Source organism: Camelus bactrianus, chromosome 4, assembly GCF_048773025.1.
Source record: "Camelus bactrianus isolate YW-2024 breed Bactrian camel chromosome 4, ASM4877302v1, whole genome shotgun sequence".
Classification (NCBI taxonomy): domain Eukaryota; kingdom Metazoa; phylum Chordata; class Mammalia; order Artiodactyla; family Camelidae; genus Camelus; species Camelus bactrianus.
This window is the reverse complement of record NC_133542.1, coordinates 84755475-84824399: the sequence shown is the minus strand read 5'-3', so window position 1 is coordinate 84824399 and position 68925 is coordinate 84755475. Positions and strand designations below refer to the sequence as shown.

Here is a 68925-nt window from a genome sequence, read left to right as displayed (position 1 = left end):
TGTACATTGATGTAAGTGGGGTGTTGAAGTCCCCTACTATTATTCTGTTAATGTTGATTTCTCCATTTATGTCTGTTAATATCTGCTTTATGTATTTAGATTCTTCTCTGTTGGATGCATATATATTTGTAATTGTTTTATCTTCTTCTTGGTTGATCCCTTGATCATTATATAATGTCCTCCTTTGCCTCATGTAACAGTCTTTATTTTAAGGTCTATTTTGTCTGATATAAGAATTGCTACCCTGGCTTTCTTCTGATTTCCATTTGCATGGAATACCTTTTCTCATTCCCTCATTTTCAGTCTGTGTGTCTTTAGGTCTGAAGTGGGTCTCTTGTAAGCAGCCTGTACACAGATCTTGTTTTGTACCCGTTCAGCCACTCAATGTCTTTCGATTGGATGATTTAGTCCATTTACATTTATGGTAATTATCCATACATATTTTCCTATTGCCATTTTCTTAATTGTTTAGGAGTTTTTTGTAGGTCTTTTTTGTTCATTTCTTCTTCTTTTGTTCTCTTCCCCTGGGATTTGATGACTATCCTTAGTGTTATGTTTGGGTTCCTTTTTATTTTGTGTGTGTGTATCTATTATAGATATGTGGTTTGTGATTACCACTAGGTTTTTATATAGCAATCTATACATATATTTTTATATACATGTGATTTTTAATGTTGCTGATCTCTTACTTTCAAATACATTTTAACAATCCTGCTTTTGTACTCTCTTCCCCTCATGAAACTGTTTGGTATCATATTTTATATCTAAATGTTTTGTGTATCCCTTAACTATTTATTTTGGATATAGATGATTTTACTATTTTTGTCTTTTAATCTTCCTACTAGCTTTGTGTGTGGCTGACTTACTATCTTTATTGTATGTTTGCCTTTACTGATGAGCTTTTTTATTTTGTAATTTTCTTTTGACTCATGACCCCATTAATCACTCCATTTATTTAGGTCTTCTTGTATTCACTCAGCAATGTTTTGCAGGCTTCAGTGGATAGGTTTTGCAAATATTTTGTTAAATTTATTTCAAAGTATTTCATTTTTGATATTATTATAAAAGGACCTGTTTTATCCCCTTCATCTTTCAATTGTTGTTGCTCATATATTGAGATAGTTGATCTTTGTATATTGTAGTTCTATTCTGAGCTCACTTGCTAAATTTATTAATTCTAGAAACTTCCTTGTAGATTCCTTATTATTTTCTACATAAATAATCTAGTCATCTGTGAATAAAAATTTTACTTCTATGTCTCCAAACTGTAGGGCTCTTATTTGTTTTTCTTGCCTTATTGCACTGTCTACTTTCCAATACAATGTTGAATACAAGTGTTGAAAATGCGTATTATCTTATTTCTGTTCTTAGTTGGAAAGCATTCAATCTGACACCATTAAAGAAAATGTTCACTTTAGTTTTTTGGGGATGTTCTTTCTCAGGTTGAGGAAGTTCTTTTCTATTTACAGTCTGTTGGAATTTTTTTTATTATGAATAAGTGTTGAATTCTGTCAAATCCTTCTTCTTTATCTATTGAAATAATTATATTTCCCCTTTTACTTATTAATATGGGGAATACATTTATTTTAAAATATTAAAACAATTGTCCATTCCTAGAATAAACCCCACATGGTCATGAAATGTCTTTATTTTTCTCTATTGCTGGATTCAAATTGCTAAATTTTGTTAAGAAATTTTAGGGCCTAAGAGTCATTTGTTTCTGATTTTCTTATAATGCCCCAACTGTACTGCAGGACCACAGAGCAGGTGACCTCAAGCTGGATGCTGAAGGTTGAGGGAGGACTTCTATTAAGAAGGCACTGTAAGGACAGGGGTCCTGGAGAGCAAGGGGCAGTCCTGCAACTTGCTGAGCCAGGAGCTGTGCTTGGGACCTAATACCTCTTTCCCTTTTCATCCCCCAAACAACCCCATGAGATTCTCTTTTTGGAAGAGAAAACTGAGCCTCAAAGTTTGCAAGCTGCTCCTTGCCTTCCATTTCTCTCCAATTCCACAAAATTCCCAGTGTAGCCTCTATTATTTCATCTCTGTACTTTCAAAATTTTTTCTCTGGAAAGCAAAGATTTGGGCCGAAGAGAGGAAATTTAGTCTGGACTCTTGAGTCTGAGGTGCTGTTGGACATCTGGGGGAAGAATCCTGGAGGCAATGGAGAAAAGATGTCTAGTGTTTAATAGAAGGATCTGGAATGAAGATTATATCCTCAGAAAATTCAATTTCTGAAGCCTGGATGTGCTGGCAACTGCCATTATAATGATTTTTCCTGGGTATTAATATTATAAGCATTGTCCCTAAGCACACAGCACATAGGTGACCACACCCTTTTTTCGATAGGGTATTTGCACATGTTCTGGTGGTAAATTTCTGCTTGAAATTGCTTTAGTTTAAGGATTCTGCTCTCTGGCCTCATTAAGGGGTATATCAACCCTAGCTATTTGGGGACAGTTCCATTCTTGTTTATGATCTTAGTGTTCAGGGAATTTGAGTTAAATTTGACTACAAGAATGTTTGTAGTTGAGTAGATTTCATCATTGGACACAACCTCTACCCTCTTAACTTAAAAAAATGTTACTGAAAAGAAATCAGGGCTGTTTCATTTTCTGTAATGGTGAACCAGCTTGTTTCAAACTAACCCTCACAACAAAGAATAACAAAGAAAATCTAGACAAAATCCAAATACATATCTTTTGATAGCATTGCAGAGATAGAAAGCCTAGTTTGGGGAACCTGGCATCTGGTACATTTTCTCCTCAAGATATTTTCCAGTAATAAATGCTGCTGCTGCAGAGAGGCTGAGAAGTTCAATGAGATCATTGATAGTTCCATGGGCCCTGGGGCAACAGTCGTCGAAGTTGGCCAAAGAAGGAAGGCCTGTCCAATACCCAGGCTCTCAGATTGGTCTCTGAGAGGTTATACACTAAGAGAAAGCACAAGTAAGAAGCAGATCAGCTCTCACAAGGAAAAATCCAGTTTTAAGTCAGTTCAGTCTTTTGTTCAAATAAGGTGGTCTGTTTCTTACTAATTGCCTACCAGAAGTAAAAATACATTCTCTCTTTATGAGAAGAGATCCAAAGTCTCAAATTATCTCCAGAATTTTTAAACCACAAACTTCTGGCACTCAACCAAATATAGGCAGGCATAAAAAGGACAATAATTGACCAAAAATTAAGAGGAAAAAATAAGACCAAAGGCAGACGCACAGATGGCCCAGATACTGGGATCATCAGACACAAACTTTAAAATAACTGTTTCATATTTCTTCAATACATCCAATGAGAAAATGGAGAGTTTTTTTCAGAGAACTGGAAACTATTAAAAACAATCAAATGGAAATTCTAGAAGTGAGAACTATGGTAACTGAGATTAAGAACTCAAGGGATGATTTGTACTTTTGTCTATGAAGGATTAAATGCCATGGGAATTGCCCTTTGGCCATACATAAGAATTAGACAACTGGACAAGATATCTGAAATAACAGTTTTCAGACGTGGGAAGACAGATAGCAAAGGACTGAGAAGCTGAAAGAAAGCAAATGAGGTGAGCTCTACAATTGCCCCAACTTACTTCCTGGATTCAACTTCCAGGGTGCAATGCAGGACAGGACAGGAAAACCCAGCAGTACTCAGAAGACAGATAATTGGGTTTTGGAGATGTCAGAAAGTTAGAAATTTGGGGACAGAATCTAGAAAAGGATTGGGCTATGGAAAGAGTTCCAGACATCTGCAGAGGCATCTTGTTGAAACTTTGTTAGAGTACTTGTGCATTTTGGGGAGGAAACTCTAAGACCAAGGAAAGAATTCCCAGAAAGCAGTAGACAGAATAATTTCTGAAGCTTAGATAAGGCTCGAAATAATTTTAATTCCCACAGGCCTCCTAATGCCTAGGGCATTGAGTAGCATGTTCATAAGGGCTGAACAGGGCTGAATTTTCCCCAGAATAAGAGCTGCTCTGAAATTCCTATAACAAATCTTAAAATAAACTTCAAAATGATCAAATTGACCTGAAAGTAACTTAACTGCTGCCAAAACAAAATGCAACACTCTTTAAGACAATTAACAGTATCCGGCACTGAACAACACTGCAAAACTTACAATACCCAATATTCAAACATAAGTTACCAGACAGGCCAAGAAACAAGAAGATATGACTCATAATCAGGAGAAAAATCAGTCAGTAGAAACAGATTGAGAAATGACATAGATAATAGAGTTAACTGATAATGATATTAAAACAATTTATGAATCTTATAACTATGGTCAAGGCAACAAAAAATGTAAACATAATGAGGAAATGAAGACATAAAACAGATCCAAGTGGATTCATGGTGTATGAAAGTCAAATCACTATTCTGTACACCTGAAACATATACAGTGATATATGTCAATTATATAGCAATAGAACTGGAAGAGGAAAGAAAAAAGAAAAAAGACCCTAGTAGAAGTTATAGAGATGAAAAACCTGATACTGAAATGAAAAACACACTGGATGGAATTAAAAACAAATTAGATTCTGCAGAAAAACAGATCAGTGAACTTATAGCTGTAGCAATAGAAATTATCCAAAATAAAGCACACAGAGTTAAAAAAGACTGAAAAAAAGAACAAAACTTTACTGAGTTGTGTTACAGTATAAAGTGGTCTAACAGACTTGTAAATGGAGTCCTAGAAGGAGAGAAAAGGAAGAAAAATATTTAAAGAAATCATACTTGAAAATTTTCAAGTTGGAGGAAAAGTGCAAACCCAAGTATTTATGAAACTGAGCAAACCTCAAACAGAAGAAACATAAAGAAAACCACACCAAAGTACATCATAATCAGATTGCTGAAAACCAATGATAAAGAGAAAATCTCTTAAAACAGCTAGAGAAGAAAAGGCATATTATAAGAGCAAATGTAAGAATGATAATAAACTTCTCCTCAGAAACTGTGCAGGTCCGAAGACAATGCAACCAATTTTTAAGTACTAGAAAAGTCAACCCAGAATTCTATACTCAGTGAAAATATCTTTCAAAAAAGATGGAACAAAAGCTGAGATAATTTATCACTAGCAGATTTGTACTACAAGAAATGTTAAAGGAATTGCTTAAAGAATAAAGAAAAAGATGCCAGGATGAAACTGTGTTTCTACATAAAAGAAATGAAGGATGTCTAAAATGTCAAGTACATGGATAAATTTGAAATACATTTCCCATTTAAAAAATCTTTTAAAAGACAACTGACCATTTAAAGCAAAAAATAACAATGTATTTTAGTGTTTATAACATATGTAGGACTAAAATGTGTAATAATGATAGCACAGAATATTGGATGAGGGGAAGGAAATACAAGTTTGCCATTGTAAGGTTCATATATTTTATGTGAAAAAATATTTGAATATAGACTGTGATCAGTGTAAACCCTAGAGTAAGTAAATAAAGCAATTTAATTAATAAGACAAGCATGGAGACAAAACAAAATCATAAAAAGTATTCACCCTAAAAGAAGAATGGAAAGAGATCAACAACAACAACAACAAAACAAATGAAAAATATCAGTATAGTAGACTAAATCCAACCATATGGATAATTACATGAAATGTAAGTCATTTAAACATTCTTACTAAAAGGCAGAGATAGTCAGCTAGATAAAAAAGCAAGACCTAATTATGTGTTGTCTACAAGAAATTCATTTAAATGTAAAAACACAGACTCCTAGTGAGAACAATCAGTAAGAAAAAGAAATAAAAGGCATCCAAACTGTAAATGAAGACAAAGCTGTCCCTATTTGCAAATGTTGTGATGTCATATATAGAAAACCCTAAAGACTTTACCTAAAAATGATTAGAACTAATAAATGAATTCAATAGTGCTGCAGGATACAAAATCAACATGCAGAAATCTGTTGCTTTTCTGTACGCTAATAACAAACTAACATAGAAATCAAGGGAAAAAAATCCCAGTATGAAAATGAATCCATGTATGTACATGCATGACTGGGACACTGTGCTGTACACCAGAAATCGACACATTGAAATTGACTGTACTTAATAAAAAAATTGTAAAAAGTAAAAAAGATCCCTTTTACAATTTGCATCCAAAAGAATAAAATATATAGGAATACATTTAACCAAGGAGGTGAAAGACTTGTGTACTGAGAACTAAAAGACATTAAGGAAAGAAACTGAAGAAGACACAAATAAATGGAAAGCTATTATGTGCCCATGGATTGAAAGAATTAATAGTTTTAAAATGTCCATACTACCCAAAACAATCTACAGATTCAGTGCAATCCCTATCAAAATTCCAATGGCATTTTTCATAGAAATAGAACCAACAACCCCAAAATTTGTATGGAACCACTGAAGACCAAGAAGACAAAGATGACATCATAATGTGTCCTGATTTCAAACTATATTACAAGACTATAGTAATCAAAACAGTATGGTATTGGCATAGACACAGACACACAGCTACACAGAACAGAAAAGAGAAATAAACCTATGCAAATATGGTCAATTAATTTACGACAAAACAACCAAGAATATACAATGGGGAAAGGACAGTCTCTTTAATAAATGGTGTTGGGAAAACTGCACAACCACATGCAAAACAATGAAACTGGACCACTACCTTACATTATACGCAAAAATTGACTCAATGGATTAGAGATGTGAATGTAAGACCAGGAACCATAATATTCCTAAAAGAAAATACAGGCAGTAAACTCCCTGACATGGTCTTGGTGATGGTTTTTTGGATTTGACACCAAAAGCAAAGGCAGCAAAAGTTAAAAATAAACAACGGGACTACATCAAACTAAAAATCTTCTGCATAGCAAAGGAAACCATCACCAAAATGAAAAGTCAACCTTCTGAATGGGAGAAAATATTTGCAAATCGCATATTGGATAAGGGGTTAATATCCAAAATACAAAAAGAACACCTACAACTCAATAACAACAACAACAAGAACCCAAACAATTTGATTTAAAAATGAGCAGAGAATCTGAACAGACATTTTTCCAAAGAAGACATACAGATGGCCAACAGGTACATGAAAAGATGCTCAACATCACTGATCATTAGAGGAAATGTAAATCAAAACCACAATAAGATAACACCTCACACTTGTTTATTTTTTTAATAGAGAACTCACTGTTCAATTTTACTCAGAGCAAAGAAAGAATAAACTTTTGATCATACTAGAAGAAATTCAGCCATAGATTGGGAATCTGTATTCAAACTACACATGCAATGAAGACAATATTCTGCTAAAGCGATTGGTTTGCTGCTGCTTTGTCTACTGTTAGAATGGCTATCATCAAAAAGATGAGCCGAGAACAAATGCAGACAAGGCTGTGGGTAAAAGAGAACACTGGTGCACTGTTGGTGTGAATGTAAATTGATGCAGCCACTATGGAAAACAGTATGGAGAGTCCTCAAAAAATAAAAATAGAACTACCATATGATCCAGAAATTCCACTTCTGGGTATATATCTGAAGGAAACAAAAATACAAACTTAAAAAGATATACATAACCCCATGTGCACTGCAGCACTAGTTACAATTGGCAAGACATGGAAACAACCTAAGTGCCCACTGATGGATGAATGGATAAAAAAGATGTGATCGATCGATTGATCGATCGATCTATCTATCTATCTATCTATCTATCTATCTATCTATCTATCTATCTATTTATCTATCTGTCTGACAGAGAAAAACAAAAACTTTATGGTATCACTTATATGTGGAATCTAAAGTAAAACAAAACAAAACACCAACTCACAGATTCAGAGAACAGACTGGTGGTTGCCAGAGGTGGGGGATATGGGGTGGGTAAAATGGGTGAAGTGGTCAAACAGTAAAAACTTCCAGTTACAAAATAAATAAGCCCTGGGGATGTAATGTATGGCCTGGTGACTATAGTTCATAATACTCTATTTTACATTTGAAAGTTGCTAAGAGTAGATCTTAAAAACTCTCAGGAAAAAAATTTTTGTGACTGTGTGGTGATGGATGTTAACTAGACTTATTGTGGTGATAATTTTACAATATTTACAAATATCAAATAATTATGCTGCACACTTGAAACTAATACAACGTTACATGTCAATTATAACCCAATTAAAAAAATACATACAGGCTGAAAGTTAAAAAATTGTAAAAGATATACAGTGAAAACTCTAACCAAATGAAACCTAGAGTGGCTATATTGACATTAGACAAAGTAGATTTCAGAACAAGGAGTATTGACCCAAATAATGAAGGGCAAATCATAATGATAAGGGAGTTGATTCTTCAAAAAGACTTAATCTTAAATGGATGGGCATCTAACAACAGAGCTTCAAAATACATGAAGCAAAACTGGTAGAATAAAAAAGGAGAAACAGACAAGTCCTCATGTGTAGTTGGAGATTTAAACATTTGTCTCTGAGAGGAAAAACTGACTCAAAAAAATCAGTAAGGATATTGACCAGCTTGAGGTAATTGACACTTATAGAATGCCCACCCACAACGGTGTTATACACGTTGTGTACAAGTGCGTGTACAACATTCATCAAAACAGACTAAGCACTGGGCAGAAAAATCAAGTGTCACAAGGGACACAATTCAGCACATAACTTGTCCCCACTGTCTAGACAGAGAGGACCCCAGAGGATGGAGGAGCTGTGAGATGGAAGGAGCCTAGATCCCTGAGTCACTGCATGGAGAAAAAAACACTGTCCACAGACCAGGCCCAGCCCCATCAGACAGGCATGTGAATGAGAAAGAAACTGCAGGTGGGTAAAGCCACAGAACTCTTGAGGTTTACTTGTTTTGCATTTCTGTAGTATTGGTTGTAATCACTCCATTTTCCTTTCTTATTGTGTTTACCTGTGTTCTCTCTCTTTTCTTCTTGGTGAGCCTGGCCAGAGGTTTGTCAATTTTGTTTAGACTTCCAAAAAACCAGCTCTTGGTTTGATTGATTTCTATTGTTTTTTCATCTCTATTTTATTTGTTTCCTCCCTGATCTTTATTATTTCCTTCCTTCTGCTGACTTTTGGCTTTGTTTGCCCTTCTTTTTATAATTCTTTTAGATGATAGGTTAGATTGTTTATTTGAGATTGTTCTTTTTTGAGGAAGGCCTGCATTGCTATGAGTGTCCCTCTTAGGACTGCTTTTGCTGCATCCCATAGATTTTGTGTGGTTGTGTTTCCATTGTCATTGTCTCAAAGTATTTTTTAATTTCTTTTTTGATGTCATCATTGACCCACTGGTTTTTTAGTAACATATTGTTTAATCTCCATGCTGTCATTTTTTTTTTCTCCTTTGTTTTTCTGTGGTTGATTTCTAGTTTCATGGCATTGTGGTCAGAAAAGATGCTTGAAATAATTTCTATCCTCTTAAATTAAAGCAAATAGTAATATTGTAATCATTAGAAACAGGTTATACATTCAAAAGTACTGCTGAAACATGGGAAGTAGAAACAGAACCAGGAGGGGAAGACACTAAGACCTTTGCCAAAGAACGCCAGTCCCAGGATGATGAAACATCTCGGTGAAAAGGGGCCAAGGAACCCTCTGCTGGGCACTTTCTGGAGCTGTCAGAATTCCTGGAATTTACCAGGCATATGGCTGGTGCTCCTGGCAATTACCATCCCAGCCTGGGCTATGAGAATGTCAGGGTGGGATCAAGGGATCTGGTGTCTCCAGATTGGAGGGACATTTAAGGCACCTTAGAGTAATGGTTTTTGTTGCATACGTGGTGTAGATAAGGTTCACTGTGGACCTGCTCCTCTGCGCACACCCAGGGCTGGGACTCCGTCCCTTCCTCTCCCCACTCAGGAAAGCATGTTGGAAGGCAGGGGGTTGAGAACGGCATTGTTACAGGTATAACCCTGAATTTCCACTCTTTCATACTAAAGTATGAATTTTAAATTTAATTATATAAATATAACTTATTCACAGATCAATAAGAATAAACTATTTGGGGTACTTCCCAAAACTGGAAACACTACACTAATAAGATGCTACCACTGAAGCATGTGGATCCTAACCAACCCTCTACCTGGCCTTCTATAACTTTCCTGGCAAATGAACCTTTCTCTGCTTGAACACCACGTATGACAGGGTTCTCACCCCCACAGCAGGAATTCACTTTTACCAGTGGGCAGTTGGTCCAGAGAGGCTCCCTTCTGCCTCCGACGGATTGGACTAGTGATCAGAGGGCTTTGAGAGTATGCTCAAGTTCAAGTGCCAGCTCTGCCACTTGTTACAGAGTAAACCAGGCAAGTTACCAGTTTTGCTGAACCTCCGTAAAGAGGAGACAATCATGTCAAACCCCTAGGGCTGTTGAGGGGTAAGTGGCTCATGGCTTGAGTAGCCACATGGAGAAATAGGTCCTGGGCAATGAGAGCTGGGACAATGATGACATCAGAGCTGGTGGGAGCCTCAAGAACTGTCCAATCCAGCCTTCCTGTCACAGAGACGGAGACAGAGGCCCAGAGGTGAAATGGCAGTGGGGTCTGCAAGGCCAGTGCCCTAAAGCTGTGTAGAAGGCAGCAGAGAGCAGGGATGTGTGTGCAGTGGTGAGGATGCAGGGATGCAGGGATGCAGGTGTGCCCAAGCACAGGGACAGGTGTCCGTGGATCTCTTGAGAGATAAGGCCCATGCACGGAGCACCACATCCCGGGCACCAGCCTGCTAGGTCCAGGGCTGCTTCCGAGGACCCCATCCGCTGGCCTGACCCAGGAAGGCCCAGGCCGGGAGGTCCTCCTGGGCCTGCTGCAGCTTCTTCCCAGATGTCCACGCGTGGCGGGTCCCGAGTGACCAAGAGTCACCCCTTAAGAGGTAGGTGTCATAACCCCTGAATTGTGCAATTTTAGTCTTCGGTGGGGCAAAAAGATCCTTAAACGGTTTCCTTCTGAGAACCAAGTGCAGAGCCAGCCTGTCCTTGAGGATTCTGGGGCTAATGTGCACTTGTGTTTACCTGGCAGCTCCTGAGCGCGGAGACGTGCAGACAAGTCAGAGCCGAAGTCTCTGAGCAGAGCCGGGGTCAGACTCTGGTGCTGGGAGAAGACAATTCGGGTTAACAGGGTCAGTCAGGCCCAGCGCCATCCTGGGCAAATCAAACAACTGAGTGGATCATTATGTAGCACTCTTTCCAGTAATCATCACTAAATGACATGAATTAGAGTCGTCATGTGACAGAAAAGGAACTCAGACAGCAAACTTTTACATAACTTCAAGCCCCCCCCCCCCAAATCATTATAGTACAAACCAGAAAAACTTGAATGGATTAAAATTTTTAATTTACTTTAATGTCTTTTTTGAGGTGGGTCAAGTTTTCAGCTGACATAGCAACATACTTTAAAAAAAATAATAACTTTCAATTTAAAAGATATTCAAATTAAGTAAAATATCTCATGTACAAAATAAAGTTGCATTCACAAAACGATTCCACCTTGTGATTTGCAGCGTTTCATTGTTCTGTTTGGTTTTTGAGAATATTCTCATCCACTGTTGTCTTTTTAACTTTTTATTTTGAGCTGTATTATAGATCCAGAGGAAGTTGCAAAGGTGATAGAGAGAGGTCCCTGGGTACCCTCCACCCTGCTCCCCTAGTGGCATCTTAGATTAACTAGAGTGAATCAAAATCAAAAGCAGGAAGTTGATGTTGGTCCACGTGTGTTGTTCTTTTGCCGTTTTATCATCTGCGTAGTAACCACCACATTCAGGATACAGACCTGTCCCATCTCGCACTTGGCTCTCCGTTTCATTGTTGTAAGGCTTACAAACGAATAAACACTCCCAGTGTCCAGCAGAGCAGCAGGTTTGAAGGAGCCTGAGATCTGTCTTTGTCTTGCCAGTCACGCTGCTTTCAGGATGGACATTGATTTTACCACTGCTCTCAGTGGTCTGTGATCTTACTGGGGCTGTGATCGCCAGTGGTCCCCAAACCTCACCAGCTCAAGATGAATGTGTATGTCGGGTCCAGCTGCTAACTTCCAGCTCTCTGGATAACTTCCAGCAGGCCACGGTGTTTGTGAAAAGGTGAGTAATGAATGTGTGCTGGTCTGAAGCTTCTGTATGTGATGACAAGTCAATGATAACAGCAGTTGTTTGGAACTTAAAACCAGCAGATTTGGGTGGAGGAGGAGAGTTTCATGACTGACATTGTTTAAAATAGTGGATGCATAGTGATAATAAGAAACAGACCAACTTTTAGTCAGCCTTGTTGCTGTTCTTAAATTCCCTGCAGATAATGCATCACTTACGGCCTCGCCTGCTGCAGGCCCTGCCTCGCCACCCCACCCCTCGGGGTGAGGCCACTCAGGCCCCTCCTTTGAGCTCTGGGCACCTTTGGCCCAGGTTGAAGTGGACCTTCTACCTGGGATGGATGCTTAGCTTTTAAACGAGAGTTTCCAGAATAGGGCTGCTGCTTACAGTTGTGCAGGTTGTTAACTGTGCAAGGGTGCCCGGCTCAGGGGTGAGTGAGGTGCTCAGATCCAGCCTGTGCAAGACTATTGCAGCAATGCCTGCCTTCAGGAGGGGGTGTCTTTATGTGACTTGAACAAAGATGCTATATGGGCAGTGCTGTGGGGAGAACTGTGTCCCCCAAAGAGATATGTTGAAGTCCTAAATCCTGGAACCTGGGAGTGTCACTTTATTTGGAAACGGGGTCTTTGCAGATGTAACTAGTTAATTAGTGGACCCTAATGTAATGACTGGAAGCCTTATAAGGAGGGAGATTTGGAGACACAGACACGGGGGAAAAGGCCATTTGATCAGAGGGGCAGAGACTAGAGTGATGCATCCACAAGCCAAGGGCTGCTGGCAGCCACCAGAAGCTGAAAGAGAAGAGAAAGGATCCTCCCAGGAGCCTTCAAAGGGAGCATGGCCCTGCTGACACCTTGATTTTGGATTTGCAACCTCCAGAATTGGAAAAAAAACAAAAACAAAAACAAAAACAAAAAACAGATTTCTGTTGTTTTAAACCAGCACACTGTCTGTGGTGCTTTCTTATGGCAGCCACAGGAAACTCGTCCGGGCAGTGATGGCCCTGTAAGAGAATCCTCCTTTGAGTGTTTTTAAATATCGGAATGTCCCCCTTCCATCTCCCTGGAAAACATAAGGTTCTCAGCACTGGGGTGGAGGTGGGATTGGTCGGTCTTGTTCTAAAGATCTTATTCTCAAGAATCTTAAAAGCCTAGTGGCAGAAATTTTAAAAAATAAACACATGATAGTAAATAAATACCTGTTTCCTTGGGAGTTCTGTCCCACCAGAAGGGCCGGCTGGAGAAAGCTGGGTGCTAAGTTGTTGCTCCGGGAGAAGCCGGCAGAGGGCGCTAGGGCCGCACGCAGGCTTGGCGGCGCACACCCGCTGCTCTTGGGCTGGTGCCTGGCAAGCCAGTCGTCTGCAAGCCCCTGCTGGGTCAACGGGGAGGCTGTGTTCAGACCCGTGGGGCACCTTCCACAGCACAGCTCCCTCTTCCTTTCCTTGGAAATTCCACACTCCAACTTGGCTATCTTGGGGCCACCCCAGGTCTGTCACACCCTCTGGGAAGCCACTCACCCCCGAAGGGCTCTCTTGTCTCCCAGGGGAGGGAACTGCCCAAAGTCCCTGGGGGAGAAAGCTGAGGCTGGAGGGAAGGAGCGTGGATTCACCTGGAGTCACTGGTCCAGTTGGAGTATCTGCATCTCCTCTCTCCTCACCCATCCTGGGAGGGCGCCTGGCTTCACCTCACGTTCTGAAACCCAAGGCTGCATCTCCACCTAGAGCCACCTGGCCGTGTCTTTGCATTCAGGTCTCCACGGCTGCTCTGAAGTGCACACATGCTGCTCCGGCGTCTCCTCCCCCGACCCCTGCACTGTGCCTGTCAGGGCTTCACTCTCCATCTCTTATTCTGGGGATCGGTACATACAGGTCTCATCTCTGCCACCTGGCCGCTAAGTTCCCCCATCCAGGTCTGGGTGCCCGTAGATCTTCTAGCGTAGGGTTGAAATCTAACGACCTGCCTTGGGCAAATCCTGCAATGCCTCCGTTTTCTCATCAGAAAGACGGGGGCGATACTACCTACCGCCAAAGGACTTATGCATGTGGTGGTAGGTACTCATTCTAACAGTAACCACTAGTAAGGATTTTCTGAGCACTTACAAGCATCTTATCATTCCAATTTTGTGAGCACTTACTCTGTTCCTGGCCTTCTGCTAGACACCTTGAAAGTATTATCTCATTTCATCCTCACTGTGATCCCTGGATGTAGGGCTGAAAGCTTAGAGAGGTGCTGGTGCTTGGCCCTCAGACTGGTGAGGGGAGGAGTCGGAACTGTCAGAGAGATGTGACAGGTTGCGGAAACACATGTCAACTGGTTGCCATGGAATGCTGGACTAGGAGGGCACTTGGAGATCCCGTCACTGCTGTGTCCTACTTCACAAAGGGAGATGGCCCGGGGATGCCACAGAGCAGGGACAGCCTGGAGTCAGGACCCCAGGCTCTGAGGTTTGGCTGCCTGGAGCGCTGGTCCCAGCACTGCGGGGTGTGGGGTAGGATTGTCCCGGCTCTGGTCGAGTTGTTGGGGAAAATGACCAACATCACCTCCAAGCTGGACCACTTAATCACCAATGTGAAACTCTCCAGAATGCCCTCTACCCTGTGGACAGCCATCCCCGCGCAGAGCCACCCGGTAGATCAGTGGGTGATGGACTTCCTGCAGGAGTGGGCCCAAACCTCGGCCTCGCCGGCCCCGGAGGAGAGGGGGGCTCTCGGCACAGCGTGTCTTGACTGACGTGTCCGCCCAATCCTGCCACCAACCGTGTGGCTTGGAATGACCCTCCCCACCCCTGCTCTAGCCTGGGCCAGTTTCCCATCCAATGATCAGGCTGGAAAGTGGGGTCTGGAAGGGAAGGAGCACAAGGGAGTGTGAGGGAGTGAGCGGGAAGCATTCTGGAAGCAGGCCAGCGGGGTCAGATGGAGAATGGAATGAGATCTAGGGAGAACCAGAGCCCTGAGTGATGCCATGTCACTAGGAGCTGACGCCCAGTCCGCCTCGTGTGGAGCGAGGGGGCACGCCCGTTCATTCAGCACCTGCTGTGGGCTTGGCGCTGATCTGGGGGGCCTTTTTACCCTCACACCCACCCTTACAGGAAGCTGACCTGATTTGTATGTTACAATGGGAAACTGAGGCCCTAGGGGTGAAGTGACAGTATTGACCCAACTGAGCCCCCGCATCCGTGACATGGGGCACAGTCCGCTGAACTGTATGGTATTTACAAGGGATTCTGGCCCTTGAGATTGAAGGGGCCCCCAGGGAAAAAGGGCAGCTGGGCTGTGGGTGGGGAGCAGCATGGTGAGGTCCCAGTCCTGCTGCCTTATCTTTCAGCAGGTGGGAGGAGTGAATGGACTCCTTGTGACAAACGCAGGGCTGGAGGGCGAGGCCTACGGGAGGGGATTTGGCTGGACACTGGGAATGCGGTGAGAAGTCCCTGGGTGGTGGGACAGAGGTGGCATCTGAGGCCCTCCCGGCCCCTCCATCTCATCAGATGTCGGAGTTCTATGGGAACCAACACCACCCCAGTGACAAAGGCCTTAGGAAGGACATTTTGGCATGACTGCTTTGCCAGAGTGCTGATCTGGAACAAAGCCTCTGCCCAACTCGAGAGTGTCCTGGCATCAGGAGCTCCAGCCCACTCTGGGAGGGCAGCAGGGCCCAGAAAGCGGATCGTTCCTTCCAAGCCCTGGCTGCCAGCACTGTACACTCTCGAGAGGAACAGCCATGGCCTCCTCACCTCAGTGTCTGCCCCAGGAACTGCCCTCACCCCAGCCCAGCCGCACCCCTCACACCGCCCTGGGCTGGCAACCATCAGGGTGCAGGCGGACCCCGGGAGGCCCTGCCCGCCAGCGCCCACTTAGGTGCTCCTGGTGGCCATTGCCCATCCGGCTGCCACCGGCAGGCCCAGTTAATTTTGTTGCCTGTCAGGAAAGCGTGCAGACACTGAGTTAGGCCCTGACTGTAGGACCTGTCTCCTCGACATGTGGCAATGGATCCACTGTGTCCATCTTGTTGTGGTGCACCTCCCAGGGGTCAAGTTCAGCTGCGATTGACTTGGGTGAACTTCTGCTGGATGCTGGCGCTTCCTGCTCGAAGGCTCAGGGCTCTTTCTACAGCATCCAGAGAGCTGCATGGCCATGGAGCAGTCAGAGCTTTCCGGATACTTCATTCATTCATTCATTCATTCATTCATTCATTCATTCATTCATAGTCACTGACTGGTCCAAGCCCCCTGCCAGGTAGTGCACTTCCTCCTGCCAGGAGCTGAGGTCCTGTCCGGGGGACAAGGGAAGCAAGTGGCAGAGGAAAGCCGGGGCTGTGGGTCTCAGTGCTGGGGCAGTCCCACTCTGACTCGGGCCAGAAGGTCCCTGAAGGAATGGCCTTTGACAGCTCTGGAAGGGTGCCATGTGTTCTGCTGGGAGGCCACACCGTGCAGGCTTCCCAAACTCCAGTCGATTCTATTCAACAAACACTCAGCATGTGCTGAAGGCCAGCGCCAGCTAAGGGCTTCGTGACTATGCACATAGCAGGTCCTCCCAATGTTATCCTTTGTTAGTAGAAGAAACGGAAGCACAGGGAAGGCTTGGGCCCCAGGTCACTGAGCAAGATTCGAACCCGGATCTCGGCTGCCCCGCTCACATCACCTCCACGATCACGTCATTTCCTCCTGAGTCACCTGTGCTATCATGTATCTGCTTCTTTCCCTTCCAATGACAGTTTTATTCTCACTAACTCAATGCATTTAAAATTTACCTAGATCCTAAAAAAAAAAAAAAAATTTTACCTAGATCCTAAAAAACCACACACGTATACCCCAAAACACCCAGCATCACTTAGCAAAAGTGGAAATTAGTTAACTGTAAAGATGCATACAGTTACAACACAGAACTGTCCCTGCATCCCCCGGCACCGTTGCCTGCTCAGTGCTGTGGAACTGAGGCTGGACTTGTCCACCGAAAGGAGAGTGGCCAGTCCATGAGCGCAGCAGAGCCGCACCAGCAGCAAGCTGGGACTTGGGACTTAAGAAAATCAGGAAGAGGAAGAAGTAACTTGAAAGGGAGGAATGTACGTGATGCCATGTTATTAGCGCGGTGCTCCGGCAGCTGTTCACAGGCTGTCAGTGCACCTGGTAGGAATGAGCCAGGGTCTGCCACCAGCCCGCAGGCAGCCCTGCTTTCCTCTAACTTAAGGGGAGGGAGAAGAGGACACAGGTGTAGAGCGGGGGTCAGCAGTGTATGAAGACCATGCTGACCTGACCAGCAGGAAGGTCTGGTCTCTGGGGCCACGTCGGACTCCTGCCAGGAGCCCGAGTCCGGGTGCAGCAGGCAGAAGCTGGGACCCATAACTGAAGTCTGTGTTTGCCCTGAGAGCAGGGCTGGGTGGGGCAGGGACTGAGACCTGGCTGCAGAGCAAACTCCAAATTTGGGGGTGGGGGCTGAGCAGACTGGCTCCAGTGCACCAAACCCAGGGTCTGAGAATGGGGTTGAATTCCATGTGCTACCTTGGCCTGCCTCCCAGAGCCCAGGAGAGTTGGCTGGGGATGGGAGACAGAGGAACTGGACACACGCCTCCCCCCTCCTCTCTCCCCTGTTTCCCCTGGGATGCGCACACCACTGGCCAGCTCTGCAGCCTCAGAGAGGCTTAGGGGCATCTTCCCCTCTCTGGGCGGAGTCTTCCTTCTATTCGCTGCCAATCACAGTGAGAGGGCAGTCATAGGACACTGGTGACCAGAACGACCTCTCTTGTTCTCCACCCCAGGTGAGGAAGCACCACAAAGGTCCTGCCCACACTGTGCCCAGCTGCCTGCCAAAGGGGCTTCCTCGGGGGTCAGCAGGCAGGGGGGATGGAGGCACAGTGTGGTCCCTTGGCAGGTGAGCTCATTGCCTCAGGGTGGACTCCCAACTTTGCCCGTGGGTCCCTGTAAAGGGCAAAGGTCCCCAAAGGGGTGTCCTGTCCTCTTGTGTTCTCTCTCCTGAGGCAGAAGTCAGGTTCCACCCATGCACAATTCACTGAAAGTTTCTGTTGCTGTATGACAAATTCCTGCAAATACAGTTGCTTAAAACAACACACGCTTGTTATCTCAGGGTATCCATGGGTCAGGAGTCCAGGTAGGGCTCAGCTGGGTCTTCGGCTCCAGGTCTCACAAGGTGGCAGTCAGGGCTGAGTTCTCGTCTGGTGGCTCAGCTGGGGATGGATCCACTTTGAAGCTCCTTCAGGCTGTCGGCAGAATCTCCTTCCTTGCTCTCAGCTCCTTGAGGCCCCTGTGGGGTCCTGGCCCCATGGCCATACAAGGTAACATGATTAGGTGACAATAGCCTGTCACACACTCAAGGGGAGGGCTCATAATGGGAACGTTTTCCTCCCTTGTCTCGATGTAGCTCACCATCTGGGAAAGGGACATATAGAATGTGACAGAACTCAATGATAACAGCCATAATCTCCTTTGATCTATGAAAACAGAAGGAAACAAATAATTGGCAGGACTGCTGGACACAGTGGCAGGGGTCGTGCACTGCACAACCCAGAAGTGCCATTCCCAGCTCAGCCAATGATACCCCGGGAGTTATGTAGCCTGTGAATGGTGATTCTGGTTACGTGGTTACAACAGAAGTCCCCAGACCTGCCCCAGGCTCTGTCTACAGGCAGCCCCTCAGCACCAGGAGGGTCTGCAGCTGTAACTCCCTGGCTGAGGACAAGCTGTTGTGGGCACTGCAGCATCCAATGCAAAGCCATTTGGGAACGAACTTGTTCCTGGAATAAGTCTTTCAGCCTCAAAGTGGGTGCCTGCCCAGACCTCTCAGGCACAGCAGCCTGGGGAGAGGCGAGGGCCTCAGTAGCCATCAGGGCTGGAGAGAAAATGCGAGTTAAGTCAGAAATGCCATGGACAGGATGCTGGTTCAAACCCCAGCTCTGCCACTTGGGCAAATGAGATTGTCCCTCTGCATTTGTTTTTGTTTTTTTTTTTACTTGTAAATCCAGGGTAAAAATGCCCTCTTCCTAGAGTGAAATTAAATGAGATGATGGAAGGTGGGGTGACACAACTTCCCCAGAGAAGACATGCTCCCCAGATGGTTCTTAACACTGTTCCATGCTGGGGAATACACAGAGGGGCCCATCACTGGACTGAGAGACACCCTTCTCAGCAGCAGGGGCCAGAAAATGTCCCCATGGACCTTAGGAAAAGGCAAGGTGCATGGAGCTCCGGCCTGTCATGTCTCCGAAGGCCAAAGGCCAGCTGTGGCTAGCACTAAAGGAGGCAAACATTGAAGAACTGACATGTGCTGCCAGCCACTGATTGGAACAGCGACACCCTCCAGAAGCGTGAGCTTACAGTGTCTGTGTCTGCAAGCTCCTCACCCCTCAAGGCTCCGTGCTTAGGGCATGTCACCTGCTCTGGGAAGCCGCCACCTCCTCACCTGGGTCCACAGCCTGGTCCTTGCTATCTGTTGTGAGCACATCTGTCTGTCTCTCTCTATGGCTAAACTGCACTCCCTAAAGACACTTCCTCATGCCTTCTCAGTATCCAGCCAGCATCTGGTGCATAAAAAGGAGAGAAAGTTCTGGGCTGTTTTTTCCTTTTAAAGAGGAAAAGACTAGTCCACGCGAGCCCTGGTTAGGACTCAGTCTGACCAGCAGAGGGAGCAAGAGTCATTGCAAACACAGATTGTTGCGGGGGCAGTGGCTGCGGAGGCTTCCACACGAGCAAGATTTCCTGGAAACACTTTAAGCAAGTAACACATTTATAATAGCTATTTTTCTGTCATATTCTTCCTCTTTGCCTATTCCTTGCAGGATTTGTCACTTGGCAGCTGCAAAGGCCTGCAAAGGCTCAGGGCTTGGGAAACTCCCAGAAAGTCAAGGCTGTGGTCTCCTTGTCCGATCCACAGTTCAACAGCTGGAGAGGATTTAGTTGGAACTGAGAGGAGATGGGAAAGGATGGACCCTGGAGGAAGCACTCACACCCTTGATGGCCTTCGACCCTCCAGGGCCAGCAGTCAGGTCACTGGGCTCTCAGCAGCTGGGGTTCTCCAGAGGAATTGACCCTTAGATTCCGTTAGGGCTGCCACTGAAGGGAGTGAGCATACTGTCATCAGAAGTATGCAAGGAGCTGGAAAGAGGGGATGAACGATCCCTTCTGTAAAGACTAACATGGGATTATATGAGATGATCCAGCCTAGTGTCCACGTATATTTGTATGAGGAAGATTTTAGATTGTTGAGAATTTCAACATGGGACTAGGAAATGAACTTGGCCCCAATACTGCAAAACCAGTGGGTGCTTTCATGGAAAAAATTTAAAAAAAATTTTTTTTAGGTAAGGTAACACTTCTGATATGAATGTACACATATTTTGTGCAATCAGAGGAATTGAATCTAGACTAGGAATTGGCAACTATGCCCCCACTGCCTGTTTTTGTACAGCCTATGAACTGAGAATGGTTTTCACATTTTGAAATGGTTGAAACAAAGATGGGAATAATATTTGTGATGTAACATTTTGTGAAAATTACATGAAATTCCAGTTTTAGAATGCATAGACTATGATCAGCACACAGCCACATTCATTCACTTATATGTTATCTGTGGCAGCGTTCACACTGAAAGACAGCGTGGAGTCACTGCAACTATGTGGCCACTCTATGGCCCTTTACAGAAAAGGTTTTTCGACCCCTGATCTAGGCTGTTAAACTGGCAAGGAGAAGTATTCATCCCGTCCACATCCTCCTGTTTTTTTTTCATTTTGGGAAACTGAAGCTTAGACAGGGAATGGCCTTACATCGTGGGGTCCCTTGATGTCCCACAGGGCATTTGAGCATTTGTGAGCAGGACCTCTGTGCCCATTCCTGCAAGATGGTGCAGGAAGTACAGGTGTGTATGGGGGAGGGGACTGAGCAGGAAAGCCCAGTGTTTGTGAGCTGGGTACCAAGTTCCTGGACCCTTTTTCTCACTCAGACCAGCAGGAGGAGGAGGACTGGACTGGAACCCAGGGACCAGGGGCTGGGCTTGGCCTGGTGTCAAAGGAGTGAGGTGACTGTGGCCTCTCTCTGTCCCCTGTAGAGCGCCTTCCCACCCGCCTCCATCCTCAGGACTTTTGCGCTGGGGGGACGTATGCAAGTATAAGTCCCTCTTTAAGAGGCAATGTGATCCGGTTTCCCACCTGCTACTGGAAGACACCGTGGAGGAGATGTGCCCCCCTCACCTTGGGTCTTTTCCCTCACCCAGCCGGGTCCCCCAGGCTGCCGAGCTGTGGGGAGGAGACCCTGGCTCAGGTACACAGCCTACAAAAGCTTTCAAGGCCGCTGCCTCCAGTACCTGGGGGTCCCCGGGTGAGTACAAGGCCGCTGCCCTTATTACTGGGAGGACAGACTGGGGCTTGGGTGCCCTTTGGACTAAAGAAAACAGGGAAAGGGAGAGAGCGAGGAGCAGCAGGGAAAGAGAGGGGGAGCGCAACAGAGGGAAGGAGAAGCAGGCAGAGGAGGGCGAGTGAAAAGTAAAAGAAGAAAGAAGGTAAACGGAAGGATGCAGGGAAGAGAGAAAGGAGTGCGAAGAAGGAAGGGAAGGAAAACAGAAAAGCAAAGCACAAGGCGTTTTCAAGAGCCTCGCTCGTCTAGCTGGAGGCACCGGCCTCCGTCGTGGGGCCTCCTTTTCTGCCGCGTCGCCGAGGCCAGTCCCGCGGCTTCAGAAGAGCCAGTGACCCGGGCGCGCGGGCGGGCGGGCGGGCGGGCGACCTGGCACTTGCCGGGATGGGGCGGCCAGCACTGGCCCTCGTACTCTCCGAAGGCCAGACCGGCTCCAAGCCCAGACTGGGATCCCCGACTGGCGCCCCGGCGGGAGTCAGAACCCGTCTGGCGCCCTTGGCTCAGGGCACCTTTTTGGAGGGCCAGCGACCACCACTGGGAGAAGCCCGCGGCAGTGCCCCAAGGTGGTCCACACGCGGCCTCTCCATCCGCGCGGAGCGTCCGGGGCCGAGGCACCCGCGGCCACTACTTCCTGGCCCCGGGTGTGGCCGCTGGCGCAGCTGGTTCTCACGACTCCCCTGGGAAGCAAGGTAGCTGCCAGAGCCCCCCGGGCCAGGCTGAGGGGTGGGCATGAAACGCAACCCAAACCTGCCCAGGAAGCCCGGGGAGGGAGGTGTTTCCGAACGTCTGGGGTCTGCAGTGTGACCAGCAGAATTACCTTGGGTTCCTGGGAGGGCATCAAGAACCCGATTCTCGCTGGGTCAAGGCAGTTACTCTCTATGGATCTAAAGTTTTAAAGCTTACATTTGCAAAGAAAATCGCCTGCGCGCGCGCGGACACACACACACACACACACACACACACACACACACACAATAGCTACAAAACAAAAATAAAGCAACTATTTCCAAAGGAACAAATTCGTAAATTACTTGGAGAGGGAGAATTTGAAGGGGAGAGGGAGGGATGTGTCTCAAGGCGCAGTCTCAAAACGCGCTTTGAACCTGGAGTTCACAGGTGTTTGAAATGATACAAAACGAAAAGTCCACACAAGACTTCAAAAAGTTCATAAAGGAAGGTGGCAGAGAGACCCACTTCTCCAACGAGAAAGTGGCTATGCAGTCACCAGGAGAGCTGACCTGCAAGACTGAAGACCGGGTAATTTTATAACCTCGAGATTTTCCGTTTTGAAGGCAAGATAGATGTCGCCAGTCTCAGTTCCAGACACTATGAGCAAGAACCGGGGCATGGGCCTCCGGCCAGACAATGCGTTCCTGACAGGGTGCAGGTGGTCTCCTCCTGGCATTGCCCACCAAGACCAAGCCAGCGCGCCCGCCTGAGAGCCACTGCCACCAGCGCCAGCCTGCCCTGGGCCGGGGACAATCAAAAGCAACCACTCAAAGAAAGAAGCGAGTGGAGGATGACCTTCTCGGCGCTGACAGACCTATGCCCGGCACAGGGCATGGGGCACAGGGCCACAAGGAGGGGACCAGAGACCACGAAGTCCATCGGAGCTCGAGTTCTGTCTGGTGAGGGGTGGGTGGGTGGGGGGGTGGAGGGTGGGAAGGGAGGTGTGGGACTTCCCTGAGGCTGGGCCGTTGCACCTGGAGGTGAGCTGACAAGTCCAGAAGAAACCGCCCCTTGGTTCTTGTCCCCTGCTCTGTGTTTCCGAGCAGGATGCAAACCCGCGACAACTAGGGGACTAACAGAAAAGGGCCGCGCGGTTGGGTGGGGGCTGGAGGGGGAGCTGGGCCCAGAACACTCCAGGTATTGCAGATGCTGACCGCCGACATTGTCCAGGCCTGCTCATACCCAGACTCAGCATCACCATCTGTACAATGGTTCGGGACCCCTTCGCCGATCGGCTCCGGGAACCAACACGGGAGGCGCCAGGGGAGGAGGGGGGCTCGGCTGGATCAGGGGGAGATCTGGGACCTACATACCTGGGCTGAGGGGGTTCGGTTAAGGAGGGAGGTAACCCTCTCCCCAGGGTTGCCCTCCAACGCGGCTGTGGGGTCCGAGGAGCGGAGCGGAGGTGGGGAGGGGGGCCCACCCGGCGTCGGGGCGGCGCCGAGACCCCCCTGCCGCCCGAAGCCCCTCGCCGCCCGGCTGCCGGTGAGGGCGGCTGGCCGCGGGCGCTGAGGTCACCTTTTCCACTGCGCCCGCCGCGAGCGGACGGTTTCCGGGATTTTCGCGGCAGCGGCGGCGGCGGCGGCGGCGGCGGGAGGCCCGGACTGGGTCTCAGGAGTCGGCCCCGCGGCTGCGCCCCTGGGGTCGGGGCGGCGGAGGAGCCCTGGAGGCGCCTCCGCCCAGGGGGCTTCCCTTTCCTGGGCCTCTGTTCCCGACCGGGAGGGGGGAACCCCACTCTCCGGGAATCCTTTGCGGGCCAACAAAGCTGCGGTTCCCGAGCAGAGGAGGCCTTGCTGCTGCAGTTGGTGCGCATGTTTTCGCCTAAAACGGGTTTATCTGCAGGTCTGCTTCGGGATCACGCCCGCCGTAGACCGCTCGGGAGCGGGGAGATCAGAGGCCTAGCCACCGAGGGGAGGGCCTGGAGAAGTGACAGGGGTCCCTGGGTCTCTCAGCCCTTCGGGCCAGCCAAGGTTTCCAATGCTCCGGCATACAGGGCATTCCTCAAAAGAGCCCTGGGGCCTCATTCTCAGCGGCTGCCATCGCTCAGACCTCAGCTGAGGCTGAGGCTGGGAAGTAGCCCAGGGAGCTGGGAGGGAGCACCCTGCCACCTCACCGCGGTGGGGGCTGGACGGCACTGGTCTTCTCCCCCCCCCCCGCCCCCAAACCTAAAGGTGGGGCCTCGATCCTGAAAAAAGCTCTCAACCCCTAAACCTGACCCAGGACTGGGGGCCAAATGGGTTTGGTGAGCGCTGATCGCACCCTTGAGCGTGATTCTCAAGTCCTTTGATCTGGGTCCTGAGCTCCCATCTGGAGAACCTGAGACTCTCAGGGAGGTAATTGCCTAGAGTAGGGATGGTTCGAAGTCTAGTGGCTTCATTCAGGGACCCAAATAGGAGCTGAAGGGATGGAGTGGGGGTGGCTGGGTCTAACCCTCACAGACTGCCCCTAGGCTGGGTTCTTGTGAAGAGGAGGAGGAGTGGGGGGGGGGGGGAGGAGGCCGGTGGGCCCTACTTGGTGAAGGGATGTGAGAGAAAACGGGCCCCATTAGAAAACAAACCCTGCTTACTGTGGTCCCCGGGCCACTTAATTTTCTCTTGCTGGGCCTCAGTTTCACCACCTGAGAAAGTAGGTGGTTGGACTGGGTGACACCCAAAATTCCATCTAGGGAGGGGTTCTCTTTGCCTGTAAGTGGGGAGGGGTCCCAGCTGGACTGCCCAGGGCTCCAGGAGACACCGGCTTTTCTCTCTTTGCCTGGTGGCTGCTGGGCCAACCAGGTGGCACAGCCCATCTCCTGCCTCTCTGTTGCTCACTGGGAGAGAGGCCTGCCTTGTGTGGGACACCACCATTCTTAGCGGGTCCCACGCTGTCCCCTTCTGAGAAGCCATATGACTCACAAGATCACCCACAGATGGAGCACCTAGAGGCCACCTTTCAGCCCTGATGGTGGCTAGGAGGCTCAGGAAGGGGCAACCATGGCTGAAGTCACTCAACAGCTAGGGAGAGAGGCTCTCAGAGCCTCTGGTAAGACATTCTCTTTGTCCCTATGGACAAAGTCTTGGCTATCTCCTAGTCTACACGGGGCCTGGGGCAGGTGCCACGGTCTCACCACCAGCAGCTGGAGAAGCTACATCATGTTGAGGCAGGGCAGGGTCATGGGTATGTTAGCCCTATTGCCCAGAGGTGACCACCAAGGCCCCATGCAGAGCTCATATGGGAAGGAGTGGCCCAGAACTCCCAATGAAGGACTCCAAGGGGCAAGAGGAGAGGAGCAGGCACTCTCCCCAGTCTCCCCAGGGTAGGGGGGCCCTATCCATCTCCACTGATACCCCACCCTCCTTGCTTGGACAAACTATTATACTCCTCCCTGACAGAGCCTGTGGGGCCCATGGGGACAGGACCCCCATTAAGTCCTCACAGCTTCCCTGGAGCCAAGTGTCAGCATCTTCTTAGGACAAATCAGGAGGCTGAGGTCCAGAATGGGGCAGTGGCTTGCCTTGATTGGCAGGGTCAAAGAGAGAAACTCAGTGGAGAGTTGAGCTTTGAGATTCTTCACCCCACGACTTGGACTTGGACTTCCTCAGTGATGAAAAGAAGGAGCTAGCAAAGTCTCTGGCCTTCCTCAATTACTTTGGGGACTTTAAGGCTCAGAGAGGAGGAAGGTCACACCAGAGTTCATCCCCAGAATCCCAGGGCACCCTGTGGCCCCTCACTCAGCTCCATCCAGTACTGGTTTTATCTAATGCTCCAGAACTGGGAGAAGGCAAAGCTGCAGCCTTTCCTTTTCCTAGGATCCATCTCTTCGTCTAACTAGGCGAACACCCCACAGCATCCAGGGTTGTGTGGATGTGTTCACATATCACTTGGCAATTTAAGCCAATTCTGGCTGGAGAACATTTGCCTCTCAGGGCAGTTCAGAAGAAATGAGGCCGTGCCTGGTAAACTGAGGCTGGAGTGCACAGGTGCGGCCACTGCTCTGCGAATTGCACCCAGGCGCCGCTGCACTTCTGCCTGGCGGGCCGTCCTGCATCGTGGCCCGGAGGCTGCGCACCGCTACCCCTTTCCCGGCCGAGTTTCGCGGCCTCTGCCTCTCCTCCTCCCATTCTCCCCTTCCCAGGCCGCTCGCCTTGCTAGCTGTCCCAGCTCTTTCTTTACTGCCCCCTCTCTCGGTCCTGTGAGCCTCTGTGCTCTCCGGCACGTCACGGCCCGCTGGCTCCCGCGCCTCTGTCGGTCGCTCTCTGCGCACGTCTCGGCGTCCCTGGCATCCTCACGTCACTGTCTCGCATCTTGTGTGGCCCTCGCTGTCTCGCTCTAGACCCTCTCTCACCTCTCTCTGGATCCCTCAGCTCCCATCCCTGGGGGTCTTGTCTCCCGCTCTCCTCGGCTCGATCCTTCTTGGGCGTGTGCTCCGCTGGGTCTCCCTCGGTCTCGGTCGGTCGGCCCCTCTCCCGGCCCCCTCCCTCCTGCCACCCTTCCATCTCTGGCCCTCCCTCGGGCTCGGCCTGGGGGGTGGGGGGCGGCGACGCGGGGCGGGGCGGCCGGGCGGGGCGGGGCGGGGCCGTGACGCGGGGCCGGCGGGGCTAGAGGCGCGGCAGAGTGGGGCGGGGGCGCAGTCCCGGGTCCGACCGGCCGAGCCCCGCGCGCCCCGCCCGCGCCCTGCGCCTCCGCCCGGCCGGCTGGCGGGGGAGGGGGCATGAGCCGGCGCCCGCGCGCCGCCCGGAGCTGCGGGCCGGCCTAGACCCCCGCGCGGGCCCCGCGCCCCAGCCGCTGCCGCCGCCGAGCCCCGGGGCGCCGCGATGCAGCGGCCGGGGGAGCCGGGCGCAGCGCGGTTCGGGCCGCCCGAGGGCTGTGCCGACCACCGGCCGCACCGCTACCGCAGCTTCATGATCGAGGAAATCCTCACTGAGCCTCCGGGGCCCAAGGGCGCCGCTCCTGCCGCCGCCGCCGCCGCCGCGGGCGAGCTGCTCAAGTTCGGCGTGCAGGCGCTGCTGGCGGCGCGGCCCTTCCACAGCCACCTGGGTACGTGCGGGGCCGGGGGCCGCGGGGCGCTGGCCGGGCTCGGCGGGAGGAAGCGAGCCGCAGCGTCTCCAAAACGCAGCTCCGGGCGCGCAGGCCCGGGGCCAGTCCCTCGGCGCGCTCCCGGCCGGGAAGCAGAGGCGGCAGGCGCCCGGCCGCGCAGAAACAAGGCCTCGTGCCCGTGGGCCAGGCCGGCCGGGAGGGCGTTCTCTCTCTCCTTCACTGAGACCCTGCGGCTTCCAGTCCCGAGGAGTCCAGGCCCGGGGACCCGAGCCCGCATCCCCATCGCGGGCGCTGGACCAGACTGCTAATGTCAGACTTCGGGTCAAAGCGACCTCAGGCCGCGGGCGCCTGGGCCTTCGCCGCAGAGGGCTGGCTGGGAGTGGCCGCGGCTGCCCAAGCCGGGGAAGCCGGACAAGCCGGACCTTTGGGAAGGAGGCCCGTGTCTCCGAGTGCTGTGCTGGGGGCTGACGCTGGCCCGGGCCAGCCCGGAGCCTCCAAGAGCCCAGGGTCTTAGGCTGGCAACGAACTGCCCTGTGCTGTAGCGCCGATCCCCTTGGGCCTTGCCTGGGGACAAGGGGCCTGGTTGTGAGCTGCTGCCCGACTGGCCCTTCCGCGCCAGGTCAGCTGTGCCGTGGCAGAGCTTGAGCCGGCAGCTCAGGCTTTTTCTGCCCCTTTTGATTCTCTTCTTTGCTGACCCGCCGTGCCCTCTTCACTGCACCCCTTCTTCTGGATTTCCCTGTCTCTTTTACAACCGTCAGTCGGCATCTCTCAGTAGGGTGGGTCTGCTCTTCCTCTCCCACCTTTCCCCAAGGATCCCTTCTTCCCTCTGGGCCCTCTCCTCATATTTACTCTCGCATCTTACCCAGGCCCTCCCGGACTGCGGCGGGGTTAGCACTCGCCCCGTAGTGAGATGACTATCCGGGCAGGGAGGCCTGCTGTGTTCTAGCGGGACCCCAGCCCAGCAAGCTGACTTCCTCCACATCCCATGACCGTCCAGCCAGTGCTCCGCCTGTCTAGGGGGCAGCAGGACCAGTTTGTTCGTTTTAAGTCCAGTTTCTGCTGCCTTTTGCCTCCAGCTGCAGTGTTAATTCGTTTGAAGCGGGCAAAAAAAATATCGTTTAGGACTAATGAAAATGAAAACGTTTTCGTGGGGGAAGCGCATAAACAGAGAAAACAGGAGGAACAAATTTCTCAATTCTTGGGGTGCTTTGTAATCTCTGGGAAACACCCACCTTCACCCCTGCTGACAACCGGCTGCCTGCCCGCTGGGGAGGCTGTTGTGCCCCGCACAGAAGAGCACATGCGCTTTCTCCTTATTTATTATTTTTTTTTTTCTGAACGCAGCAAAGCCGATTTAGTTGGGGCAAACGCTCGTCTTCCTAACGCTTTCTTTCTTTCTTTTTCTTGGTTTCCCTTTTCCGTGAAACATACTCTGTGCGTTTGGGAGCTGCGACCTTGTTCATTGAGAATTCTTAAGTCTCAGAGGCGGCTGGTGCCTGGGGAATGCCAGGCATAGCCCGGGTTGGGGAGTTCCCCCTCCCAGACTCTGGGGACCCTGGCGTCGAAGAGGGTCAGCCTAGGTGCCTGGAACAAATCTTTCACTTCTCGGCCAGCGCGAAGCTTTTGTGCTGGGTGGCACTGGCCGGGGCGCATGGTGCGAGGATCTCCAGGAGGAGGAGCACGGCCCGAGCTCACCCGGCTCCCCACTCTCTCCCCGCAGCTGTGTTGAAAGCCGAGCAGGCGGCAGTGTTTAAGTTCCCGCTGGCGCCGCTGGGCTGCTCCGGGCTAGGCTCGGCGCTGCTTGCCGCGGGGCCTGGGCTGCCCGGCGCTGCGGGCGCACCGCACCTGCCGCTCGAGCTGCAGCTCCGCGGGAAGCTGGAGGCACCAGGCGCAGGGGAGCCGGGCACTAAGGCCAAGAAGGGGCGTCGGAGCCGCACCGTGTTCACCGAGTTGCAGCTGATGGGCCTAGAGAAACGCTTCGAGAAGCAGAAGTACCTCTCCACGCCCGACAGGTAGCACGGGGCCAGGCTGAGCCCAGCGGGTGGTGGGAAGGGTGCTGCTTGCCCTGATGAGGGTGCATCCCGCTCTTTCCAGAATAGATCTCGCCGAGTCCCTGGGTCTGAGCCAGTTGCAGGTGAAGACTTGGTACCAGAATCGAAGGATGAAGTGGAAGAAAATAGTGAGTGTGCCCGTGGCTTTCCGCGCCCTCTGTTTGCCGCCATGCTTCTGTAGCCTTCAAGAGCTGCTCTCCTCTCCACCGTGGAGACTTCTGCCCAACCGTCCCGGTTTCCTCGGTGCCTGGTGCCCAGAGGGACCCTCTCTGTTCTCTGTCCCTCTGGGTGTCCTAGCCCAGTCCGCATTCCTTCGTGCTCCCAGAACCCCTAGGACTCCAGGAAGCCTCGAACCCCTCTGCTGAACCCTCTTGTCGCTTTTATGCCCAGGAGAGCTCAAATGGTCGCCATCTCCCCGGGGCTGGGCGCGGCCTCAAATGGCCTCGTTGGGCTCTTCAAGGCCCCTGCCTGGGCACAGGGTGCGGGGTTCCCCGGCCCTGCCCCAGCTCACTGCGGTGCCGCTCGTCTCCTGCGCAGGTGCTGCAGGGCGGCGGCCTGGAGTCTCCCACCAAGCCCAAAGGGAGGCCAAAGAAGAACTCCATCCCCACGAGCGAGCAGCTCACGGAGCAGGAGCGCGCCAAGGAGGCAGAGAAGCCGGCAGAGGCGCCGGGCGAGGCGGGCGATAGGAGCCAGGAGGACTGAGCGCGGCAGAGGGTGCGGGCCCAGAAACACCCGGCGCAACCCGCCGGAAGCCGCGAGTCGGCCCTTACGAGTCCATGACGTTTGCTTTCTAAACTTACTACCTTGAATGCGGACAGTTAGGGGCCAAACAAGAAAGGACAGATCCTGAAGCGAAACCCAGGCCCCAGCGCGCTCGCGGGCCCTCGCCTGGAGACTCACACCCCGCGTAGCGGGAGGCCGCCACCGCCCGGAGCTCCGCGGCGCCAGGCGCTCCGTGCGCAGTCACGCCCCGCTTCCCTCCTGCACCCCCACTCGCCTCCGGCCGGCCCTCCGGGCCGGGACGTCTCCAGGCACACGCCCGCTTCCGCTCGTCGGGGACCCCCTCGGCCCGGCGCAGGCCACCTCGGCCGGAGATGGTGTCCGGACAACCTGGCGGCTCGGCCCTGAGGCCCGGTCCCCGACGTCGCTGGGGCCCCTACCCTTCTCTTACGAAGACGGTGATTTTTTTTTCCAATAAAATATTTTATGACACAGCGGGCCTTGATGAGGGGGTTTCTGAATCCGCGAGGTGGGAGGGAGGAGGGGCGAGGTAAGAGGGACACTCGCAGTGGCTTTTGAAACATCCTTTCCCAGGGCTATGTGGATGAGAGCGGTGACCTGCTCCACCCGGACCGGGCTAGGCACGCAGGCAGCTCGGATGCTGCAGGATCCTAGGAACCGCTTTCTCTATGGGCTTGTGGGGCAAGGCTGTACCCTCTCCCCTTCCTTCTCAGCCCAGGGCGCTTCGGAGTGCAGCAACCGGCCTACCCAGGGGTCGTCCAAAGGAGCAGAAGCCCCAGGCCACCGAGGGGCTCACTCCGGAAGTTGCCGGGAGCTGAGAGCTGCCTCCTATTGCTGTTTGGGTCTCCTGGGACTTGAAGGACTAATTTCGAGTTGCTTGAGATGGTCAGGCCCAGCCTTCCTGAGGCCAAGGGGAAGCCAAGGACTGGAGGTTCGCACACAGGCCCGCCACCATCATCAGCCCCGCCTGCAGCGGCTCCTGCCTCCCGGAGTTTTCACGTTTTCCGCGGGATACACAGGGCGGAGGCGCCTGGCAGCAGAGTATGGTTCCGGGCAGTGGGGGCACCAGACCGAGGCAGAGTGCAAAGGATTTCGAACTCATCAAGTTCAGGCAGGGTGCCCTTTCCAGGGGCGCGGCCTGATGGCACGTGCTTGCCAGCCGCCCTGCCCATGGGTAAGGCATCAGTTGCTTTCTCTCGGGTCTCAGCTGGGTGGGAGCCCTCAAGTAGGTTCCTGTCTTTGTGCTTTCTAGGATGACGACTAGGTACGGGGTTGGAGAAATGGCCACTCTGCTTGTTAAATCTAGGGGAGAGACAGAAACTTGGCCCTGCAGAGTTCCAAAGAGAGTCAAGATTCCAAACCAGTTCCTTGCAGGTCCAAATAGGAGGGAAAGAGAATCAGGAACACTATGCTCAGATACAGGCTTCGCGTTTTAAATTATGAAAACAACCGTTATGGTCTCCACCTGCAGTGGCTGATGGTTTCCTTTTTAAATCACTGCTTGATCGTCCTTTCCTGAAACATACACTTGGGTTTCTGGTACCTGAGCATCCCAGACTTTGGTTTAAGGCTGGGAGGAGTGAGAAAGGGAGTGTTTTCTTAGGGAGCAGGTGATTTTCCGCAAGCCCCAACCCTGCCAAGTCTTTGGGAAGTCAACTTCCTTTCTAGGCTCTTAACTCAACCTTGCAAACAGCTCCCAGACTCATCCTTGCCAGTGTCCCCTGAGGAGCCCCAGAAAACCTGCAGGACCCTGGCCAGAGGGAAGGAATGGACCTTCAGTGTGTGACTGCGCCTCCTGATTCCTTCCAACCCTCAGGGTACCCCCAGTTCTGCTCAGTGTAGCGGTCTAGCTGTAATTTTCCTGTATCAGGCCCAGGCTAGCCAAGTCAGGTACACTACTGAATTTAATCTTCTTCACCTCAAAGGGGGCAGGCATGGGAGTGAAAATTCGAGTTCTGTCCCTGGTGGGTCTGGGGGACAGAGATTCCAGATACAGCCTTTGTCAGCAGTGCAGAGTTGTAGAAGGGAGATGGAGGAGGGGTGGGGGAAAGGAGGAGTTCTGACCTACACTTCTCCAGTCCCTTCTGGGTCTTCAGGTTTTATTAAGTCTGAGGAATGAGAGAGACCTCAGGCAGATTGCCTGGTGGTTCTATGGTGTTTCCCCAAGGCAGCTCCCTCACTGGACTGGAGGAAAGGGCTGTAAGGGACTAGGGCTGTAAGAGGGAGGGAGGGCCTCCGGCGAGTCCTGCGCCAGAGCACAAGGGCCCCGATATTTTAGCATGTTCAGCCCCTCCAGGAACAGATGGGGAACCTGACTCGGGCACTGCTGTCACGAGGTCACCAGCCGGTCAGTGGGGGAGCTGGGCCCCAAACGAGGGGGTCCAGATTCCAGCGTGGGCGGGGGTGGGGGGTGGGAGGGGTTTCTGTCACTGCCTGCGCCGCTGTGCTCCTGGGCCGACAGGGGACCGGGCGACTGCAGCAGACTGAGCCCCGGAGGCCCGGAAGAGGAGCGGGCCCCGCGCCGGCCGCGTCCGGACACCTGGAAGCTCCTTGCTTGGGTAATTCCGGATGAGACCCGATGGAAGCTTAGGTCCGCTCCAGGCAGAAGAGAAGGCGCAGAGGCAGATTTTCCTCCCATCCCTAAATTTGGAGAGCGAACCGCATCCCCCACAGCCGGGACTCTAGGTAAACGGGCCGCATCCTATCCACAGACGGTGACGCTGTCGCCCAGCCTGAGTGCCACCCCGCCCCGGCCACTGAGGCCACCCAGTACAAAAGTCCCCTCCCTGCCCGGAGGCAACCCAGCCCCTCACCCCAGGCCCAGGGATTTGGAAAGGGACGGTCCCCTCGCTTCTTCCCCCTCCCAAGCCAAACAAATCTCTTCACCACTCCAAGATCCTGGGAAACAAAACCCAGAGGCCACACCAGCACGCAAACGAGGTTGCCGCTGTGCCTCCGGGGGGCCGGGTCCCCGAAACCGGGACAGGGAGCGGCTCAGGCGTCTCGCGAGAGACGTGGCCCGGGAATGGAGTTGGGGTGGGTGGGGGGAGTGCCCGCGGCGGCGAGGACCCGCCACCCCGAGACTGGAAGGGCCGGGATGGGCGCGAGAGCTGAGCGGCACCCGAGATTAGCTTTGCGGCCGCGCTCCGGAACAAGCACGAAATTTGCGCTTCTGGGCTCTATGGGATGGGGGGAGGGGGCGGGACAGGAAGGGAGATTCTGAGGGAGAGTTGGCTGAAGGCCTGGCCCGGGATGGGGGGGACTGTGACCCCAAGATCGTGCTTCCCGTCGGCAGTCCCGGGAGCCTAGCTCTGCGCGGGCGCTCAGGAAGGACCCTCGGGAAGATGTGGGCCTGTCGCGGCGGGCCTGAGCTCTGCAGCCCGTCTCCGGCTAGCCGCTGGTTTTATGCGGAGCGGGGCGCCTCGAGGATGTGACAGGCGCAGCCGAATGGGGTCTCTCCATCCCTCCTCGGGCCGCCCCTCTTTGTGAAAAATAAGTTACTCTTGTTCATTTCCTTTCCCTCTTCTGGGTTCTCTTGGAGAGTCAGTGGTGGGAACCCATAAGGTGGAAGGAAAGAACAAGGGCTGGGGCCACATTAAGTAACCCAGCCAGATGTAAAGGTTGCATCTCCTGGAGCGGAGCATCTCTCTTACTATACCTACGGGAACCCCAGCAGGAGCAGCACTGGCCTCTCAACCAGGAGTGGGCAGCCGTGCATGGGGACCTTCCTGGAGCTCCAGGGTCAGGGGAAACAAGGCAGCTCCTCTGTTTCCTGTTGCCCTGCTATTTGATTTCATTTCTGCACTCAAGGGGGATCCCTGCCCCATAAGTTACATCTCTGATCCCACACTAGGTTCTTCTGTCCACAGAGGGGACCGACTGACCGCTGGAGCCTCTGCCCCCAAGGTCTTTCAGATCCAGGTTTCTCAGGGGCTACAGCCAGGCTGAGAATGACCACAAAGGCCCCATGGGCCCCTCTAGCCCAGCCTGGCCCCAGACTTTCTGAGCTGAAAGAAACTTCTCGACAACCACCTTCCCAGCTGCACTTGAGGGAGGTAAGGAAGCCAGGACTCCTCATTCCTCATCAGTGGGCAGGGCAGAAAGGTGACAACAGTGACAAGGCTGTGCATCTGAGTCAGCCTGGCTCGAGGCCCAATTCTCCACTGGCTCTGGTCCCAGGCCACTGCACACTGTGCAGCAGAAGGCAGGTCCTCCCTGACTTTGCAGGGGGCCTGTCACTTTTGTGACTTCAAAAGTTCCCTTGGTCTTAGTTCTCACTCTGTATTACACTGCATCTCATTGACTTTAAGGCAGCACCTTCCTGTTTCTGAAACCTGGGTTCATATGACAGTGGGGAGGGGGTGTTTCAGGTGCTGTGGGCCCTGTGTCTGCAGGATATGACTGTCCCCAAGGCATGTGTCCTTGGCTGGACAGTGATGGCCCCTTACCTCTCAGGCACCAACTCTCAGTGGAGAAAACCATGAAGACAAGGAGGGAGGAAGGGGCCTTCCTCAAGGCACAGGAAGACACGGGGCAAAAGCAGGGAAGGATCTCAGCTCTACTTACCCACCAGGCAGAGGCCAAGTGGGACAGGGCTGTGGGCTGTCAGAGGGGACCCGTTCGCAGGTGGCTCTGACCTCGGAGACACTGAGGAACACCTCAATCCATTGAGTTCCCTGATTGTTTCCTTTTTATGCAAACGCAGTGATAGAAATTTATGTCTTAATAAGCCCCAAAGAGATCCTTGTGTAAGTATAAGATAAAAATTCTGGGTGCCAAAAGAGCATTGGGTCATGGCTTCATTGGTAATGTTTAAAAATTTTTCTTTCTTAGTGTTTCAGGAAATAACAGTGTCTGACATCAGTGCTAGCTTGGACTCTCTGATATCAATCAGGCTCTTTCTTTGTCCATTCATTTATTTAACAAGCAGTTACTGAATGTGGTGGGGTTCCCAATACTGAGACACAGGACCTTTCCCCCATCACCGATCCAGTTACAGGCCAATAAGACAGGTGCCCTACTCCCATTTTCTAGATGGAGATACTGCTCAGAGATGTTAGGCAAGTTGCCCAGGGACACACAGCAGTTAGCAGCAGAATGTTGATCTGACTTCAGCTCTGTGGTTCTCTGTGGCCCCTCACCCATCTGCCTCAAGGTTCAGCTTGGGGTGTCCCAGATGCCTTAGGGCCCCAAACAGCTTCTGCCTGCCCAGAATGAGTCTCACCATTTGTCTATAAAGTATCTATTAAGTGCCTGCTGCGTGCCAGGCACTGTGCTAGGCATGGGGCATACAGCCTCTGACTCCAGGAGCTCACGTTGGAGGTGAGGGCATTTGGGTAGACCACAAAGATGCCACAATTCAATCCACAGGATGATTTCAGGGAAGGATAAATGCCTTGTAAGGGAATCAAGCAGGTGATAGGCAATGAGTGGTATGGGGGCTTTAGTCAGTGTGGCCAGGGAGAGGCTCTCTCGTGAGCTGACCTTTCAATTGAGACTTGAATGACAAGAAGGAATGTGTGCCCGGCAGGGGGCATAACAAGTGCAAAGGTCCTGAGGCACTTCGGAGCTTGCCCTTAAAGACGGAGGAGAAAGGTCCAGGCGGTGGGACCAAGTATGGAGAAGTGGGCAAAGGCAGTAGATAAGGGTGAGGAGGTGGGCCTAGGCGCTGCGTGGAAGGCAGTGGGGAAAAGGCGGCTTTCTGGTTCCCGCCAAGGGCAGACGCCTCCGCCAGCTCAGCCCCTCTGAACTCACAGCCGTCAGAGCCCCGCGGCAGCTCCGCCTCCACAGGCAATTTGCTTTTTTTTTTTCTTTTTCATAAGGATGCAATTTTCTGCGTGCTTTAAGGACATTAGAAGGGCGTTTGACTGACGCGCCATGCGAAACGCATTAGCGAGAGGCTCGAGGCACTGCGCGCAGGAGGCGGCACCCGCGCGGGGAAGGGGCAGGTGGAGGTGGGAGCAGGCCCTGGGGACCGGCCTAGGGCAGGAGGTGGGAAGAACCCAGGAGAGAGGAGAGACAAAAGAGAGAGGTGGGATCCAATATTGAACATTACCAATGAGGGCGTGGGTAAGAGAGGGAAAGAGAGGAGGGGTGGGGGAGAGAGAGAGAGAAAGAGGGAGAAAAAGAGACACGGTGGAGGGGGTGGGTATGTGGAGGTAAAGAAAGCCAAAAGGGGTGGGGAGGAGACTCAGTGGAGATGGAGAGGGACAGAGGAGAAAAGGGGAGAGGAAGGTAGGGGTAGAGGGAAGAAATGGGAGTTACAGGCAGCAGGTAATAAAAGAAAAGGGGAGGGGGCAAGGTAAGTGGTAGCAGGAATGGGGTTCTTTCTTGGGAATGCTTGTCTCCCAGATCCCCGTGTGACCTTGTGCGCGGGAGTGTGCTGCTTGGTAGACGGCGTGGAAAATGGAAAGCAGTCTGAAGTGCCTTTGCCTGTGGTTGACTTGCCTTGTTTCAGCCTCTCAAACACACCAAGCTCCTTTCTTCCTCAGGGTCCTTGCATATGTTGTTCCCAGTCCTTGGTGTTCTTCCCTGCACTCCCCTGCTGCTGTGTGTCCTTCCTCCTCCTCCAGGTCTGGGCTCCCACATGATTTCCAGGGTGGCCGACTCTGACTGCCCCGCCTTGCTGGCTGGCCCTCACCTCTGCTGTGCGGCCCTGTGGTCTCTTTTTGGGCGTGGCAGTCTCAGTCCTGGCACAGCCTGACAGCCCCCGGCAGCAGCTCCTTTCCACCTGACATTCTCCTGAGCAACAGGAAACACTGGGTCTGCAGCCAGACGGATCTGGACCCAGATGTCCTGGCTCTTGCTGGGTTGGTCGTCCTCTGCAGATGCTCAGGAAATTCCCAGAGCTAGGAGGATGCCAGGCGGAGCTCCTTCCCTTCCAGGGTCCTTGCCGGATACTTCTTTCTTGTCAGGGGCAGGTGGGCTGGGCATAAGCAGGGTGGGCTCTGGAGGGGTTTGACCTGGTCCTGGAGCCACGCACCTTTCAGCGTGCCTCCTGGGGATGTGATGTGGGAGCTCGGAGCAGCATGGTCCCCCAGCCTTGGAGCCAGACTGGGACCCAGGACCCTCCCTGAACTTGTAAGTGTTCCACCACTGCCCCCACCATTCATGGAACACCGACGCTGGGCAGTGCTTTTGTTAATCCTCATCCAGGTTAATCAAGTCCGCTTCATAGACGAGGAGCCTGAAGTTCAGAAAAGGGTAACTTGCCTATCCTTACATGGGCAGAGCTAGGATGTAAATTAGGCCAGAGCAACTTACTGCTTCAGCTCTATATCCTCAACCTGAGTAAGTTCCTACAAAGGCTTAGCTGAGATCAGCGCTGAGATCGGCGGAGGCAGCTTGGCTTCAAGCTTGAGGGCATGGGTTCCAAGCCAGGCTAGCTTAGGTTCAAATCCTGACACATCACTCATGAGCTGTGTGGCAAGTTACCTGTCCTCTCTCTGCCTCAATTTCCTTCTCTTTAAAATAGGGACAAACAATAACATCTCATATCCTCCTTGAGGAGCAGGGTTTCCTCACAAGGGATTTTTGAAGTTATTTGCTGGGTATGACTTGATGTTTTTCTGCAGTGTCTCAGGGGCTGAAGGGAGTGACTTGGGTGTTGACAAGGAAGCAACCCCCCTGCCCCGCCCTCCTCTCACACGTGTCTTCAGGGCATTTATCATTGCGTACAATTTTTTGAGAGGTTATCCGTTGATGGATCTCTGGCCATCTCTCCCCACTGGTCTGTCTGCACTGGGAGGGTGGGGACCCTGGCTGCTCTGCTCACCCCTGCACCCTCACTCCTGAGACAGTGCCTGGGGTGTTGTCAGTGCACAAGAAACAACTATGGGCCAGAAGAGTGGATGCCACTTACAAGCTGGGAGCTCCTGGGCCAAGCACACCCCGCATCACTCCTGCCCTGTACCGTGTGTGTGCTGAGGATGTGTGTGAAGATCTCATGTGAAATAGTTATCCTGGTCTTTGCTCCAGCAGGCTCTAGAATGAATTCTTCTCCTCCCAGGGCCTTGTGGTGGTAAACTGAGGCAGGGGCAGGGTGATTGGCAGGCCCTTAGGTGTGTCCTTAGGGGAGCTCTGCTGGTGCAGGTGGCTGCCCCAAGCCACAGCGCCGTGTCATTCCTACACTTTGTCTTCAACAGCTCCCATTTTCCCAGGTCAGACCCAGAGCTCCTGGACAGGCCCTCTATCCACCCTCTCCTCTCACCACCCTCTGCCTGGCCATGCCCTGGTCCACTCAGTGGGTTCCATCATGTCTAGACCCTATCACCCTCCAGAGCACCCTCCCCTGCCTGCGGCACCATCTCTGCCCTTCCTCAGTTGGCCAACTGTAAATACTTTCAGGCACGGCTTCTCCAGAGACCTCCCCAGCTTCATCCCTGTCTGGGTTGGGCAGGGGGTGTGCTCCCACATCCCCGGGGGCTTGCCCTGAACCTGGACAATCACGCACGTCCCCTCCAGGCAGTGGGCAGACTGCCAGGCCCCCAGTGAATGAATTAAGTGAGTGAATGGATGAATGAGGGCCCGGGTCTGACTTCCACCTGCAAACGCTGGCTTCAGGCAGCTGGAGGGTGTTGGCTGCCACCCTCACAGGAATTCACATTCTATGCCCCCAACAAGCGATCTCCAACCAGTGGCTACCAGGAATTGGTGGGTAAGCACAGTTCCTTACCCCGAGTCACCCCTACTGGGAATGTGCTGGAAAATACACCCTTTTCAACCGTGTGGCATTTCGCCCTCTGTAACATAGGCACATGGGGTCAGCTCCAGGAGGGCCACTGGGATGGGCAACCACAGAAGCATCTCCACTGACAGTCAGAGTTATTGGGGCTCTAGTAGGATTTTATTGAACAAGGAATAGCTGCTAAATGAAGTCTAAGATGGCCAGATGCTTTCCGAGGACTCACCCCAGCTCAGAGCTTCTGGGGTCCTCCGATGCTCTTCGTCCACCTCCAAGAGCATCTGGACCTCTGATGCTGTTCGTCTGCTTTCAACAGCTCCTGGAAGCCTTTGATGCTTTCCCCTCACCTTCAAGCAGCCGCTGGCTTTGCTTCAACCAGGCAGCAGCCACCCTGGTGGATGACGAGGAGGAAGAGGGGGAGGAGGAGGAGGAGAAAGGGCAGGGGCAAGATGAAGGAGGAGGAGGAGCAGGGAGGAAGCAGAAGATGGGGAAGGGCGGGGAGAAAGTGGAGAAGTACATCAGCGCTGCCCTCATGTCCTGTCTGTGTAATGCCAACAGCTGCTGGGCAGAAACCTCTGGATGTCTGCCTGCACTTCCCGCTTGTCAGAGAGACTTTGGGCATTGTGTGAAATGAACTGGGAGAGGCCCTTCTAAAGGAGGGACATCGTGTTTCTTTGTAGCCGTGGCCCTGCCCAGTGGCCCAATTGGAAGATGTACAAGTCAAGAGGAGGGAGGGTGGGAGGGAGGACACAGAAACCATGCCTCCCGGGTCTGTGGGAGAAAGTCCAGGCCTGGATGCTCTGAGCATGCGCCCTTCATTTGTTCATGCATTCATGTCTTCACTCCCACCTTTGATCTGCAACAAAAAGCTATATATGCTTACTTGTACACCCATGCTCGTAACAACATTAGTCACAGAAACCAAAAGGTGGAAACAACCCAGACAGCCATCGACGGATGATGGATAAGCAAGACATGGTCTATCTGTACAACGGAATAGAATTCAGCCTTAAAATAAGGAAATTCTGACACACGTGACAACATGGAGGAACCTCAAAGACATTGTGCTCAGTGAAGTAAGCCAGTTACAGAAAGACAAATCCTGTGTGATTCCACTTACGTGAAGTGCTTTTGTCAAAATCGTACAGACAGAAAGTAGAATGGTGGGTGCCAGGGGCTGGGGGAGGGGAGGATGGGAAGCTACTGTTTAGTATGTACAGAGCGTCAGTCTTACAAGACGAAAAGAGTTATGCGGAGGGATGGTGGTGATGGCTGAACAGCAATGTGAATGTGTTTCATACCGCTGTACGCTTAAAAATGGTTAATGGTAAATGTTATGTTACGTGGATTTTAACACAACGAAAGAAAAATTTTTAATTCATGTGTTTTAACTCTATCCACTGAATATTCCTTTACTGGATAAATCCAGTAGCAGTGAGCATGTCTGGTGCCCTCACTGTGAGCCCTATTATTTCCCACTGAAAGGAACCAGGGCTCCGTAGAGAAATAGCTGGTCTATGTCTGGGGTGGGAAACAGACAAGTTGAGCTTGGAGTTTCTTGTTATAACAGACAGCAATGAGGTGACAAGGGATACTGGGCACATGTGGAAAGGACCCAGGGGCCAAGGAGAAGAGGCCCCACCTCCAACCCCGTCCAATATGGGATAATTTGAGCAACAGTAATAACCACATTGGTTTGAAACACATCAGACATTTGGGAAAAAAACCCAAAACTCAAGACTAAGGAAAACTCATTAGCAGCTTTTGGAGGGTGCTAGGTGTTATGGACCCAATGTTTGTGTTCCCCTCAAATTTATCTGTCGATATCCTAACCCCCAAAGTGGTGGGTTGAGCCTCAGGGCAAGGAGCAGGGAGGGGCTGGGGGCTCCGTTTTGGACGGAACCCTGGGAGACAGTCCTCGGAGCCTCCACGTGGTCTCCTTTCCCCTCAGTGAGACTGGTGCTGGCAAACAAGGGCTTTCTCCCAGCATCAGCTGCCAGGGATGCCTATGACGGGGTGAGCGCCCCCCTCAGGAGAGGTGTGTGACGTGAGAGGAGCTGTGGGGGGACAGTGTGGCAAGGAGGGCTGTGTCTGAGGGCACCTCCAGCCCTGAGAGTCAGGCATCTTCTCTTCAGTTGGTGAATGAGGAAACTGAAGCCCAGAATGTGCCAGTGAAACACAAAGTTGTCATTTCTGGGTCCCCCAGACCGCAGGGCCACCAGCTCTGCCTGCAGTGTCTGTGCTGGCGCGTGAAGTGCGGGAAGTCAGAGGATGCTGGCTCCGACGCTGACGGTGCCACTTGCAGTCTGGGAGCAAGCCTGGACTCAGTTTCCCCACCTAGGGACCGCTGACCTGCAGGGGACACGGGGTCGTGTCCCACGCACGTCCTTCCCTGCCGGGGTCCCGCGTCCGCAGGACAAGCCCCTGTTCACGGCCGTCATCACCACAAAGTGCCGTTTGTGATTTTTTTTAAAAAACACACTCTCTGTGAGTGACTCATGCATTTAAAATTATTTTAATATATTTTACACACTTGTGTATAAATGGGGCCGTGTGTTTCTTCTTATTAAAGGAGTCTTATTTAGGCTGGTCATAATATGATCAGGAGGTGCTCTGCCGAGCCCGGGGTATTTACAGGGACTCAGAGTGGTGAGCAGCGTGGAGGGCGGCTCTGCCGCGTGGGATTCTGGTGATGCCTGTGCCTGGTGGTCACCTCTGGGGTGCCGCAGACTCCAGGGCCAGGGTGCTCAGGCTGCTGGCCTCCTGCACGCAGCAGCATGAGGTGCTTCCTGGGGGACCCCCAGGACCTGCTCCAAGCCCCCCGAGAAGAGGTTCGTCAGGTAAGAAATGTTGTCAGGTCCTGGTCTACACAATGGGTGGGCAGGGGGGCAGGCACTGGGCGGCAGATCCTAGGTCCTGTCCTTGTGGGGACAACTAATCTTGGTGAATTTTTGAGAACCTGCAAAGTGTCAGGTCAGTGCTCTGGAGTGGGAAGGAAACTTGAACCCACGCTTAGCATGCATCCCTAGAAACCGCATTGCATTGGCCATTGTTTTTGCTTTATCTTGTTTATGTCTGTCTCCCCATCTCAAGTGAAATCTCTAAGTGCCTCGTCTCTTCCATCCCTCATGTGTCCTCAGCTTCCAGGAGAGTGCCTGCACACAGTAGGTGCCCGATAAGTGTTTGTAGACCGGACCGATGCGTTGATTGATTGAGTCTGGGCTCCTGGTGAATGTATTGCCCACATTTTAATTGGGTATCTACCAGGGGTGGGAACCACAGGGTCCAAAATACACTCAGGTTCTGCTTGGGTGGAAGCTCCCAGCAGCTCTGCACTGTCTCAGCCTCCTTCCGTGGGATTCAGGTCGTTCCCCGTCCTCCCCACACCTGGCACTGCAAGTCTCTCTCATCCTAGCTCTTCTGTGCCTGGGTAGTGGTGGCTCACCGAAATTTTAATTCGCATTATCGTCTTTTCCTGTGTTTGCTGTCACATATATATGCTCGTCTGTGAAATGCTTATTCAAGATTTCTGCTCAGTTTCCTACGGGGCTACTTGTTTTTAATTTATTATTATTAAACTTAGGACACGGTACATATTCTGGATAAAACCCTTGGTCATTGCATGGGTGGCAAAGAGGCCCTAGTTCCCGTGGCATGCCGCATGCCCACCACACTCATTCCCTTTCTGTCTGCTGGGAGCTGGGTGTGTGCTGGCATGCTATTCCGAAGCCTGTCCCCGGGGAGGGGGCTACAGGGTTACCAGGGGAACAAATGTGCTCATTGGGTTTGCTTTCCTAAAGCCTCCTCTTTTTGTCATCTGAATTTTTGTCATCCTGCTTCTCTTCAGAGTCAGATTAGAGACTGCGTCCTCCAGGAAGCCCTCCACACTGTTCCAAACCAGAGGTAGGTGCCTCCTTGGTGCTATTACAATTCACTCTGTTGCATCATCGTGTCCAATTATCTGTTTCCCCAGCCAACTGGGTGACTTGGGTGGGCAGGGTCAGTGCTTCCCTGGGCACTCAGGACCTAATGCCTGCACACAGTAGGTGCTCAGTGTGTGACGTTTGAATGCTGAACTAAGCCACAAGTCTGCGTCTCAGAGCTGTGTCTTCTCCTGGTTGCAAAAGCTCTCAAGTCCTCTTGTGGGGACTCTAATGTCAAGGCTTTCTCATCACGTCCTAAGCGTTAGCTGCCTGAGTTCTTGCTATGTGCCTTTCTTAGCTGCAGAACCGATCCATGACAGTTCACCTCATGTTTCTCTTTAAATCTTTTTTTTTTTTTTCAGTTTGGTTGGTTACTAGATCTTTTCATTTTTTTTTAATTACAATTTCTTTTCTCCAATATCTTTTTTAAAAAACACTTTGGTTTTTAAAGGGAGGGTATAGCTCAAGCGGTAGAGCGCATGCTTAGCATGCACAAGGTCCTGGGTTCAGTCCCCAGTACCTCCTCTAAAAATAAAAATAAAACCTAATTACCCCCACCCCTGCCAAAATATAATAAATAATGCAGTGATAAATAAATATTTTAAAAAGGACTTTAGTTTTTAGAGTTAGTTTTAGATTCATAGCAAAATTGAGCAGAAGGTACAAGAATGTCCCAATTTCCCCCCATTCCCTCATCTGCCATTATCAACGCTCCCTGCCAGGGCGGGACAGTTACTACTACTGGTAAGCTGACATGGCCACATCACCTCATGATCACTCAAGTCCGTGGTTTAAATTAGGGTTCTCTCTCAGTGCTGTACATTCTATGGATTTTGACTTATGTACAGGGACACATATCTGTCATTATGGTACCGTCTGTGAAAATTCCGTGTCTCGCTTCTTCATCCCTTTCCCTCCCCTCCCCCTGGCAACCACTGATCTTTCTAATGTGTCCAAAGTTTGGGCTTTTCCAGAATGTCATATAGCTTGAATCATACAAGTATGTAGGCTTCTCAGCCTGGCTTCTCTCACTTAGCAATATGCAATTAAGTTTCCTTTCTGTCTTGGCTTGATAGCTTATTTCATTTTAGTGCTGAGTTAATATTCCATTATCTGGATGTTCCAGTTTGTTCATTCATTCACCTACTGAAGGATGTCTTAGTGGTTTCCAAGTTTTGGCGATTATGAATAAAGCTGCTGTAAACACTTTTGTGCAGCTTTTGTGCGACCTAAGTGTTCAGCTCCTTTGGCGCAGGGAGCGTGACTCCTGGATCATATGGCAAGAATATGTCTGGTTCCCACCCCCAGCACCTCAGAATGTGACCGTATTGGGAGACAGGGTCTTTGAAGAGGTAATTGAGTTACAATAGGGTGGGTTCTAATCCAGTGTGACTGGTGTCTTTATAGGAGAGGATTTTCGGATGCAGATACAGAGGGAAGAGCATGTGAGGACAGAGGAAAGACAGCCAACTACAAGGCAAGGAGAGAGGTCTTAGGAGGAAACCAGCCTGCTTACACTTTGATCTCAGACTTGCAGCCTTCAGAACTAGGAGGAAATAAACTTCTGGTGTTTCAAAAATACCCTTTCTATGGTATTTTGTTACAACAGCCCTAGCATATTAATAAAATCCCCTGGACTGTTTTTTTTTTTTCTTGTTTGTACAGTATTGAGGTTAGACTTTTAAAATTCTTGTGGTGCTTCTGGAAACAAATAAAAACAAGTCTATAAGCCTTAGATCTAACAGCTCAGTGAGCTGTTCAGTCTACCTGAGCTCTGAGTGAGGTCCCATGAGTTCAGGAGACTCCACTTGGCCTTGAGGTATTCATGTTCGGGCTGCAAAGATGAGGTTCCTTTTCATTCATTCTGTATCTGCTGCGGTTTGAATTAGTTGTGCTCAGAGCCAGACTCTGATGGCGTCACAGAAGTGAGAGGGGCACAGCCCCTGTGCTCAAGGAAAACAGGAGCAGCCAAGGAGCTGGGAACTCATTCATTCATTCATTGGACAATTGTCAGTTCCTACTGGGCGCTGTGCCTTGAGGGACTATGAAACACGCCAGGGAGTGGGTAACCAGGCTGACTCTCCAGCCCTCTGAAACCCCTCCAGTCCCTTCTCTGTATCATCAGGAGGCTCCTGCCATGTCCCAGGCACCTTCTGGGCGCTTCATGACTTTGCCATGTCTCCAGCAACTGGAAAGATAGCTCAGGTCCAGAGTGCTTTATAGGAAACCTTGGTGCCAGATAGTTTCCAGCTTCAAGGATTTCAGATGTTGGGAGACATGGACACCGTATACTATGTTCAGTCTACTGAACGGAATTGGGGAATGATATTCTGAGAAAGCGGACGGTGCACAGATGGCCTCATGTGAGATCAGGACCTGCCACCTGGGAGCTGTTTCTGGATCTTTGAGATTTGAGAACTTTCTAGTCTTTCTAGTTTCTAGTCTTTTTTGTTTCTCCATTTCACAGATGAGGAAATAGAGATGTAGAGAAGTGAGTTGCCTGCCTGGCAACGGGGTGGGGAAGCTGGGCCTCCAACCTGGCTCTGATGGCTCTCTGCCTGTGTGCCAGGTCATGGGCTTGTCCCAGATAAGGGACAGTAAGTATAGGACAGACCAGAGTGTCCTGCGAACTTTTCTTCCTGAAGTCAGAGATGTTGACTCAGGTGAGCAAGTGTTCAGAACTACCCCAGGGCAAACTCAGAGTCTCCCACCTCAGCCAGGTGATGGGCACTGCTTAGAAATTCTCCCGGGGATCCCAGCCAGTCCTGTCCCCCATCCTCTATGGCAATGATTTTGCCTTCCCCACGTGTGGTGCTGATTACACCCCTTCTATCCCTGTACCCAAGCCCTTCTGGAATCTAGTCCCCTTTCTCTTGGGTCCAGTAGAACGTGGTGGCATTAAAAAGCCATGCCAGTTCTGAGCTCGGCCTGGAGTCTTTGCCAGGTCAGCTCTGTCCTGGCTCCTGCCTTGGCTGTGAGGACAAGCAGAGATGGCAGGGGCCAGCCAGCCTGCGTCCAAATGCCATGGTGCCGGTGGCCACCGCACCAGCGTTCGGAAGTTACCATCATGAAGGCGTCTGGCTCCTCCGTAGACTTGTGAGCCATAAGCAGCGGTTGTGGATTTACACCTCTAAATTTTGGGGGATTTCTTCTGTTGCAAGAGCTAATTGATGCACTGGTACTCAGGGGCCAGTCTGTCCTTCATCCTCTCAGTGAAAACCCTGGCTTTCTGCCAAAGTAGGAAAAGCAAGCATACATATTTATGCCTGAGCCCATTGCGTCTCCTTAGGGCGGGGACTGGAGTCTCCTCCCGCGTGAGCCAGGCCCCTCCCTGAGCTCTGCGCCCCACTCCTGTCAGCCTCCCTGACTGCATCCCCCAGGATATCAGCTTCCTGGGGTGGCCAAAACAAAGCACCCTGACTGGGTGGCCTGAACAACAGAAATGTATTGTCTCTCAGTCCTGGAGGCCGGAAGTCCAAGATCAAGGTGTCAGCAGGGCGGGTTTCTCCTGAGGGCTGCAGGTGGAATCTGTTCCAGGCCTTTCCCTCAGGCTTCTCGTGGTTTGCTGGTGCTCCTCGGCTTGTTGGAAGCACCATCCTGATCTCTGCCTTCATCTGCACATGGTGTGTGTGTGTGTGTGTCCAAACTTGCCTTTTTAATCGGGATACCAATCACATTGGATTGGGGGCCCATCCTAGTCCACTGTGACCTCATCTTAACTCACGACATCTGTAATGATCCTATTTCCGAATAAGGTCACATTCTGATATCAGAATGGTCATACGTCAGGACTTGAACGTATGGATTTGAGGGGACATCTGTCATTAGGATGCAGTGAGTGCGGTGGTTGGGGACTTTGAGGTCAACACAGCCAGAGGCCTCTTGGCTTTGCCCTGCACCCAGCTCAGACACAGGGCACTGAGACCTCCGTGAAGTAGGCATATAAACGCGAAGCACACTGTATTATGTTCAGTCTCCTGGACGGGAGCTGGGCCTCCCAGGTCTCTAACCCTCCCACACCACTCTGGGCTTGGCCGCATGGGCCACGGGCCATTAGCAAGCATGTTGCAGGCAGAGTCCTGATACACGCACACTTGTCCCACAGAGCTTGTCTTTTTTGGAGTGCTGGCTCGTTACACCCAGTGCTATACTGTGAGGAAGCCCAGGCAGTCATGTGGAAAGGACACCTGGGTGAGAACCCAGATGCCCTGAGTGGCAACCACAGGGAGCTCCTAGCCGATGGCGAAAACTGACAGCCTGCTCTGTAGATGAGGCCACCCTAGACCTCCCCGTTGTCCCAGGATACAGTCAAACTCAAGTGAGACAGAAGTATCTAATCAACTCACAGAGTCGTGAGAAAAATAAATTATTTTAAGCTACTAAGTGTTGGCATGATTCGCTCCCCAGCAATAGATAGCCAGAACTCCCATTTACAGCTAAACTTCTCAAAAGAGCTGTCCTCACCAGCTATCTCCAGTTCACCCTACACTCCCATGTCCCATGTCTACCCTTTTCCCATCACTCCACCAACATTGCCTGAATTGTGTCCCCCGAAAAATCATATATTGAAGCTCTGACCCGTAGAACCTCAGAATGTGCCTGCTGTTGGATGGAGATGGGGCTTTTAAAAAGACGATTAAGGTAAAATGAGTCCTCACGTGGCCTCGGAGCCCAGCACAGTGCCTGACGCACAGAAAGCGCACAGGAAGGATCTGCGGAGGCTGATGAGGAAATGAGGTTTTGACAAGGAGGAGTGAGCGGAGAGAGCAGGGTGGAGGGGTGAGGATGAGTGATGGTTGAGGTTTGCGCAGGTGCCCTGGGGACAGAGGGGTGCCCTGCTGCCTTCTCTCGAGCCTCTCCCTCCTCCCCACTGTCCCCACTCCACACCTCTCTTTTTCTCACCCTTCCAGAATCCTGGTAGGAAGCCCAGAGCTTTCCACCATGGGCTTACAGCACCCAAACCTCCCCCCACACCAATGGTTTGGTCATTGTTCTCACAACCATGTCAGTATCGAACAAACAGATGTTTATAGTTAATCCCTAATTTTGCCATCAAAAAATATACAATCCTGGGTAGAAACCGAAGAGGAAAGAATTTTTTAATTTACAACGTCTCCCCATCGCCCCACTCCTGAAATTTGAAATTGCTGAACAGCCTCCAAATTCAATATTCAAAGTCAAACAAATCTATGTGTTCTCCAAAAGGAAGTATTGAATGTCTGACCAAGATGGAGCGGCCGGAGCAGGGCCAGAGCGGGGCGGGAGGAGCGCCCTGCGCGGTGGCCGCCTCTTTTCCGGTGTGTGTTCGCCCCTTCCTCTGGTCGAGTTTTAATGAAAGAAATACCTCTGTGGCTTGGCCTTCATTGGAGGAGCTGGCTGCGGGTCTCAGATGATGGTCAGATGAACCAGATCCTGGCTCATCAGTGCCCGCCCTCTGCCGTCAGGGGCTGGGCTTGGGGCCGGGCCCTCCCCGGGGCGAGGACAGAGCCGGAGGGGACTCATGGCAGGGCTGCGATGGATCAGCTCCTCGGCGGGGGACCCCGATTTCAAGGGGTGTCAAGATGCCAGAGGAGACCCTGGATCTGGGCCTTTGGGAGAAGCAGGTGGTCACCCCACCGAGCCAGGGCCAGCAGTGTGACAGGCCTGGGGTGTCAGGGCAGGGCTGAGGTTGGGGGCATGCTTTGGGGAGGGTAGGGAGGGGCTGTGGTCCTCACCACTCTAACTAACATGGGCTCAGAGGTTGGCATGCCTGGGAGGGAGCTGACATCCTAGACCCTCCCTGGAGCCTTCCCCACGCCTCAGCTGGATATGCCTGGTCCCCGCTCTTCTCCCAAGGTCCTCTCCTTGGAATTCCTGGGCACACCGTTCCCTGGGGTCAATCTCCCACTGAAGCTCGTAGGTGACAGTGTTCCCCTCATAGTGAGCCTTGGAGAAGATGGGGCAGCCTGTGCTTTACAGATGGGGAAGTTGAAATGAAGCAACCTTCCACGTTAGCCCAGACACTGCTGGTCGCGAGTGACAGAAACCAACCCTCAAGTGTAGGAACACAGAAAGGAATTTGCCAGCTCACATCACTGAGAAGCCCAGAGGCTAAGGGGATCCAGGGAAAGGAAAAAATGCCTTCAGCCAGGTGTCTCCCCTAGCCCTTCACTCTGGCCCCCTGTCGTGGTTGGGCAAGCTGGTGGTGGGCTCTAGGCAGAGCTCCCAGCCTGTCGACCACTGTACAGAGAAGACTGTCTTTTTCAGTAAAGGTGGCATCGCCTCTCTCAGAGTCCTGTGCTGGTTCATGTAACAATCACCATGGTGGGTGGGGCCTAGGCTACATCCTCATCCTGCATCCCAGGGCCTGGCTAGTCCCTCAGACCACAAGGATAGGGTGAGGTCCCCAAGGAAAGTCAGAGGATGTGTTTGGAGAAGGATAGGGGAAGGGAGGGGCTGCTGACAAGTTTCACTACAGCCACCAAACCTCACTGCTCACCACGGGGGCACCAGGTTCAAACCTGAGCCCCAGGTGGGGCATCACTGCCGGGATAGCATCCCAGGGTCCATTCTGTTCTGTCCCTCCTTGCCACCTCTCCTGCATGACAAGCCAGCCTTCCCTGTGGGGTTCACCAGGTTGGAATGGAAGAGTGACCAGAAGGATCCCCTGAGGAATTCACAGTGCTCACGCAAGGTCACCGGGCACAGCCCAGCAGGGTCTTACACGGGGGTCTCAGACACCACTGAGATCCCATCAGAAGGTGGTTGTCAGCTGTAACAGCCGAGCTTTGCTGACAAAATATTTTTTTTGAAGTCCTGAGGTTGCTGTTCATTTATGTGAGTTCCACTCAACAGATACTTGCTGAGCCATTGCTGGAGGCAGGATGTGAGCTGGGATGGGGATGCAGTGGGGAAGGGGCAGCTCTGGCCCGTGGAAGCTCGTGTCTCTTCCTATATTCCAAAGACTTCAGGGGGGCAGAGCAGACCAGGCTATGCCTTGGGCTGAATGTGTAAAGCCTTTACACCTTCCTTTCTACAAACACAAAGTCCTCCAACCAGTCTTTACTGAGCATCATGACAAGTGCCCGGCAATCCGACCCCGGTCCTGTAGGGTTTGCAATCAGTGGACATCCTCATGAGTGGAAGCTCCTGGATTTCCAAGCTGAGCTCTGCCCTGAGATCTCTCTTCCGTGTGGGGGCCTCACCTCACTCTTTCTGCCGTCACCCTCCCGGCTTCAGGGTACTCCCCTGTTGGCATTCCCAGGATGGGCGTACAAGCATCTCATCCTTTGTGGAACACTTTAGAAAAGACCAGAGCATTCAAACGTAGCCTTTCTGAAGGCTGGGGCAACACTGGCCAATAGAGCTTCCTTTTTCTTTTTCTTTATTTTTTGTGTGTATATATTTTTATTGAAGTATAGTCAGTTTACAATGTTGTGTCAGTTTCTGGTGTACAGCACGATGCTTCAGTCTTACATGAACATACATATATTCATTTTCATATTCTTTTTCACCATAAATTACAACAAGATGTTGAATATAGTTCCCTGTGCTATACAGCATGAACTTGTTTATCTATTTTATATATATAAGTCAGTATCTGCAAATCTTGAACTCCAAATTTATCCCTTCCCACCCCTTTCCCCTCTGGTAACCATAAATTTGTTTTCTATGTTTGTGAGTCTGTTTCTGTTTTGTAAATAAGTTTATTTGTCTTTTTTTTTGGATTCCACATATAAGTGATATCATATGGTATTTTTCTTTCTCTTTCTGGCTTACTTCACTTAGAATGATGATCTCTAGGTCCATCCATGTTGCTGCAAATGGCATTACTTTATTCTTTTTTATGGCTGAGTAGTATTCCATTGTCTAAATATACCACATCTTCTTTATCCAGTCATCTGTCAATGGACATTTAGGTTGTTTCCTGTCTTGCCTATTGTAAATAGTGCTGCTATGAACACTGGGGTGCATGTATCTTTGAATTAAGGTTCCCTCTGGATATATGCCCAGGAGTGGGATTGCTGGATCACATGGTAAGTCTATGTTTAGTGTTTTGAGGAATCTCCATACTGTTTTCCATAATGGCTGCACCAAATTGCATTCCTACCGACAGCGTAGGAGGGTTCCCTTTTCTCCACACCCTCTCCAGCATTTATCGTTTGTGGACTTTTGAATGATGGAATTTTCTTCAATGACGAAATGTGGCTGGTGCCACAGACCCACTTCTGGTGACTCTGACCTTGGCCTGGCACTCCCTGGCACAGTGAGGGGGAGGGGCATGGGCCACAGGCCAGCTCCTGCCTCTTTCCAGGCACCACCCTGGGGGCTTATCAGCCTGCAGAATTTGTGGGCCGGGGGTCAGCATGGTCATTTTGAAAAATAAATGATATAAATGTACATTTAAGTGATGTATGTAAAGTATTAAGAACAACAGCAACTATGTTACTATTACTCACACTCTTGAGGACTTGTAGCCTCTGTGTCTGTTCGGGAAGCACTGCAGGACGGCCACCTTCCTTCCCAGGGCAGCCACAGACGCCGTGGAAAACTGTGAATGCTACAGAGTAAGGCTGCGTTGATGGATCTGCAGATCCTCTAAGTGAAAGTTCTGCAAACTTTTCTGTAAGGGTCATATTTTAGGCTTTGCTGGCCGTCTATGGTCGCTGCTGCTCCGCCCCTCCTCCCCTCCTTCCTCCTCCCTCTCCCTCTCCTGGCCAAGGACTTGAACCTGTGTCAGGCGAGCCAAGCCCACGGCTGCCCACCCCACCTCCGGCGTCCATCCCTCATGTGCGTTTGACCAGAGGTCACGTGTCAGGTGCAGGCACTTAGTGGAATTCTTGAGGCTGCCGCAAGTGTGGGAGATGAGGCTGGTGATGGGCCTGAGGCCAGCTTGGAGGTCTGTGTGTGACCCTGCGGTGTAGGGACATGGTCAGACTTTCTATTTAGAAAGACAGTGGTAGCGCAGAGTGGCTGAAGGTGGTGATGACAGGTGAGAGCTTACTGCCCGGAGCCCAGGAGAGGCCTTCCCCAAGGGGGTGGATGTGAGGAACCTCCGCCCCTGGCTCTGCTCCCTGCGGGCTGCTGGGGGCTGGGTGGGGGTTAGAAGCCCCTGTGGTTCTCTTGTTGGCACCCACCATGTGCAGCGATGGCTCAGGGGATGAGGACCTCAAGGGCACCTTGCGTGTAAGGGCAGAGCAGCAACCATCTGTCTCCACCCAGCACAGCCGCAACCATCCATCCCCCATGGGCCCAGGGGCCCAGCAGGAGCCAGGATGTCCATCCAATTCTAGTCTGGGTCCCTCATGTACAAAGATGGACCAAGGCACTTCCTAAGGCCCCCTGTCCACCCTCATCAGCCCGTGCCCCCCACCAATGTCTGTCCCCCCAACACTCCTCACCTCATCACTGGTCCCTTGTCCCCTGTTGTGTCCGGGCAGGGGCCATTCCTCGCCACCACATGCACCGGATGGGCCTAATTACCATGAAACCTAATTCTTCCAGGCTGCGTGCTCCGGTCAGTGGGGACTGCTGTGTGTTTTCCTTGGCTGTCTTCTGACAACAGGATTGGGGGAAAGAAAAGCAATGTGGGGAGGACTGTGGACTGTGAGGGTCCCAGCCCGCCACTCCACTCAGCAGACCCCACCCGGGCTCTGGTTTCCGGGGCCGGACCATCCTCTGCTGTGGGGTTACCTGGGGCCCTGTGGGGTTGCCTCTGCCCACCAGAGGCCAGTAACACCCCCAGCCCCAGTCGTGATGTTGTCAGATGTCAAGCTGGCCCAGACTCTGAAGGGCTGGGGAGAGACAGACCAGAGGGATGGTGGCATATACCAAAGGACTAGGTAGCTCAGAGCAGAGATGATGACCTCCCACGTGGCGGGGGAAACTGGCCAGGAGGGAGGTGTGGGCAGAGAGCTGGGGGGGACTGGGTGGGTCTGGGGAGGGGAGGGGGAAGTGGGAGGTGGCAAGGAAACTGAGCCCAGCCTGTCTGGTTGTTGGGGGTCTCCCCAGGGTGGGTGAGTACAGCCCAGAGCCAACAGTGCCTGGGCACGAACAGAACCACGGCACTTTCTAACCTAAAGATGGGAGAAAGAAAGGAAGCATGTCTCCCAAGGGAGGCTGGGGTTCTGTGTCTGCGTCACCGTCACACAGGTCCAGGGGGTGAGGTTTCCACATCTTGAAGGATGAGGGGCTATGTTCCTCTGCTTTGGGGATGTCCCAGCCCAGGGCCACGGTGCAAGCTTCCCGAGGGGTTTGCGGTGATGCTGCAAGGTGGGAGGGTCTCCCGAGGCCAGGCACACTTGGGACAGCACCCCCTGCTGGATCAGCACCGTCAGAGCAGCCCCGGGGGCAGGTGTGCGTATAAGCCTCCTCCATACAGATGGGAAACCAAGGCACAGAGTGACAATAACTCGCTGCTTGAAAATGGCGGGAGCAGGGTGGGCAAACAATTTCTACCTAAGTAAGCCTACACACGGGGTCTCCAAATTCCTTTCCTGACGGCCTGCTGGGGAAAAGGAATTCGGAGCCAAGTGCTCGAGGTGAGGGTGTCCACCAGGGCACAGAACTGATCTGGACTTTTCAAAGTTTAGGGGGAGGCGAGGCCAGGGAGCAGTTAGCTCGATGGGGCAGGGGTTGGGGCCAGGGCTGTGCATGGGAGGTGGGACGAGGTCCACGCAGAGGCTTCTGGAAGGTGAGGGTGGAGTGGCGACGAGAAGCCCGGGCCCTGGTGCCGGTGGTGTAGCTTGCTCTGTGCCACCTGTCACAGGGGAGGAGGGTGACCGAGATGTCACCAGATGTCATCATGGGTCCACGGCTGTGGAATCCTCCCTGCTAAGGACCCAGGTCCCAGGAACTGTTGTGTGAAGACTGTTCCCAGAATCCAGCCCTCTGGGGCCTCCATTTCCTGGAGGGCGAAAGCCATTGGCTCCTCTGACAAACCAGGAGGTTAAGGTCGGAAGCGCACAGTGTTCTGGCTCCAGGGCTGTGCCGCCCTCAGCGGTCCTTTCCGTGGAGCTGGGCAGACATCCTTGGCTGCCTGCCTACTTTCTGGGGGCCTAGCCTGGGCTCAGAGTCGGCAGCCCAGAGAGCAGAGGCTTCTGGTGCTTTGTGGCACAGCCCAGACCATCTCCCAGCATTGCCCATTCACACAAAGCGTTCCCCGGCTCCCATCCCAGCGCACTCAGAGGCCCAGCCCTGTCGTGCTGGGGCGGTGGCTGGAAGCCAAACCTCCCCACTGGACATCTGCTCTGGCTTCTGCCTCTGCCCTCAGGGGGTTTCTCTTGGGGTTTCCTCTCCCTGGGGGTCTGGGCAATTACAGTGCACACTCACGCTTGCCTCTCATATACGCATGCGTGCACTTTCACACGCACTCACGCACTAGCGCACAATTCTAACAGGCATACGCTCACATACACTTGCACACACACACACACACATACACACCTATTCTCTCTCTCTCACACACACTCACTCTCACACACCCTCTGGCACACACAAGTGCACTACAGAGCCTACAGCAGGAGGGCTGTCACGTGGAGGAGGCCACGGGCTCTGAGATTAAAGTCTGCTCACGTTTGCCCAGCAGAGGTCTCACTTCCTTGCCAGCATCAGCATGTGAAGGCGGGGCGTGTAGCTGACCAGTCCAGGAGGTCTGCCTGCAGGTGCAGCTGGCTCCAGCAGCTCCACCACGTCCTTCTCTGCTGGCTTCCTTCTCAGGGTCTCCCCGCTGTGGAACAAGACTTAGTGCGGACACCCAGGGAAGCTTCGAGTCCCACGTGGTCAGAGGGGCAGCACTTTTCCTACTGGGCTCCAGCCGAGGCTCCCAGACACAAGCCAGCTAGGCACTGGCGTGGACGGGAGTGCATTTGCTCCTCTGTACCAGCATGGGGGCTGACCTGCCAGAGCCACATGAACTGAGCAGGGGGCCTGTCCCTAACGGAAACTGGGAGTTAGTCCCAGAAAAGGAGGACACAACACCAGAACACCAATCTGTGGGGATCATGTCCTCTGTCCCCGTGCACCCTGCAGAGTGGTCAGTGAAACCACAGACAGGAAAATCTCCAGCAAACTGTAGAGTGCCAGCCCCGTGGTTGTGTTGTAAGGCAGTGGCCAGGAGATTCTGCAGTAACAACCACCATCCTGGTTGGAATAGCCTTGTGTGTCCCTGCACCTCTGCTTTATGTCCCCATCCCCTGGCAGGAGGCATGCAAGGCTGATAGGCCAAGCCTTTCCAGAGAGATGCACGCTGTCACCCATTCTGCAAGAGAGACAACTGAGGCTTAGAGGGATAGAATGCCTTGTCCACAGCCACTGAGCTGGGCAAGGAGAGCCATGGTGAGCCATGGAGGGTATTGATGGGGAACACCGTGGGCCAGGGTAGAGGATGAAGGAGGAGTGGGTGGGAGCAGAGGAGGCCAGGAGAGCAGCATGGAGGGTCTGGATGTGCAGAGAGAGGGAGCTGGGTGGGTGGTGGGCGGGGCCTGTGGCACCCAGCGGGTGTGGGCCACCCTCAGAGTCTCCATACTGAGGGAACACAGATCTGGACTGCCGGCCGGAAGTGGTGGCGAGGACCTGCAGCAGCTCGCCTGCAGGTGGGTGACCCAGCCCTGCCCTCCAGTCCTGAAGCGAGCGTTTCCTCACAGATCTGGTCCAACCTCCCTGGTGCGGGAGCTGACACTAGTTTATTGACTGCCCCCAGTGCCCCACTATGGTTTGTGAAAGTCCTTTGTGTAACGCAGAGCAAGAAATGGAGATCCTTTCTTCAGATGGGGACAGGGGGTCCCTCTAGCTGTCGTGTAGGTGACAACCCCTCTCAGCTTGTGAGATGGTACTGTTCTTTTTGTGCAGACTGACTGTGTCTTTGTTTAGCTATCAATGCCACATTTCAGTTTGTGGTCAACTAAGACCGTTAGATCATTTTCACAGGAGCCCTTGATACCCCGTGGAATAAACTCCGTGGTTGCTGAGAGCAGGGCTCTGGTCCTTCACACTGGGGTGTTTCTGCCCCTAATCCTGACACTAGCCAAGGCTTGTCCCTATCTGTGTTCTCCAAAGCTGCCTTTGTCCCTGGAGATTTGAGGTGTTTCCCCCCACCCCCACCACTGTTTTAGGGCCTGAAATGTCACCATGCTTTTGGTTTCTTCTTTGGAAGTCCCTATTAAAAATGTGAACATTCTCTGAGCAGGAGATGGGCCTGGATTAGGTCAGTTTTTCCCAAACTCCAGCCCTGTGGGCGTCACAGGCTGCAGGCTGCAGGATCTCATGCATTTAACATCGTTCTTGCAGCGGGCCCGCCCTTGTTGTTTGCACTGTGCGTGTCCAAAGAGACCGTAGTGCACAGTGATGCTTGTGTGCTGGTTACGTTTCTCTAACACGTGATCTCAGTGTGCTGCCTTCCCCGCCTCGGCCCGCGGTCCACGGTGCTCCGCACAGGCCCCGTGAGGGAGGGCTGTGGTTGACCCCTTTCTTAGTCTCAACGCTTTACCCTGCTTTGCAATTCCTCCTAGAAAGAGGGGGTTACTTGGGCTCGTGGAATTGGGCCTAGAAAGAGGTGGGGTTCCCACTCCTGGTACTTGGGCCCATGGAATTGAGCCGAGGTGCTGGGCAGGTGGGCCTGTTTGGGGCATAAGCCCTGAAAGTGCATGTTCCCTCGTATGTGTGACATCGTTGCAGGATGAACGTGCCCCGCTGGCCAGGCACATGCCTGCTGGTCCAAGAGATGAGGAGGCAGCCACATGGCCACCAGGCCACAGGCGCATGGGGTAAACCCCTGCTTAGTCATATGAGCTCCCATGCCCCAGCTGTGACCCACACAGGGCGAGGGCCAGGCCTCAGGTCCTGAGTGGCTCTGCCTAGGGATGATCTAAGAAGGGACACGCAGAGCCACACCTATGGCGGGCCTCCCCAACGCGCATGTCCCTTGTGGAGGGTGATGCTGGAGGTGGGACCCCTGAGGTCCAGCCCTATCTTGGCCACTTACTTGATAGAGATTTTGAACCGAATCTCACCTTCTCTGGCTCAGCTTTCTCATCCGCAGAACAAGGAGGCTGGACTTGTCTCTGATGTAGGGGTCACCCGGATCCACTCTCGCTCCTTCCAGCAGCCTCTGGTCCACCTGACTACATGTGACACCTCTGGGTGGTGTCCCCAAGCCACGCAGCAGAGAGTGGTTCCTGGTGGTAGGTTTAATTATGGCCCTACGCTTGAGCTGTCTCCAAAGAACTGCATTATCAACTTCCACTGAGGCAGCCTGAGTGCCAGGCGCAGAGCTACATTACTTCATGTGGACTGCAGCCCTCCGTAGTTGAAGCGGCCCTGAGACAAGTTCAGTGTGGTCCCATTGTGCAGATGGAAAGACTGAGCCCAGAGTGGGTAGGTGACTCACCAAAGCTCGAGCCAGGGAGGTGAGGCCTGTCCCGTCCCAAAGTCTTTGCCCTTAATCACCCCCCAACCACCCGCCTGGGCTATCTGGGGCGTGGTAGGCGAGCTCTAAACCCTCAGTGGCCCTGTATGAGCCTCCTCAGGGACCTAAACAACAGAATTGTATTCTCCCACTGTTCTGGAGATCAGAAGTCTGAGATCCAGGTGTTGCACGGTTGGTTCCTTCCTCGGCAGGGAGGGAGAATCTGGTCCCGGGCTCTCCCCTACCCTTCATGCTTTGCTGGCAATCTTCGGCCATCCCCAGCTTGCAGGGGGCATCACCCCAATCTCTGCCTTCGTCTTCATGTGGCGTTCTCCTTGTGTGTCTGTGTTCAGTCTTTCCTTTTTTATAAGGACACCAGCCATACTTCCGCATGACTGCATCTTAACTAATTACCTCTGCAATATCTCTAGTTCCAAATAAAATCACATTCTGAGGTCCTTCAGTATATGAATTTTGGGGGTGCACAATTCAGCCCCTAACAGCCCCCCAGCATGGATGTTGGTGTTATAGCTACAGCCCTGGCTGGGTTTTGGCCACTAGGGAAGTGGGGGCACACACTTGGTGGGGTACCCACCCTCCCTACTCAGGAATTCTGTGTCTGCTGAAGGCTGAGCCCTTAGCCCTACGTGTGGTTTTAGAAAGCAAGCAAGGGACAGGGCCGTGTGGGGTGGGTCACTGCTTTGCCAGAGAAAGGGAAGGGGCCTTTACACACGTGCTCTCCTCCAATGGCCCCCAGAACAGTAGAAACACTGTCTCTGGGACAGAGAATGTGTGAGAGGAGACAGAGTTGGGGACTCACCCTTGATGGCCTGCCCACGTGTACATTTTAATTGTGGACCATGAAAAAGAATTGCAAAAACTATTTAAAAAAATTTTTTTTATTAAAAGTAGCTCCAAACGTTAAAAAACAGGACCTACCAGGTAGGCAGGGTGAGGAGCCAGTGAACTAATGGATGGAAACACCACTGGCCTGGCCCCTGCTCGCCGTGCTATTATTAGCTACCGGCCCTTGCTGGCCTCTGAGGTGGCTCCAGGCTCGGCAGCCTTGGCTGAGCAGAGATGGGCCAGGTCCTTCCAGCCGTGCCCCGGGGAACCCTCAGAGCCAGCATGGCCTGGCTTGGCCTGACGTGGGTGATCCCAGGGGGACAGGCTGATGAGGGGGCCTCCTAATGGGCCGGCCCCACTCCCGCCAGAGGCTCCTGGGGCCCCTGGACAGGTGTGAGAGCCCCTAGGCCTCCCGCCTTCACACAGCCTTTTCCGGCCCTGCCAGCTCCTTTGCCAGGCCAGGCAGCCCTCGGGCCTTGGCAGCCCCGCGAAACCTCCAGCTGGGCGAATGATGGATGGGGCCGCGTCAGCACTGGCCTGAGAGTGGATTTTGTGTGTGTGTGACATTTATTTACTGTCCGTATAAACACTAACACCTATGAAGCATGCTCCCCATGTGATAGCTTGGCTGAAGGCAGCTCTTAAATACATAAATTATGCACACCTCGCTAATGAAGGACCTGACAGCCGGGAAGTTCTATTTACCGGGGGCCCCGAGTTTCCATATAAAACCCGGCACCAGCGAGCCAGGATTTGCGCACGATCACAGTCCTGCCTGTTCTGACTCCGGCTCGTTTCTTTCTTCTTTTTAAAAAAATCTCTCCTCTGTCTTCTTTTTTATTTCCCCCTTTTAAAGGTTTGACATAAAACTGAAGTCGATGTGGAACTTCGCTGCCTGGAGCACATGTGGGGAGCCAGCCCATCTGGCGCGGGCCTCGCCGACGGGCGTGTGGGAGAACAATATGTGGTTTGACAAATTTCAAGGCAGGCTTATGAAAAAATAACAGTGGCGCAGCCGTCGCGGTGAATGCCCATCCACCTGCGGGCGCGGGCAGGGGTGCCAGGCCCATGAGTCAGGGTGCCCGGTAGGGGATTAGGGGCCCGTGTAACTCACCGTCATCCTGCACGTGTTGGCACAGCGGAGCTGTTGTTCCTGAGACCTGTCTCCACCGCCGGGGTGCCGCTGTCCTAGGGCCGGTGGGGTGGGGGTGGGGGGTAGGGGGGACACGTCCTCCCTCAGGAAGCCTTGAGATGCTCCAGGCAGGATGGTCCTCAAGGCCGATATCTCTGGAGACTCAGTCTTCTCATTTGAGAAACGGGTGCATGGAGTGGACCACTGGCCTCGGCTCAGCTCCAGCGGTGGAGCCCATTCCGGGTGCCCAGCCGGGTGAGGCTGGTGGGAGAGGCATGGGGGTCCGGCTTCCAGGCAGTCTTGCCCTGAAGACCGCAGCCGACCAGTTTGGGCGCATCCCAGGGCTGCCATATACTGTGTGGCCTCTGGGAGGTCTCACCCTTTGTGTGCCTTGGTTTCTCCACCTGAGAAGTGGAGGCAGTGACAGCATCTGACTCTGAGCAGGGCTGTGAGCAAGGGCTCCGCCCACTGGGCCAGACCCAGAGTGGCTCGTATGTCTGCCAAGGGCTTCTGGATGCTTCCTGTGGGGCTGAGGCTCTGACAGGAAGGGGGCGGAGGGAGGCTGTGTCTTGCAGTGTTGACTGGCCTCTGTGGTGGCCTTGCAGTGGCCTCTGAGGGTTGTGTGTGTGTGTGTGTGCGTGTGCGTGTGCGTGTGCGTGTGCGTAGGGGGTGCCCTGGGTGCTCGGCACCCTCTGACCCTGTCTTTATGGACATCAACCACCCTGAGGATGCTAGGAGAGGATGTGGATGGTCCCCGCAGCACTGGGATTCCCAGCCACCCAAGGGCAAGCTGTCTGCCCCACTCCCCTGACCTGGCTCACAGCTTGTGGACACATCTTCTCTGGCACATTCCACCAGCCATATCTGGGCTCCCAACCAGGGTGGGGACTGGTCTGATTCTGTCTGAGTCTCTGGCCTTCATATACAAAAAGTGCTCAGTAAGTGTCGCAGGATGGGTAAGGGGCAGGAGGTACGATGTGAGCAGATGTGCGAACGTGGGAGTTACGGGCACCCTCCCTTGCCTCCCGTGGCGGTCTCCCGTCCCATTGCTCCCCTACACCGCTGCTGGGCATACAGGGACTCTGTAGAGCTGGGTAGGGGTTACCCTGCCCTAGACCCTCTCCAGAAATGGCACACCTAGTGGGTCCCACTTCCTCTCCACTCTGCCACTTGCTTCTGGGAAAGTTGCTTCATTTCCAGGAGACCCAGTCTCACCCTGTCAAGCGGGGGTAGGAAAGCCCTCATGAAGGCCTGCCGCACCCAGGGCAGGTCTGAGATGCTGTGGGCCCACAGCACGTGGTTGTGGCCTTAGCATTCAGGATGTTGGCCTCATCAACAAAGTCACAGAGGGCTTCCTGGAGGAAGGGATGTGCTAGTCACAGAGCGGAGGACTTCACTGGGAGGGGCATCCTAGTGGGAGGGGCAACGCAAGCAAAGCCTCAGAGTCTGGATGGCCTTGAATGGTGGCAGCGTGAAGGCTATGGACAGTGACATGGTTGGTTGTCAGCTGTACACTCGCCTGCAGGAGAGTTTGCAGACCACTCTGAGGATCAGGCTTGGGCGGGGATGTAAATTGACAAGGTCACAGTATGAGACAGGAAGCCAGCCCTCCCAGCCCTGTTCTGAGCAGCCCAGGCTGCTGGGACACTGACTCAGGGGCCCACAGAGCGGGGCCACGTGCCGCTAGCTTTATTAAATTCATATTTCCACCTCCGTCCGGCACAAATATCTGTATTTACCATCAACTTCGGCAGTATTTATTTTCTAAAGTAGTTCTGTTTAAACAAGGCGTTTCTCTCTTAAATTCATCGACTCCAATTTCCTGTGGACCCCAGCCCTCCACGGAGCTGACATTAATCATTTGCATGACTGCAGGTTCTGCGGCCGCGAGGCCTCCGGCGGGCGGCATCCATGGCGCCGGGCTCTGCCGTGGCTTTCCCTGACTCCTCCAATTAGGGCAGGAGGATTGGACACCGGGGGTCCCCACCCCATCCAGATTCTAGCGGTGCCCATCACACCCCACGGTAGCCAGAGGTGGGAGCGTGGCTGGCGGGAGCGGGACGGGGTGGAGGGGCCAGCACAGCAGCTCCCGCCTTCCACTCTGGTCGAGTGACTCCCAAAAGCTCCTTTCCTTTGGGAGTCCTGGTGTGGACCTTGGGCATCAGAACCTGGACCCCAGCTGACTGCATCCAGTGCTGGCCCCATCATGGACACGCTCAGTGCCTCAGTTTGCTCATCTGTGAAATGGGACACTAAGCGTCCCTCTTGCCTGGCTTGGACTGAGTTAATAATACACGTGAAGGAGGAGGGTGGTCATGGGCCGTGACTTCTGTTGTTGTTAATGTTTGGTGCCCCTCAGTGACCGGCAGGATCCTCAGGCACAGGGCTGGCCCACAGCAAGTGCTCCATGGGGGTTGTTCCTGTCCCCTGCCCAGCAGTGTTCCTTTGACTAGTCTTCCTGCTGAGTAAAATGCTCTGGTCTTGGGTTCCCTAGGGGAAGGGCTTGTGCATGCCCCCCAGGAGTTCTGCACCGCCTGCTGGGGCCTGAGCCCTGGGGCCCTCTGGAGTCCTAGAAGGTGAGGGGCAACCACGGGCCATGTGGCCACCCTGTCCTGCTCCAGCCAGGTGGCCATGCTGGCCCGTTTGTTTCCACTGGGCATCTCTGCGCAGTGACTCAAAGTTGTGTGTGGGCCATGACAGCTCAGGGAGCTTGGCCGCCAGCCGTAGCAGGGTGGGGATGACCTGGAAGGTGAGAGGAGGCCCAAACGTTGAGTCTGGAAAGAGACAGTAAATGGCCCAGCCCTAGGAGGCTGATGGTAGTAATGTCAGCAACAGCTACCTGGGTAAAGGTTTTGTGAGCTCTCGTGGTGTGCCAGGCACCATGTTATCAGATCATCTCACCAGCTCTCGTTAGCCTATTGTACAGATGGGGAAACTGAGGCACAGAACCAGCGAGCAGCTTGCTCGAGGTCATGCAACTGGTGAGTGGGGAAGCTGGGATTCCAGAAGCCGGACTTGGACTTAGGACGTGGCTGGCTGGCTCTGCTCCTGTCAGCTGCACAAAGTCCTCAGCTGGGGACGGCTCAGGAAGAGGATCTCAGAGCTCTGCTTCCTGTTGGGATGTCAGGGAAGATAAGCCTTTGGCCGCATGTCTGCCTCTCGATAACGGGAAGGCAGGCATTAGAGCCATGGCCCAAGACGATCATCTCCAAGGGAACTAGGGATCTGGAAAGGAACCTGGGAGTTATTTTCAGAACAAGGTGCCGTGGATTCTGGCTGGCCCAATCTCCCCCATGTCCACCAAAAGGGCAAAATAATACCTTGGAAAGTCAGCAGACCTATCCAAGCCACTTACTTTGCAAATGTGGGAAACCGAGGTCCAGAGCAGGGATGGAAGTTGAACCAAACTTCCAGAACTTGTGCCCTCACCTCCCACTCACCTCTGCCCTTTCCCAAAGTTTCTCTTTAAGGCACCAAGGGCAGTAGCTATTTCTCAGCTTGCGTTACCCTTCCCCATCTCTCTGGTCAAAATCCCAAAGATGAGTAGGGACTTGCATCAGTTAGACATTGCTGTGTAACAAATCACCCCAAGACCCAGCAACAATAACTTAATTGCTCCAGATTCTGCAGTTTGGGTGGAACTAGACAGTTCATCTCTGCTCCATGTGGCATTGGCTGGTGAATCCAGCCATTCTAAGGCGGTCCCACTCACAGCCTGATGCCTGGCTTGGGAGAGTGGGGGCTGCCTGCCCATCTTTCCATGCTCTCTCCTCTCCAGGGCCCCTCTCCCCATACAGCTTTGTCTTGCCAGGACCCTGGAAGTCTTCTGGTCCTAGTGGTCTGGGAGGCCAGAGCACTCTGAAAGGGGCTGCTCCAGGAGGAGGGCATGGGAACTACGAGGCCCTGCAGGGATGGAGTCCCTCCTACTCCTGTGCATTGGTCAGAGCAAGTCACAAGGCTGGTCCAGATGCGAGGGGAGGGGAGATGATGTCACCTTCCAGGGAGGAGCGGTTGTGGGGACAGAGAGGAGGAATCCTTGGCTTGTCCCTGCAGACCATCTGTAAGGTGCTGAGGCCACACCAGCAACTGTCCCGATGCTGACAGACTTGGGGAAAGCCTTGGAAGGAGGGCGAGGACAAGGTCAGGTGTGGGTTTGACACAGGGTCTTTGGGGGCCAGTGTGGGGGTAGGCTAGAGTGAGAAGTAGAGGGGCTGCCAAGAGCTGAATCCTGCCCCCCAAGTCCACATGTTGAAGCCCATCCCCCAGCGTGACTGTCTTAGAGATGAGGCCTGTGAGGAGGTGACCCAGGCTCAAGGAGGTCATAAGGGTGGACCCTGGTCCCGTAGGATTTGTGTCTTTATAGGAGAAGGAAGCGACACCAGAGCGCTCCCTCTCCGTCATGTGCAGATGCAGCAAGGAGGCGGCTGTCTCCAAGCGAGGAAGAGAGTCCGCACCAGAATCTTGAACTTGGACTTCCAGCCTCCAGAACTGTGAGGAAGAAATGTCTGTCATTTCAGCCCCCAGCCCGTGGCATTCTGTTGTGGCGGCCCAAGTGGACCGAGACAGCAACCAAGAAGGTGAGTCTTGTGTGGGGCTCTTTCCTCAGCCGGCATCGTCCCTGACACCACCGTGTGGGACATGGTCATTGGTCTGTGGCTCCCATAGTGAGTGGGGATCCCACCCTTCTCTTATTTGGTCCCCAGGTTTCTGCCCCAGGCTGAAGAAAGTGGGGTCAGGCCGTGTGACCAGCCGAGGCACGTGACCACCCACCCAGCCACTGTGACCAGTATGAAGCCACTGACCAGCATGGGCTGAGGTCACCAGCCTCCATTCAGGTCATCTGCACTGGTGTGTCTGTTTTTCAGTGAATACCACCCAAGGTCACCCTCAGAACAATCACACCTGCAACACAGACACTGCTATTGTCCCCATTTTACACCTGGGGGTTGATGTGACAAAGGGCCACAAACTAAGAGCTTTAAACAACAGACAGTTATCCTCTCCTGGTTCCAGAGGCTGGATGTCTGTGACCAAGGTGTCACAGGGCTGCACCCCCTCTGATGGCCCCAGTGGAGGGTCCTTTGTGCCTCTTCCAGCTTCTGGGGGCTCCAGGTGTCCCTGGGCTTGTGGCCACTCAGTCCAAGTTCTGCCTCCAGAATCATGTAGCCCCTGTCTTCGTGTGCCTCTGTGTCCTCATCTCTTCTTCTTACGAGGACACTAGTCATTGGACCTGGGGCCCACCCTCCTCCAGTACAACCACGTCTTAACTAATCACATTCGCAGAAACCCTACTTCTAAGTAAGATAATGTTCCTGGACTCCAGGTGGACATGACTTTTGGAGATGTTATTCCATCTACTCTGGAGACCGAGCCCAGAAGTGGCTGTCTCCAGCCACATGGACCAGGCAGCAGATCTGAGATTCCCGCTGGGCCTGTGGGTGCCCCACCTGCTCCACCCCCACGGCAAACTTCCCTCTTCCCCTCTTGGGGTGACTGAAAACCAAACAGCTGATCACTCTGGGCGCATTTGGCCTCTGGGCTGTCAGTACTGTGCTGTATAATGAATACAGCAGCATTCGAGGGGTGTTGCAGGAGTGGAGGGGGCTTCCCCGGCCCCCACATCTGGTGAGGGCCCTGCTGTCCACGCCCGTCCACGGGCTGCACTGAGGCAGCTCCAGGGGGATGTACATGCACTGAGGGGGCAGCCACCTCCCTGGAACTTGGTGGCAGAGTGAGTGGGGTCGTGGGGACACTGGGCTCTCAAGTCACCATTGAGCTCACAGCACCAGATTGTTCTTTTTTTTTTTTTTAATTGACAAATAAAACTTGTATATATTTAAGGCATACAATGTGATGTTTTGATATACCTATGCTCTGTGAAATCATTACCATAGTTAAGCTAATTACCATCGCCTCACATAGTTACTTCTTTTTTTGTCTGTTTGTGTGCGTGTGCGTGTGCACGCGTACGTGGTGAGAACACTTAAGATCTATTTTCTTGGCAAATTTCAAAAACACAATGCAGCGCTGTTAACTGTAGGCACTATGCCATGCGTTAGAGCCTCAAAACTTACTCATTTTGTAGCAGAATCTTTGTGCCCCTCAGCCTTTTCTCTTCTCTTAGCTTATTTGGTTGGGAACAGCATTCAAGTACATGAGTAAAACTTCTAGGCATTCTCTATGTAAAAATATTAAAAATTTACAAGCGAAAATTCCCTTGTCCCCACGGATAGCCCAGCCACCCCACTTCTGATTCCCTGTCTCACTTCCACAGGTATCCACCTTTGCCTGTTTGGAGCACATCCTTCAGGCATTAAAACATACCTTTATTTATGTGCATGTGTGTGTGTGTAGAAAACATATAGTATTGCTTTATGGGGCTTAATTTTTTCTGTTGAGATTGCAAATAGGCAGTGAATGGCCATGTACCCATTGCCCAGCTCCACCAGCCTCCTCTCGTGGCCTCTCATGGCCTCCATATCCCCTCCCCCAAGGACTTATTCCAAGCAAACCCCAGGCACCACCTCTCTCATTTACAAGCATCTTCGGTATCTTCCAGTCTCCCAGAGGTGGGGCTCCTTTTGCCTTCAACAACACCATTCCATCAGCACACTTAACAAAATTAGCAGTCATTCCTTAATATCATCTAATGCCCCATCTGTCTTCAAATTTCCCCTGATTGTTCCAAAAATGTCTTCTTGCGATTAGTTTGTTTGACTCGGGATTTGCTGGGCTGTCAAAGGGCCTCCCGGGGATCATGTTTCTACACTTCACCATGCAGGTTGCTTCCTCCACTCCCCATCGCGCCTCAGAGACTCATCCTGTCCGAACCTGCAGAAAACCTCAGAGGGCTTCCTAATTTATTTAGTCACACCTCTATTGATGAAGACACATTTCGGCTGGTCTGGGGTTTTGCTACAAAAACAAGGCTGCAATTAACATTCTTGTCCTGCCCTCTGAGTGTTTTTCTGGGGACAAAGGCTGGCTCTTGGGCAAACCACTTCCGCTCCCTGAGCCTCGGTTTCCCTTTAGAGTGGAAATTGCCTAGATGCTGTCGGCATTGGTATCCAGGATGGCTCCCCGAAATCATCCACCAGGAGCCCTCATTTTTCCCTGAGAAGGGAGAGGAGGCGCTTTGCCCCATCTTGGAGGCACCGTTACAGTGTGTCCCAGATGGAGGGTCTCAGTGGCAAGGATCTGAGTTTCTGATGAGGCTCCTTTCCGTTGTCTGGGCTGTTGGCTGTCCCAGACTCTCCCAGCTGACCCCCAGGGGCTCACACAGAAATGTGTCTTCTCCTAGTTTTGGAGGCCGGAAGTCTGAAATAAAGCTAACAGTAGGGCCACGATCCCTCTGGAGACTCTTGGGAGGATCTTTCTTGCCTCCTCCAGTTTCTGCTGGCCCCAGGCCTCCCTTTGGCTGTGGCCTCATCACTCCAGCCTCTGCCTCTGTCGTCACGTGGCCTTTCCCTGTGTGTCTGTGTCCTCACCAGTCGGATTTCAGTCCCAACAGAATAATCCAGGGTGATCACATCGCAAGATCCTCAACTCATTAACCTGCAAAGATCCTCCTTGCGCATAAAGTCACACTCAGAAATACCGGGCAAATGTGACATTTGGAGAGACACCATTATACCTCTAGGTGGTGTGTACCCTGGAGTCACAGTGAACTTGGACCTCACCCGCTGGGGAATCTGGGAGCTGCTTGGGGGGCTGCGGCAGCCTCGGGAAGGAGGCATGCTCCTCCCAGGCAGGAGCCTTTTAAGTCCTGCTGGTGTTTGTTTTCTAAGCTGCCCAAGGGGCCGCCACACAGTGGTCACAACCACACACACTGCTGATCGCCTAGTCTCCACGGTCAGGGGTCCAGGGGTGGCCTAGCTGGCTCGTCTGCTCAGGGTCTCCAGGCTGATGTCCGTGCATCACCCAGGGCTGGGGCTCGGGTCCTCGCCAAGCTCCCCGTGCTTGGCAGAACTCAGGTCCACGCAGCTATGGGTTGAGGCTGTCCGCCGGAAATGGCTCTCACTCCGAGGCCACCAAGGTAGCCACATGGGCCCCCCAAAAAGGTGATCCAGGCCTTCAGAAGGGCACCTCTCTGATGCGTCACCTTGTTTTAAAGCTCTCCTCCCGATTAGGTCAGGCCCACCCCGAAACAGTCCGATCAGTAACCTGTTCGTGGGTCTTGTCACGGTCACAGGATGCGACCCTGGATGTGGGCCAGCTCAGCATCCTGCCAACCACACTGCCCAGGAGGAGGCAGTGTGAAGCTTCAGCAGCTGGGGGACAGTCATGAATGTGGGAGCCGGGGCGGGGGAGTTGGCCAAAGAGGTGATGTTGCCTGTTCCAAAGAAGCCACAGAAAGGGGCCAGCAAAGGTGTCTTCTCAAATGCCCACAGATGTACCTCGAGAGACAACGTCACCCACTGGCCAGGCTCAGGGAGAGTGACCCATCTGCAAAAGGACCCACTGCCCTCCTCCCACATCCCTCCCACAGTCAGGCTCGGACTGGGCAGCTGCTGAGCAGGAAGGAAACCCACCTGGGCTCCTGCAGGGAGACGGTGCCATATGGATCAGGGTCAGAGGTTTCATTGTCCTGCAGGATGGAACACTCTAATCTCTGAAATAGCTCCATTCCTAAAAGACAGACCGGGAGTTACTGGACACAACCAGGTGTGGTGAGAAAAACGCCACGTGTTCACCGAACCCCATTTTGTTTCTCCCATCACATGAGTGGAGAGCCTTTCCCTGGCTCCGCTGAAGTCCCAGGGCTGGGTGACTGGTTCGAGCCACTCTACAAGCGGGACAGGGGACATGTGTGACTTTCCTGGCTTGGCCCCCAAATCTCCTGCACCCTCTGTCTTTTATCCTCTCTCGGCCCTTGCAGAAGACACAGTCAAGGATGCTGAGGCCCTGGAGATGGCAGAGTTACCATGAGGAAGGAGGCTGTATCCCCAGTTATCCTATGAATGAGGGAAGGAAATCTCTGGAGAGACATGAGGAGGGTCCCAGAAGCTGCAGAGGGTCACAGGGCGGGTAGGAAGGACATCACGAGGTCAGTGCACACAACCTCCAGGGTAGCTCCCTCCTTTTCTACCACCCTGTGTGGGAAATTACAGGAATGAGCTGACCAAGAGTGACCACAGGAGGTTAGGAAAACTGCCTGGGATTTCCCGGGCTGGTTGGAGACCAATGGGAGAACATCAAAGTTGCTTCAGAGATAGGGAAACTGAGGCTCAAAGAGGCCCGTGGAAGCCCCTGCTCTGAGCTAACAGGAGGGCGGGCCCCCACATGGCTGGAGCCCTGGGGAGCCGATGAAACCAGGGCTGCTCCTCCAGCGAGCGTGTCCACGCCCAGTTCTCCAGTCCTTTCCTGGAGTCGATGGCGTCTGGGACACAGACGCCCCCACTGTTTTGTTTTCATGCACCGATTTGTAACCATGAGGCAGGGAACACACTTCCCTTAAACAAGGCTCTGGAAACTTCCAGGACTTTCAAATTCTTGACCTCATGGAACACATGCCATCTGCAGGACAGGATTATGCCGAAGGCCACAGTGGAGGGGAGTCCTGAGTTTCCGCACTGTCTCCTGCAGCCCCCGCCCACCTGGCGCAGGGAGGCAGACCTTCTCCAGGACAGCCCCTCACCTGCCCCCGCCCCCCACATTCTTTGCCGGTGACATCACCCGGCGCAGGCAGGTGGCAACCCAAAGCCCTGGTGGCAGGCGGACAAAGGGCAGGGATTAGGCCTGAATGACAGGCCCGACAGCGCCCTGGGTGAATCCTTGCTGAGGCTGCCTCTGCCCCGAGCGAGCGAGTGGGAAGGGCCTGGCCCCGAGCTGCAGTAATAGCTGGATGTCTGTCATCACTCCCGCCCAGGGTGGCCCCGGGCCTCATGGAACACTCACATCATCCCCTGCCTGGCAGACCTGCTGGTCCGACTGTCCTCCACCTGGGCCAAAGCCACCCAGCCGGAGACGGGCAAGGCCAGGATGGGAGCCCGGGGCTGTAACCCCAAGTGCACACCTCCCTGGCACCAACCTGCCGTCC

At 52.5% G+C, this 68925-nt stretch overlaps 1 protein-coding gene and 2 long non-coding RNA genes across 5 annotated transcripts; 2 read left to right on the top strand and 1 right to left on the bottom strand.

Annotated features, from left to right (window-relative positions):
* Positions 1 to 11270: 11270 nt before the first annotated feature.
* On the bottom strand, positions 11271 to 26632 carry LOC123611970 (uncharacterized). 2 transcript variants are annotated; one of them, XR_012506710.1, is made up of 4 exons: positions 26436 to 26632; positions 13640 to 20089; positions 13230 to 13402; positions 11271 to 13034 (listed from the first exon to the last, which is right to left on the bottom strand). It is a non-coding gene; the product is annotated as an uncharacterized LOC123611970 (long non-coding RNA). The 2 variants fall into 2 exon arrangements; XR_012506709.1 differs by having other exon boundaries at positions 13640 to 18409.
* A 138-nt stretch (positions 26633 to 26770) lies between these two features.
* On the top strand, positions 26771 to 30392 carry BARX1 (BARX homeobox 1). Of its 2 annotated transcripts, none has more exons than XM_074363022.1 (4): positions 26771 to 27127; positions 28848 to 29139; positions 29227 to 29306; positions 29716 to 30392. In XM_074363022.1, exons 1-4 carry the CDS (start codon positions 26905 to 26907, stop codon positions 29862 to 29864), a joined length of 744 nt encoding a protein of 247 aa, XP_074219123.1. In that variant the 5' UTR covers positions 26771 to 26904; the 3' UTR covers positions 29865 to 30392. The 2 variants fall into 2 exon arrangements, with proteins under 2 accessions (XP_074219123.1, XP_074219122.1); XM_074363021.1 differs by having other exon boundaries at positions 29222 to 29306.
* Positions 30393 to 32378: 1986 nt separating this feature from the next.
* Positions 32379 to 44069, top strand: LOC123611978 (uncharacterized). The gene is made up of 4 exons (XR_006719115.2): positions 32379 to 32604; positions 33789 to 33974; positions 42450 to 42505; positions 43933 to 44069. It is a non-coding gene; the product is annotated as an uncharacterized LOC123611978 (long non-coding RNA).
* The last annotated feature ends 24856 nt before the right edge of the window (positions 44070 to 68925 follow it).

Bases quoted from the DNA above. Each gene is read 5' to 3' on its own strand.
- BARX1 (XM_074363021.1), top strand. From the start codon at position 26,905: ATGCAGCGGCCGGGGGAGCCGGGCGCAGCGCGGTTCGGGCCGCCCGAG. The intron at 27,128-28,847 runs GTACGTGCGGGG...CTCTCCCCGCAG, and splicing joins GCCCTTCCACAGCCACCTGG to CTGTGTTGAAAGCCGAGCAG. The intron at 29,140-29,221 runs GTAGCACGGGGC...CGCTCTTTCCAG, and splicing joins TACCTCTCCACGCCCGACAG to AATAGATCTCGCCGAGTCCC.